The sequence below is a fragment of the Pleurodeles waltl genome, chromosome 3_1 (assembly GCF_031143425.1).
Source record: "Pleurodeles waltl isolate 20211129_DDA chromosome 3_1, aPleWal1.hap1.20221129, whole genome shotgun sequence".
Taxonomy (NCBI): domain Eukaryota; kingdom Metazoa; phylum Chordata; class Amphibia; order Caudata; family Salamandridae; genus Pleurodeles; species Pleurodeles waltl.
This window is the reverse complement of record NC_090440.1, coordinates 423,520,927-423,593,015: the sequence shown is the minus strand read 5'-3', so window position 1 is coordinate 423,593,015 and position 72,089 is coordinate 423,520,927.

Below are 72,089 nucleotides of genomic sequence, written 5' to 3'. Positions count from 1 at the left end.
CTCCTGGTTCAGTGGCCATGGGGTACTTAATATTCCACTCTCGCTGTGCTATGTTTACAGGCTTTGCACTTCTTACGGGGAAAAACACTTCAGGCCTCCCAAGATACACTCAGTTCTTAGCATGATGCCACTGCAGACCAAAATATCTCTCAAAGATCTGCTCTTACGGCATGTAATACTGAGGATGTGGTCAAGGCTGGGACCTATGATTTGTTTGTGAATAGGAGTCTGACAGTTTCTCCTTAGAATGCTGTCAACTTCCCTACACTGTCTTATATAGTTAATTATGAATTTAGTAGTTCCTCCTTCTGTGTCATATTTGCTTATCTGTTACAATGGTATATTCCCTCTGTCTTTGCTTTTAACCCTTTCCCCCCCTCTCTTGAGTACTCATGAAGAATACAATCTAGCCCTAAATCTAGTGAGCATAGTTTCTCGTTTTTTCAAAAAAGCAGAGTTGGAGCTATAGTTTCTCTTGGCTCTTGGCCCATTTCAGAATTTTGGGTGACAACTGAGGATGGGCAATAAGCTATTCTCAGCTGTAGGTTTAAGGTAAAGCTTAGTGGTAAACCTGCTATTTGTACTTGCAGGATAAAATTAGGAAATTCATTTCTATTGATGCTAATATTGCAAGTGAAATTTAAGTTGATACAATTGTTTCCCAATTTGGCAACAAATCGTGAGATACGACCATTAAAATGCAGGCACATCACTACTGTGACATATTTTTTGGCACCTCCGTACAAGCAAGAGTAAAACGTAGAAACGGTCAATCCTTTGTTGCGGTATTCAAAACATGAGCCCACATACTTCACATACAATAAACACCATTTACATCATGTTTTACAGAGGGAGTTTGCTGTTCACACAAACCATCTGCCACAAAGCTTCAGGACAAATTCCAGAGCAGCAGTTACCTAACACTTCATCTGTGCCCTACCCCTGCTGGACAATAACAGGATGACAACATTTTAGTGATACATCAGTATTTACAGCACCATCAGCTAATAAATACCTGGAATGTTAACTGCACCTTGTGCAATCAGTTGCTTCAAAGAGAGCAATTTACACAGTATTTACTGAGTACTAGTGGCAAGTCTAAAGTACTCTCTGCAATTCACTCTCACCATGTTGCACAGACAAAGACGAGACAAAATAAGGGAGAAGATGAACAATAAGAATCTGCACCAGAACAAGTACTCCAACAACAACAGCTGAGAGAATTTCCCCAAACGGAGTAATCTAGAGAAACAAAGAAGAGAGTTTTTGCAACAGCGATGAAACCTCATCTGAAATAAAGGCACACAAATGTGTACAAAACAATCAAAAGAATAAACAAATTTTAATATATTTAAAAAGGATATGTTGAAAAATAAATAATACAAAATAAAAACATACTCAAATGAATGTTTATAAATCAATATAAAAAGTACAAAACATAAAAAAGGTTCAAGAAAAAAGAAAGTTTGTAAAAACAAAAACAAAATAAAATATATATTTGATTGCAGTGTGGCCTGTGACAAGGCACTGAAGGCAACATGTATTTGTGTAATTAAAGAATAAGTTCAAGTCATATACATCAGTGATGTCATTTAACATATCATGAATGATAGAATATGTAACATGAAGGTGGGGCTCCAGTATATATTACCATCTATAGCTAGGACAACGTTTCAATAAGAAATAGATTTTTCAGTTCACTAATAACTTTGCCATCGTTTGACAAATCTTCACAAAACTTTCCAAAAAAACAGGTCATACCCACCTCATCTTTTTCCTGGAACGTGTCGGAGTGATTTGTCAAGCAAGGGGACAATACAAATGGGGAGCCTCAAAATGTGTTTTACAGTGCTGCCTCAAAAATGGTTGAACAAAATTACACCAAATTTGGCAGAAATCTAGACCTTGAGTCATAAAATGTATTGTTTGAGATTTGGTGTTAATATAAAATGTCAACATGCTAAGAATATCAGAATGAAAGAGGAGACAGGGTGAAAGAGAGACAGAAAAAACTGAGCGAGAGGAAGATTCAAAGACTGTGCACAACAGGTATGGTGCAAAAAGGTTTTTGAATCATCTGCAGGTTGGGGGCAGTGCCTGGCTGCAGACCAGAAACTGTGGACAGCCTACTCAGTGCACAGCCAAAGGCTGCACACAGTAGGTGTGGGTGACCCACCATGGGTTGCCCGCAATCCCTGATACTCATGGTGAAAGTTTGTATGAAGCAGCATATGGGAAAAGGTGTATTATATAAAAACATAGAAAATCCACTAAAAATTCTAAGATTAAAAACTGAGCTATGGTTCTGGCTGAAACATGCAGAACCACGGAAATTCAACAGTTGTGGTATTCAAAGGCCATGCATAGCAAGTGCGGGTTGCAATCAATCCCCGTTTTGCACTGCCAAAGACTGTGCTCCATGGGGCTTGTCAATAAAGGTTATTATGAAAGAGTAATATTCAATAAAAAATAACTTAAAATTCCTGTCCCGGGTAATGCAGGCATGGAAGCTAAAATTTCCCTCAACCTTGGTAAAGACACAGTGCAAACAAACACCTGTGAACCTAAAACAATGTTGAGGGAAACAGAAATATAGCACATCTTGGATACTCTTTTTGTAGCTGGATCTGCACAATGCGCTTCAACATCCAGCTTTAATATTATCTGTGCATAGAGTCATTAAAAATCATATAAATAAACACATGTAGGCACTGTAAAGCAAAACTAATAAAACATTTTTAAAGAATTCCTTCTATAGCCTCCTTGATTTAAATTCATAGTTAGAGGAATTCGCAAACAGTTCACATCAAAAATTCACCTGACGATCATGATGCAGTTAATCAACTCTATTTAACAGCAGCTGCTTGAAATTATTATCTGTGCTTTCAAAATAAAACTATAACTATGATTATGTTGACTGTAAGAAGTTGGGTTCTTAGCTGAGAGAGCTGGAAGTCCCACTCAAATAATAAACACAATCCTTGACAGTGCGAATTACATAAGTCACTAAGTAATGTTGTGCTTAACCCTCTTGTATTTTGGCACAACAGCAGTCGCCAGCGCTCAAACAAACATAAAGTGACAATACAACACAAGGCAAACCCCAAACTTACTTAGAGAAATAGAGTACATTTCAAGAAATAAAACAACACCAACATGCCAAGAATCCAACCAGAAGAAGCAGAAATATGAATGTTTAAAGTGTTCGGTGATGACACCTGTGGCTGCCTGGGCACAATGGACAGAGGAAAGTCACAAGTTCAGACTGATCTCAATGGAGTGTGGGTGGGATACAGGGTCCAAGTTAGTCCCACTGAAGAGTTACCTTCACAAGTCCGTGAGAAGAGTGCCATTTGTAGAGGCTACAAGGAGGTCATTGTCGGTGCAAGGAGAATGTCATGCATCATGGATAGTCGCTGCTGTAGCACCAAGAGCTAATCAATGCTGGGGATTCATGTTGGCAGTCTATGCGGGCTGTTGCTGTTTCAGTGCAAAGACCAGGTCTCACTAGAGCTTCATGTTCGCTGCTGTACCGGGCAGTCAATTCTTGTAGGGACGAGGTCACTGCGCAGACTCGGGGAGCCCCAAACTTCTGTATCTTTACCTGCCCTACAGGAGAAGTACAACCTGATGCCAGCCAATGGGCCTCTGGAAGATTGTTGTGCCCCTGTAGCTGAAACAGGAGGTCAGTCAACTGTCCCTTCAAGTCACTTCTGGAGATCCTGGTTTTAAGGCTAGCAGCCCCATATTACTCCATCAGACGGCAGGGCAGTCCTTCTTCTAAACCTTCCCCAAGTCCAGGAGAGTGCTGATGAGATTTTTTAAGGATGCCAATTTTATCCGTATCTGGTGCCACTTTTTGTGTGAGGTGATTCCCTTAACTACCCCTAAAACTGGTCATTTCTTCCCCTTCCCCTGGCCCTGGATCCAAACTGTCTAGGGTGACAAAGGAAATGGCAGGACTAGTGTCAGATTCCTTTTTGTGTGCTGCAGGCAGCATCTTTTGAAGTGTAATCAGGGTAAGGTACAGGTCCTCCCCAGCCATCCTGTCAGGAAGACCCACTCATTTCACATCTAGGCCTCTTTGTTTCTATGTCTGTAACAATACAAAAAAAACACAAGGGAGCCTTTCACAGGACACAGGCAGAAAGGCACATTTGGTTTATGGCAGAAAGAATGCCAACTTCCTAAAAGTAGTATTCTCAGAAGAGTAACTTAAAATCTGACTTTACCAATACAGACAATTTTAAATTACAATTCAGAAAGAAAGAAAGAAAGAAAGAAAGAAAGAAAGAAAGAAAGAAAGAAAGAAAGAAAGAAAGAAAGAAAGAAAGAAAAGACAGAGACACAAAAGAAAGAAGGCACAAACAAAATAAAAGAGACATAAGGCACAAAGGAAAGAAGGCTTGAAAAAAGATAGAAGGCAAGAAAGACAGAAAAGAAGGCAGGAAGAAAGGAAGAAAGAAAGACACGCATAAAGTAGACAGAAAGAAAATAGAAGGAAAAAGATAGGAAGAATAAAAGAAACAAATAAACAAACAAACAAAATACGACTGACGTGAAAGAAAGACAAAAGGCTCAAAAGGCTCAAAAGAAAGAAGGCACAAAAGAAAGAAAGCACAAAAGAAAGAAGGAAAGATAAAAGACGAGGAAGAAAGAAAAAAAGAAAGAAAGAAAGCTAGAAAGAAAAGAGAAAGAAAGCAAGAAAGAAACTGAGGCACAAAAGAAAGAAGGGACAAACAAATGAAAGAAGAGACAGAAGGCACAAAAGAAAGAAGGCACAAAAGGGAGTGAGGAGGAAAACCATAAGGAAGATGGAAAGAAAATAGAAGGAAAGAAGAAAGGAAGAATGAAAGAAACAAATAAACAAACAAAAGACTGAAGTCATGAAAGAAAGAAAGAGGGCAAGAAAGAAAGATACAAACAAAGTAAGAAAGAAAGCACAAAAGAAAGAAGAAATAGTAGAAGGCGCAAAAGAAAGTAGGGAAGAAAGAAAAAGTAACAAGGCAGAAGAGAAAGGAAGCAATAAAGAAGCAAAGAAAGAGAACAAACAAACAAAGTAGCAAGTAGAAAGGAAAGAAGGAAATAGATTTTAAAATAGTGTTTCAAGTGGTGCAAGCTAAGCACAATAAAGGTTGGTTTTCTTCCTGGGCAAAGTTTATTAAAGTGCCATTCGTGATGTTGAGTCCAGAATAATTGTGTTCTGAATTATTGTCTGCTTATGACTTCACATGTATTACAGTGAAGCTACAGAACAGTTTCAAATGTATGCAGTCTGTTATGCTGTGAAGTCAGGTAAACAAAGAATGCTCCAAAAGAATTTACAACAGCGTTGGCAGAAGACAGGAACTGCTACACTGTGGAATATCTCCTGCGTTCACATCTGGTATGAAGCATCCTGTTTTCAGCTTAGGATAGAAACAGGAAGACAATTCTAGAGTAATTAAAATCTAAATACAAAAACACTGGCAATAAACTGAACTACTGTGTATGAGGATGTGCTCATTGTGAAAGAGCACTCAATGTTCACTTAAAGTGAAATTAACCAGCTGCTGATGTAGGCTGACCCACTGCCTCATGCTGTATGCTGTAGTGGGCAGAAGCTAAATGTGAATGACATACCAACAGACCAATGGAGAAGAGATGAGACTGAAAGTTCATTTAAGTAAGTATATTATACAAAGAATTTTAGTAATAGCAAAAGACCTTGAATAAGGCCAGACCCAAAAAGGGTACTTCAGTGGGTGGCACAGCGTGTGCTGCAGTCTACTAGCAGCATTTAATTTACGGGCCCTCTGTAGATGTAGTACCATATATATAAGGACTGATGAGTAAATTAATTGTACCAATCAGGTGAAGGCTAAGTTTACTATGTTTTAGGGACAGAGCACACACACTTTACTACTGGCTAGCAGGGGTAAAGTGCACAGGGGCTTAATGCCTACAAAAATGAGTTCAGCAAAGCAGGGGAATGAACGGAAAAAGTGTTGGGTGACCTGGCAGAGAGGACCAGGTTTAACACTGTCAGAATATCCCTTTTTCACGGCTAACAGAATTAGTGGATGCACTCTGTGATAGATTTTATTTTCTCTCATGACAAATTCAGTTTGTAACTGGCCAATCTATCATTCTCATTAGAGTCTTGTGTACCTTCCCGTATGCATACAGTATCTCACACTCTCACTCCCACCAACAGATCTATCACCAACAGAACAAACTTCTCCACATGCATGATCAGCATAGCAGAGTGGATGAAAGCTAACTGCCTGAAACTCAGTTCCCACGAGATAGAAGTACTGATTTTCATGAAAAACACTCTCTTTGGGACTCCACCTTGTGCCCATCAGAGCTCAGACCCACACCCACACTTTTCAACCTCATCAAGAACTTGGGAATCATTCTGGACTACACGCTAAACATGACAGCACTGGTCAGTGTTGAAAACTCCTCCTGTTTCCATATCCTCCACATATCCCACAAGATCTTCAAATGCCGATCCTCGACACAAACAGATTAGTCTACGGCAATGCACTCTCAGCTTGGATATCCAACAATCTCCTCCAATGACTCTAGATCATCCAAAATGCTAGAGCAAGACTCATCTTGGCCTCCCATGACACACAAACACCACACCACACCCCAGAGTGCTGCACCTGCACACCATACTCAAACACAGACAATTCAAACTCCTCAAGCACACATACACAGCACTGCACAACACCGGACCAACATGACTGAACAACTGCCTTCACTTCCAACAACCCACCAAACAACTGTGCTCAACCTCACTCTCACTTGCACATACTCCAACACAGCAAATGCAGAATTAGAGGCCTAGCATTCTTCTACATTGCACCCAAGTACTGGAAAAACCTATCTCAACATATCAGAAGCTGAAGACCTGGCTCTTTGACTAAGTTGCCGAGGCAGGCTCCCAACACCTTCAGCCTCACTCCTAAAAATCAGCTTTAGTACCTGGATACGTCCACAAGTGATTAGCTGAGCTAGAGAAATCCAAACACTATCAAACTCATGCGCTTCCTCACAGTACCAAACATGTGCCCCACTCCTGCTCTCTTAACCTATTAAAGACAACAATAATCTGGGCAGAGGGTACATCACATCAATGGGTCTCAGTGCCACTGCACTTGCTGCATCAAATATAGCTCACCTGTATTTCCAACAAGATCCAGCCATCCTTTTCAAATCCTTTCTGATCACTGACTACCCAACATTCTACAATGAAGTACATGAATAGTTGACCCACTGACCCACATGCTACCATTTAAGGTCATACTGGACAAAAGAAGGCAAATAGTCATCTATGGACACATTTGCAATGCTGTTTGTACACACACAAACTGCAGAAAAGTTTAAAAGCGTTGTTTCTGACAAAAGGTGTACAAAGACAGTTTCCGCCCTTTACCCCAGTATGGGGCAGTTTTAAGAAAAGTGGTGCTGCACTTAGTGCAGCACCATTTTCCTTGCACCCCTTAGCTCCCCCATACTGCCACTATGTGTGCACCGTATTTAAAATACGAGCACCATGGCACTGGGTAGGGGGCAATAGCGTCATTATTTTTATGCTATTCATGTACTGTGCAGGAGTAGCGCCAACATTTTGGCACTACTCCTGCAGAGTACATAGGGGCCCATTATAAATAATGGAAGCCCCGTTTTAATGGCTGCTTTGAGCAGGCGTTAAAAAGGCAGAAAGAAAAGGCGCAATTAAATCTCTTAGATTTCCTTGTGCCATTTTTTAGGTCCCCCTAATGAGGGAACACCCCCCTCGCAAATATTATGCCTGGTGCAGGCATAATGTGGCACAAGTGTTTACAAAGTGGCGCAATGCATGCATTGCACCACATTTGTAAAGATGGCGCAGGGAACATGTCACTTTAGTGACGCCTTAGCTTAAAGAAAATGACGCTATGGCGGTGCTATGGTGGCGCTAGGGGCTCTTAAACAGCCCCTTTGATTCTTAACCATAGCATTGTGAAAAGTTCGACCTGTGTAAAAAATTAAAATACAGGATTTCCCTGTGTCCAGTCTTTGATGCAATGTTTTGCCTAGCACTCGGGGGTCATAAAGGCAATATTGAGCCACAACAATGTTTATCCACTGTATCAATTACCAAAATATCAGCAAGGTACATTGCTGTGTAGTTATGAATACAATATTTACCCATATATGCTTAACTTGGTAATCAATGTAATACTTTTATAGGTTGTGATACAACCGATGTTGACAATTCCTGCTTTACACAGTTGTGTTTTTTTCATCGTGATATATCTTCCCATACTTTTGGGACAGAGGGCCTCATTACCCGGTGTCGGTGTATTCCCGAGTGATACCCTGTTTAGCAGGAGTAGGAATTACGTGTTGGAAGATATTTAATTCATTCGATCATTATCGAATGCGTTAAATATCTTAACAGTAGGTAGACTTTAGCAGGGAAAAACATACGGTATTTATTGCACCATGTAAATTTTAGTGCGTTAAACACCAAAATCGTTATATTATTCCCCTCCAACTCTTAATGGGTGTTATTTATTGCACCCATAACAAATGTACCTCCTGGTATCTGTATTTACTAGGTGTGATAAATAACACCTAAACTCCTAATCATGGCTAGGCCTAGTTTGTCAGACAAGATTAAGACGACTTTTGTCCATTTCCTGAGTGCGCAATCGGTTGATTCCAATATAATGCAAGGCTTTTTGGCGAGTACACTTACATAAAACCTCCTGATTTCATAAATTGAAGCCTTTGCTCTCTTAACTTAGAATTACACATGTATTGGAATTACAGAAGATAGCGAGTGCTTGAAGTAACCAAGCAGATCCTACCTAAAGATAGAGTAGCTTAAAAAAAATGATGAATAAATATGCAATCAGCAGCCATTTCCAGAGCCTCTTAACGCGTTTGGTATGATGGATTATCAAGTAAAGTCCTACTCTTTAAAAACATCTGCTTCATGAATATTTCGTATGTTTGCTTCCTCGCTTAATTCCTTTCACTCATTTTATGTACATTAACACAGATGTTCCTATGGTATTTTTCGGTACAGAAAGTGCACATGGAACCGGCACCATGAAATCAGCAGTGAAGTAAGTGAAAGGAGAGGTGTAGCGCTTCACATAACTGGTGAATAAATAAATAGGGGCCATATGTACAAACACATTTTCCCATAAGGACAGAAGGGGTAAAACCCTTTGCTACATCTGGCCCTAAGTAACTAAATTATTGCGTAAAACGTGCTGGCAAAAGCTGAATTGTTTTAAACTCTGCTGATCATTTACAATATTGTGTTTTTAGTTTTCTCTCTTGCATGCCTGAAGGTAGCAGGAAGAGCATGGGACACGAGGCTAAGGGCCAGATGTAGTAAACTAACATATTGCGACTTGCAAATTGCGAGTCTGACCGACTCGCAATTTGCAACTCGCAAAATGGGATGTAGAAAGGTGTCTCTATTTTTTTCGACATTCACAAAAGGGAAGGGGTCCCGTGGGGACCCCTTTCCTTTTGCGAATGAGTTACCACCAGTGTGACACTGGTGGTAACTGCGAATTGGTTTGCGACCACATTCGCGGTCACAAAGCAACTCAGCATGTCGATGCAGTCGCAAATAGGAAGGGAACATCCCTTCCTATTTGCGAGTCGCGTTCCCAAATTGCGAGTCGGTACCGACTCCCAATTTGAGGTTGAGCTTCGCGTTCGGCCTTTTGCATGCCGCAAACTGCGTTTTTCGCAGTTTGCAACATGCAAAAGGCTTCGTACATCTGGCCCTAAGTGACTTGGAATCACTCAGTAAAGTCTAGAAGACGGAAAAGCTGAACTGACACACTTGGTGATGTTACTAGAGAGGCCCTACCAAGTCCCTTTTCTAGATATCAGGAATTGAGCAGACGTCAAAGAATACCCAAACTCATTCTGGACATGAAATGCTATACAAAAGTATTAGAGCTTTACAGCCTTAGACTGGTCTTCCCCCTGCTTTTTGTTTGCCTCTCTCACTTTTTCCTGTTTTTACTGGTTTTAGGACTCTGGGCACTTTACCACTGCTGACCAGTGCTAAAGTGCTTGTGCTCTCTCCTCAAAACACAGGAACATTGACTCCCACCAAATTGGCATATTTAATTTACCAGTAAGCCCCTAGTAAAGTGCACTATAAATGCCCCGGGCCTGTAAATTAAATGCTACTAGTGGGCCGGCAGCACTGATTGGGCCACCCACATACTTAGCCCCTTAACCATGTCTGAGGCCTTCCATTGCAAACCCTGTGTGTGCAGTTTCACTGCCACTTCGACTTGGCATTTAAAACTACTTACCAAGCCTTAAACTCCCCTTTTATTACAAATTTCACACCTAAGGAAGGTCCTGGGTTGCCCATATGGCAGGGCGCTCTGTAAGTAAAAGGCAGGGCTTGCACTTGTAAGTTCTACCTGTCCTGGGTTGTTTTTCACTATTGTGAAGCCTGCTCCTCTCATAGGCCAGCATTGGAAATTCACTTATATACTTTGAAGTGGCAATTTCTGATCCTAAAGGAGTAGCATGTTCATGTTTGGTGTGATTAGAATGGTAGTGAGAAATCCTGCTCGCTGGTGAAGCTGGATTTAACATTACTATTTCAGAAATGTCACTTTTAAAAAGTATACGTTTCTCTGCACTTACTGCTCTCTGTGCCTTACAGCCTGTCTCCAATGCACGTCTGGTCTGTGCTGGTTGACAGCTTCCCTTGTGCATTCCACCCAGACAGTCTAAACACAGGACACCCAGCTGGGCCTGCATTCATCTGCGTACTAATGCATACTGATGGGTATTTTTAGGCAAGAAGGGTAGAGGGGCTCTCAACCACACTTCAAAGGGTAGTGGCTTGATCGCACACAAAGGACTGATAACCTCCCACAGATCTCCTGGCAGACAGGACTAGATTTAAAGGGGAACTAGTGCACTTCAAAACCACTCTTTGAAGTCTCCTTCACTTCAAAGGCCCATTTGGGAGTATATACTGGGTCTGTGGCCCCCTAAAATCAGACACTTCTGGGCCTACACCTGGACTCTCTCAGAAGGAGTACAGTGCTGACCAGGGGACTCAGCTAGACTGCTTTACTGGAAGGACTGCTGCTCCTGCTTGTTGCCCTGCTGCCCACTGCTCCTTGACTCTTCTGGAAGGACTTTGCCTTCCTTCCACAAGTGATCACCAAGGGCTTGTCAGCTTGCCTTATATTAAGAGGTCTCAGGACCATCAAAGACTTCACTAAAAGGGGGAAAATCCGCGCTTCAACACACTGCGCCAGAAAAACCAATGCAGGGCCTGTCTCGTGGCTGAAGAATCAATGCAGCACCTGCAGAATCGACATAGCGTCTGCTTCACTACAGTTCCATCATCACAACATGTTGGGATTTTCCACACTTTCATCTTCATTGTCTCCACACTGCAGTGCTGACACATTGCCTTCTAAGTTAATCCTCCCTACTCTGTGTCAAGCTACCAGAGGGTGAACACAGGATAATGTAGGTTGTGTTGTGACTTACCCTGACTAGTATTGTTGTCCCTACATGGACAGGGTACATACCTCTGCGAACTAGAGACCCAATTTCTAACAAAAGGTAGTGCAGGTGATGCTCTCTCTTTTCCTCACTCACTGATTCACTCACAAAATCACTCACTCAACTGATACTGTAGCAGAATTTCGAGCCTCTAATATCATGGTACCATACTTTATTAGCAAAAATATTGACAACCAAAATTTTATGAAGGTGAATATGAATAGGGAAGAAAAGGTTTTCTACTTCCTGCAATGTAGTTAAGCTTCCTTTCTGTGACCTCCTGTGTGGATGCAACAGGACTGTTTGAGAAACTGGGTTGTTGCTTGACTGGGATGGGATTCCTGGTCAAGCAGCAACCACAATTCCTGTCAGGGTAAGGCACAAGCAAACCCCAAATTAACCTGTGCTCACCCTCTTGTAGCTTAGCACAGAGCAGTCATGCTTAACATGAAGGCAATGTGTAAAGTATTTGTACAACACTCCAAACAGTAAAACAGTGAAAACATCACACACAAAGACTATCACAGCAGGTTAGAAAAATAGAACTTCATTTAATAAATAAAACAAGACCAAAACAACAAAAATCCAATCAGTAGAACTTGAGCTATTGACATCTTCCTGAAGCCCATCATGAACATTTCCTTTATTATATGCATCCTTCCCGGTCTTTCACGCTTTAGTTACTGTTACAGTCTTCATTTTCTCACACAACTCCCTGATAATGTGTCATACACTTAAATGATAAATCTCACAAAATTGCAGAATACATTCATAGTCAATACCAGGTCATTAAACATGGCCTCTCATTGATCTAAATTAATATTCTTCTTCATTCTGACTCATTGTCCACAGTTTAGCTCTCTTTTGCATGAACTCCTCAGGTGAAATACCACATTTTGAGCCAGATGTAGCAAAAAAGCAAATTGCGACTTGCAATTTGCGAGTCCGTGCGACTCGCAAATTGCAAGTCGCAATTTGCTACGCAGAAAGGTGTCTCAGACACCTTCTGCAACTCGCAATGTGGTCGCAAAGACCCACCTCATTAATATTAAAGAGGTGGGTCGCAGTTTGCGACCCCATTGCGAGTATGGGCACTCACGGGGAAGGTGGCCTGCTGTAGTCAGCAGACCACTATGTCCATGACTGCTTTTTAATAAAGCAGTTTTTTTTTTCCATCTGCAGCCCGTTTTCCTTAAAGGAAAACGAGCTGCACTTGGAAAAAAAAAAAAAAAACCTTTAGTTTCGTTTTTTTTCAGGGCAGGCAGTGGTCCATTGGACCACTGCCTGCTCTGAAAAAATATTTTTTTTCCATTCACAAAGGGGAAGGGGTCCCATGGGGACCCCTTCCCTGTTTGCGACTGGGTTACCATCCACTTCAAGTGGATGGTAACTGCGATTTCATTTGCGACCGCTATTGCGGTCGCAAATGAAATTGAATAGCAATGCGAGTCGCAAATAGGAAGGGAACACCCCTTCCTATTCGCGAGTCGGAAATGCATTTTGCGAGTCGGATCCGACTTGCAAAATGCATTTCTGCATAGCAGAGAGGCTTTTGAGCCTCGCAAACGGTGTTTTTCGCCGTTTGCGAGGCACAAACCCTTTGCTACATCTGGCCCTTAATCTTACACTCCACCCCTCTTGCTTTTATTCCCTTCATTGACAACTTTACTTTCTGCTAAAGCTCACTCAGGCAGGTAACAGTATTGAATTGGCTGGGCACTCTTTAGAAGGCTCAGATGGAGAAAATGCAGCCATTGGTAGATGGTTTTGGGAGACCCTCACTGTCTTCCCATTATTTGTTTCTTGAATCTCACTAGATTAGCGTGCATTCATTGAATCGTAGCCCTCATCATTTTAATAAATATCGTATCCACAACACTCCATCCTGGATGATATAAAACATGAATCTATGTTCTTCTATATTTTCCAGGTACTCAGCCATGCTTTCAAGTATAGGCTGGCATACATCATTGCTTACAAAATGTTTGGGAACTCTCCCCTTCTCAGAACGTCTCAGACTTTCTAATGCATGCACTTCTGGCCAACTTGCTGAAACAATCCATCAATATATTCACACAGTTTATCTTGTTCATTCTGAACTAGATAGAGCCCTTCACCTTAGAGTTCCTCAATGCATGCATGAACACCTCATGGTAACTAGAGGATGCCTCAATCTATCTGGGACTTAGCCAACAGCTCAGCCATCTTACAGTGCATTTTCAGCATTTGTTTAATTAAAACCTATTCCAGTCAACCGCAATGCATTTCTTACCCTCCTTTTAGTTTTGACTATTTCAAGTTGACTTTCATAAGCCAAATCTGCAATTCTTAATCCTAGTAGTAATGCTATTTTTCATTCTCTGCACAGGAAATCTCTTGCTTAATATTATTGGTAAGAATAGATTTAATTGGCCAGCCTCTCAACATGACCGCTACAATCTCTTCAACACAAAATCATCTATGTACTTTTACTCCTGTGCCTCGTTATTTAACACCCCGCCACACCTTGGCCATTATGCACAATACTCCCAATCATTCTCTTCATCCGAGCTATGTTTTTTCTGCATACTTGTTAAGAGATGTCTGGTTACATTTAATTTCTGACCTAAATATACTCCTGTGTCCACACAGAACCAAATAGAATGTGAATGTTGTGAGAGTACTGTACTCACAGAGTGCTGGTATTTGGTGCTGTGCAACACTTAGCTCAATGATACAAAAATGTTGTTCCTCACACAGTTGTCAGCTACTATATATATATATATCAAATGACCATGGACACCTATCATGCTTGAATCGTGCATGCATATTAATGTTGATTGTTAGCTTCTGTGTTTTCAGTACCATGTTCCTTTTTGTCCATACCAGACACCTCTGACACTGTTCTTCAAATCTGAGCTTCATCTACCATCCCCCAGTTGTAGTTACGGCTTTTTCCTAAGAATTGGAAGTAGCATCACTTTATTGAAAAAACAGCATTGACTATAAGTATCTGCTAGGCTACAGAGATCTTGGAATCACTGTGAAAGGAGAGATGGAGGCCGAGTTTGTGAGATACCTTTTCTATTTATTGAATATGCATAAACAAGCAAGGTATGTTCAAAATAATGCCTTGCTAATAGCTTGCTCTTAAACCTTAGTTAACACTCAGAGCTCTTTAAAGTGTGTTCACACAAGAAAAGTGCCAATGCCACCCGTTGATGTCTTTAACTAGACCTCATCACGACACTGCAGCCATCAAATCTTTATGTAAAGTGTCAATGTGAGTGACCAGCATTTGGAGACTGGGAGTTTTAATATTATGGGCAAAGATTTAGGTTTGATAAAATAAGGACATGAACACTGTTTACTGGACAACATAATTTATACACATGTTTGAGAAGATTTTACTACAATAAAGCTCTCAAGCACTTCCATATACAATGACTCAAACGGAATTGTCTCGTGGAGCCTCATGAATGAATAATATGTTCAAAATAATGCCTTGCTAATACCTTGCTCGTAAATTCTTAAAACAGGCAGTGAGCACATCGACATTTTCTAATTTATCCAGCTTGTTTGACATCCTTTTCCCATGTCAAAAAACAGGTTTGAAATCAGTACATGATAACTCTTCGGTTGTGTTTGGAGAATGCTTTTCGGGATCCCAGAGTGCCACAACACAGATCAATCATCCTTGCCTTATGACTTAAAACAGACTTCTAGAGCTATGGAGTCTATAGTCCTTTCTCCGTTGAAATATGATAGATACCTGCTTGTTTAACAGTACATTTCTGATGTGCTTATGTTAAATATCTCCTACCTTTAAGTTTCTATAACTGATTTTTTGTAGGGCATGTAGCTTTAGGAACCACCTTAGATTAACAACCCAAAGCAGTAAGGAATCAAGCCATATCTTTCGTTTAGAGGTTAGTTGTGATCAAAAAAAAGTGTAAAAAGGGGGTTTATGAATATATGGTATCCTTTTCGTTCGTAACCTATGGGTCGACATGTACTTTATATATAGTTCAACGTTCTGGCGAAGAAAAATAGACCCACATGGCAACATGGAATTTTAGTAGCCATAGGAGCTATGGAATGAAAAGATGTATTTTTCAATTCGTCTTGCAGAAATAAATTATTAAGCCTCTTCCTTGAAATGCAGCTCTTTTCACACAGATATAAAAAAATGAATAAACATTGTATCATTGAGACTACTGATTGAGCAAGAAGCACAGCGTATTGCGCTCAAGGCCATCGGAATGAGCAGAACACAATGTACTCTAAGGCGTGCAAGAAATGTGTGGCACAAGTGAACGCATAAGAATAAATTTAGTGTCTTTTCACACCTCCCTCAGCACACGGGCTTTCAGCAATATATAGGCTTAGCTTATTTCTTTGGATGAAAGAAGTTGGATGTTACACACAATATCCTCCTGTTAAAAAAGGGTCTGGCCTTCACTGCCAGCTCCAGAACAGTACGTTGCTGCAGTATAAGATACCGGCAGTGGATCATTGTGTTGTCCTAAAGCCGGAAAAGTACATGACAGCTTTTCGCTTAATATTTGTCAGCAGTTGCTTACTTTTTGAGGAGCTGAATGTTTTTGACTTTTTGTCAAAGTATTCAAAGCGTAGATATTTGATTTGAGTACGGTTCCAGCAAAAGTGCAGTGGGAGCAGCCAGAAAAATAAAATAATCCCCACTTTGACCCAGATATATCAATAAATGTTCAAGTAAAAAAAGTGATTCAAATTTTTCCTATGAAGTGCCATGGGAATTGTACCTCTGGGAAACTTTGCAGAAACTGGTGCAAAATTAGGAACATTACAAAAGGATTTCAAAGGAATTTGGCCAAATGTTACGCATTAACCAGTAATGGCGTTTGCCTTGTACTAATCCTTTCCACCTTCTTTCTTTCCTTTTCTGCTTCTTTCCTTCTATCATTTTTTCTTTGTTTTTATGCCTTTTTCATTATTTATTTCCCGTTCTTTCCTTCTATTCATTTCTCCTTCAACTGACCCTTTTCTAGCTTTCCATCCTTCTTCATAGCCCTTTATTCTAATCATGCACATGTCCTTTATTTACATCTTCTTTGCATCTTTTCTTTTTGTGTTTGTTCCATTAATAATTTTTCTCTTCTTTCCTTCAGTTCCCCACCCTTTTGTCTCACATATCAAATTTATTCCAATGCATTTTTCTGTTTTATTCATTCTCTCCTTTCACTTCTCTTATTTATTTTGTTGTTCCTTCCATTTCTTTCTTTTCTACCCTTCATTCTGTTCTTTTTCCTTCCTTTTGCTACATCTTTTCCTTATTTCCCCTGTCCTTTTGTACCCTCTTTCCTTCATGCTTCTTTTTCCTTCCGGTTTTCATTATTTGCATTTTAATTTCTATACCTTATGCTGTCCCACTTCATTTGCCTCTATCTGATTTTTTACCATTTAATATTTTTGCTTTTTCTCTGTCACCATTTCTCCTGGCATGCTTTGAACTGGGACACCGAGATAAAAGACAAGAAGTGTCATAAAACAATAGAATCTGCGCCACGCTTAAGGTTGTATAGTGGGTGGTTAACTACGTTCTTGCTATAAATCACCCTTAAATTTCAGAACGACGTCACATTTTGCTAGAAATAGTGTTGAGTTTATTATATACATACTGCCACTCTGTTGAAGAAGGTGGGATTGTTAAGAGTTGTTCGGCTCTTAACTGCAGTAAAAAAATATCGTTTTAGAGCACTCATTTATTTTCATTTAAGCATGTATATGACTCAACTTTGTCGTGTGCGAGATACAGGAACATATTTGAATTGCAGAACATACCATACATTTGCAGATAATCACTCCCTCACTCCCACGTCCCATTTTAGAGAGAATATATACCGTCACAAGCTGTCAATTCAAGCTGTCAATTAACCTTGATAGGACACGTGGAAAAATAATTCAAGACATTGACAGAGATGGATAGTGACACTTTATGTTGCTATAATATGCAGTTGAAGATATATTCAAACTGTTTCAGAACCTTCCGAATACCGGAGAGGAGTACAGCACTGATTGAGTAGTATCAGTGTCAAGGCCCACTTCAACTGCCTGCTAAATGCAGACTATAAATGTTAAATGTTTTGTTACCAGGCAAGCATAGAAAAGGGAAAGTTAATTCATTTGCAACTTCTATGCTAAATACCATTGTTTTCTATGAGTGTTTAGATTTTGGTGAATATGATATCTGTCACAGGTGCAACAGAGTAACTCCTTCCCTGAGAATTAAATCAGGCCCTTAGTCTCTTTTTTGGAAGTGGAAGATCTCCCATGGAACAAAGCTGTAGACATTTGGCCAAGGAGGGCTCCACAAGGTTAGATACCCCTTCTGCAAGGAGGTGCTCAACGGGATTTGCAGCTGCTGACTAGATCATAGTGGGAGCTGCTGCGAAGACAGCTCAACTGGTTATGTGCTTTGAACGGATTGACAGGTTAGTCCTGGTCCCCTCTCGGTTCTCAGAGCACTGACTGGTCAAAAATGTTCTAAGTCCCAAGTTTTTGATCTAGCCTTCTTTAGCACCACTTCCAAAGGTCCAGGACTGTAGAGGCACCAATTGGAGGGCCATGACTTACTCAGGCAGGGTCCAGGTATGAGTCCAAGATGGTTGTAGCCTTTTCTATCCTTGATGCTTTGATCAGGGCCTTGGAGTCACTTATGGAAGTCCTAGATTTAGGTAGAATAGCAGACCTCAAAGCAAGAGGGCAAACCTCTGGGGGCACAGATCGGGTTTCAGAAGTCCTTCTTGGTGTAGCACAACAATTCATCTTAGGAACACAGAGAACCACAGAAGAACGCACTCCATTGAGATACTTTCGTAGGTCTAGGAGTGAACTGAGGAGTGGGTCTCAGAGTCCCCTGTTTATCTCTGGTACCTTCTTTGAAGAGGGAGATGCTATTGGAGATGTCCCCTCTCGGAAGTGTCTTGAATTTCTTGCCTCCCCGTCCTGGCTCCAGCCTGGCTACAGGAACAATGGGTGTTAGAAATGGGGTTTCTGGTTGGCAAGGGTATGTACCTAAGCAAGGTGGAACCCACCACTCCAGTCAGGGCAAATAAGTTACACACAAAAGATAACCTGTGTCACCCTCTTGTTGCTTGGCACAGAGCAGTCAGGCTTATCCCTAGGCACAATGTGTAAAGTGTTTGTGCAACACACTCACACCAGTGACACAATAAGTGCACCACAAAAGAGACTCCACCCAGGAGTATATAAAAATATGTCTTTTATAAATATATAATTACACTAACAACATCATAGGTCCTAATTACTGTGCATACTATACAATTGCTGTAGTAAGGCTCAGTATTCTGATAATGCAAGGCATCATCATGATGTGCATCCTAAGTTCTGTAAATACTTTGGCCATCGAAGGCGTCAGACTATGAGAAAGAAAGGAAGGTACATACATCATCACATTAGTGTACACAGTATCTCCTGGTTGCCAAAACACACATGATCAAATACAATAATAGGGCAAGCACACCTGTGGTCTTAGTAACTTTATATTGCAATTTCCCCATGAGGTCTTTCTGTCCACAAAGCAGGTGTCTTCATTGAGGTTTTGCCTTGCAATACTCACAAGGGATCCAGTGCTCTGTAGAACAAGTATCCACAAATATGATCAATGGGAGGACACTCACTGTAGGACTTGGCGGGAAGGCCTTGCTGGGTCTCCTTCCGTGCAGGATGGTCAAAAGGCAACTGCCTGCAAGTACGCGGCACAGCTGCTGAAGGCACAGACCAGCTCCCCTGCTAATCACCAAGCTGCGTCCCTCCAGGTTCATAAGAAAGAAAAAGGCCACACGCTAAGCTGGAGTGGGGCGGCTGTGCAACTCCCCTGGGGGCCCCACTCACCACAGAACTCCATGTGGTAACAAACCCGGCAATGAGGGAGTCTCAGGTCATAAGGAGCGCACAGAGCCAGGCACAGAGTCACACTCGGCCTCTCTGAGCTGGTGGTGACAGATGGGCGTTGGTCTCCTCCATCGGGAAGTTTGGTGGCACAAGAGGAACACGCACCGCTCTCCTCCTTGGCGCGGTGGCCCAGAGGCCAAAAAGGGCCTCTCAGAGGGGTTCCCTCGAGGCAATACACCAAACAAACACACACCACTCTACTCATCAGCGGCTCAGTGCCCTGAGGACCAATGAAGAGCTAACCATGAGGAGGCGAGAAAGGAAGCACTCTTCATACACTTGTCATAAGACGAATGGAGAGGAAAATAAAGCTCTCACCATGCTCTGGTGATGCTCATGAAGTGACCTGTAAAGCACTCACCACGCGCCCATTGTGTGGACTGTGGGAGCCGGACTGAGGAGCTCATAGCCAATTATGTGGCACCATAGCCCCAGGAGAACACTTGAGGGTACAAAGGGGGGCTGCAGGCCAACTCATACAGTTACTGTTGTAGCAAGGTGGCAGACTTTCTGGGGATCCAGCAAGTCATAGATCAGCACAACAATGCCAGTAACTCCAGTGGCAGTTCCTCCTACCAGAACGACAGGGCCTTGGCAGAACAGAGTCAGGGAGCAGCTGGCAGAAAGGCAGCAATCCAGTGTGTCCTTTAGACCACCCAGCAAATAGCATGCACCAGGGCAACAGCAGAAGAGCAGTCCAGGTGAGTCCTTTGCGCAGCACAGCAGTCCTCCTGACAGTGATGAAGTCCCAGATCCAAAAGTGCTCTGAAAACATGCGGCCAGAGCCCCAGTACTTATACTCAAAAATGTCTTTGATGTAAGAAATGACTTCGAAGGAAGTGTAAGTGCAAGTGTAACACAACGCCTTTCAACCCAGCCATGGCTCCAGACACCAGAAGGGTGTAAATCAACCCTTTGAGTGAGGGCAGGATACAACCTTTTGACATATAAGGTGTGAATGACCTCTCCCTCTCCCATGAAGACTGTCAGTATGCAGATGAATGCAGATGCCTCTCCTGTCAAACCCAGCCCTTCTTGTGTTGTGGCTGTCTGAAAAGTATTTACAAAGTGTAACTGTCACTCAGCCCTAGATGTGGATTGGATTCAGGCTGCAAAGCACTAGCGTTATAAGCACAGAGAAATGTTCACTTTCTAAAGTGGCATTTCTAAAATACGAATGTAAAACCCAATGTAAAGAAATGGCTCCCTGTTGCAGTTACCCCCCACTTTTTGCCTGATACTGATGCTGACTTGACTGAGAAGTGTGCTGGGACCCTGCTAACCAGGCCCCAGCACCAGTGTTCCTTCACCTAAAATGTACCATTGTATCCACAATTGGCACACCCTGGCCTTCAGATAAGTCCCTTGTAACTGGTACTACTAGTACCAAGGGCCCTGATGCCAAGGAAGGTCTCTAAGGGCTGCAGCATGTCTTATGCCACCCTAGAGACCCCTCACTCAGCACAGACACACTGCTTACCAGCTTGTGTGTGCTAGTGAGAACAAAATGAGTAAGTCGACATGGCACTCCCCTCAGGGTGCCATGCCAGCCTCTCACTGCCTATGCAGTATAGGTAAGACACCCCTCTAGCAGGCCTTACAGCCCTAAGGCAGGGTGCACTATACCATAGGTGAGGGTACCAGTGCATGAGCACTGTGCCCCTACAGTGTCTAAGCAAAACCTTAGACATTGTAAGTGCAGGGTAGCCATAAGAGTATATGGTCTGGGAGTCTGTTTTACACGAACTCCACAGCACCATAATGGCTACACTGAAAACTGAGAAGTTTGGTATCAAACTTCTCAGCACAATAAATGCACACTGATGCCAGTGTACATTTTATTGTAAAATACACCACAGAGGGCACCTTAGAGGTGCCCGCTGAAACTTAACCGACTGTCTGTGTAGGCTGACTAGTTCCAGCAGCCTGCCACACCAGAGACATGTTGCTGGCCCCATGGGGAGAGTGCCTTTGTCACTCTGAGGCCAGTAACAAAGCCTGCACTGGGTGGAGATGCTAACACCTCCCCCAGGCAGGAGCTGTGACACCTGGCGGTGAGCCTCAAAGGCTCACCCCTTTGTCCCAGCCCAGCAGGGCACTCCAGCTTAGTGGAGTTGCCCGCCCCCTCCGGCCACGGCCCCCACTTTTGGCGGCAAGGCTGGAGGGAACAAAGAAAGCAACAAGGAGGAGTCACTGGCCAGTCAGGACAGCCCCTAAGGTGTCCTGAGCTGAAGTGACTCTAACTTTTAGAAATCCTCCATCTTGCAGATGGAGGATTCCCCCAATAGGGTTAGGATTGTGACCCCCTCCCCTTGGGAGGAGGCACAAAGAGGGTGTACCCACCCTCAGGGCTAGTAGCCATTGGCTACTAACCCCCCAGACCTAAACACGCCCTTAAATTTAGTATTTAAGGGCTACCCTGAACCCTAGAAAATTAGATTCCTGCAACTACAAGAAGAAGGACTGCCTAGCTGAAAAACCCCTGCAGAGGAAGACCAGAAGACGACAACTGCCTTGGCTCCAGAAACTCACCGGCCTGTCTCCTGCCTTCCAAAGATCCTGCTCCAGCGACGCCTTCCAAAGGGACCAGCGACCTCGACATCCTCTGAGGACTGCCCCTGCTTCGAAAAGACAAGAAACTCCCGAGGACAGCGGACCTGCTCCAAGAAAGGCTGCAACTTTGTTTCCAGCAGCTTTAAAGAACCCTGCAAGCTCCCCGCAAGAAGCGTGAGACTTGCAACACTGCACCCGGCGACCCCGACTCGGCTGGTGGCGATCCAACACCTCAGGAGGGACCCCAGGACTACTCTAAGACTGTGAGTACAAAAACCTGTCCCCCCTGAGCCCCCACAGCGCCGCCTGCAGAGGGAATCCCGAGGCTTCCCCTGACCGCGACTCTTTGAATCCTAAGTCCCGACACCTGGGAGAGACCCTGCACCCGCAGCCCCCAGGACCTGAAGGACCGGACTTTCACTGGAGGAGTGACCCCCAGGAGTCCCTCTCCCTTGACCAAGTGGAGGTTTCCCCGAGGAACCCCCCCCTTGCCTGCCTGCAGCGCTGAAGAGATCCCTAGATCTCCCATTGACTTCCATTACAAACCCGACGCTTGTTTCTACACTGCACCCGGCCGCCCCCGCGCTGCTGAGGGTGAAATTTCTGTGTGGGCTTGTGTCCCCCCCGGTGCCCTACAAAACCCCCCTGGTCTGCCCTCCGAAGACACGGGTACTTACCTGCAAGCAGACCGGAACCGGGGCACCCCCTTCTCTCCATTCTAGCCTATGCGTTTTGGGCACCACTTTGAACTCTGCACCTGACCGGCCCTGAGCTGCTGGTGTGGTGACTTTGGGGTTGCTCTGAACCCCCAACGGTGGGCTACCTTGGACCAAGAACTAAGCCCTGTAAGTGTCTTACTTACCTGGTTAACCTAACAAATACTTACCTCCCCTAGGAACTGTGAAAATTGCACTGTGTCCACTTTTAAAACAGCTATTTGTCAATAACTTGTAAAGTATACATGCAATTTTTATGATTTAAAGTTCCTAAAGTACTTACCTGCAATACCTTCCGAATGAGATATTACATGTAGAATTTGAACCTGTGGTTCTTAAAATAAACTAAGAAAAGATATTTTTCTATATAAAAACCTATTGGCTGGATTTGTCTCTGAGTGTGTGTACCTCATTTATTGTCTATGTGTATGTACAACAAATGCTTAACACTACTCCTTGGATAAGCCTATTGCTCGACCACACTACCACAAAATAGAGCATTAGTATTATCTCTTTTTACCACTATTTTACCTCTAAGGGGAACCCTTGGACTCTGTGCATGCTATTCCTTACTTTGAAATAGCACATACAGGGCCAACTTCCTACACCCAACTACACCAGTAAGCAGGAATTCTCACTGATGAGGGGGTGATACCCCAAAACCGATCCCAGGATGCTTGTTTCCGGTCCAGGGAGGACCTGGCCTGGCAGTTTGGGCTGGACTGGTCCCATGGGGAACAGGGTGAAGACTGATTTGCATATGGCTGGATCCTAACTGGGGTGGTGTAGTGAGCAAAATAATTGATGTATTAAACCCAGATCTGTGACAGGGGGGTGAATGTTTGATTTGTTCTGCATTCCGTTTATCATTTGTGTTTGTTTGCATAAATACTTTACTCCCAGCATCTAAATTAAGCCTGACCTGACTGCTTTTGTGCCAAGCTAACAGGAGGTTAAGCATAAGTTAATTCACTGACGTCTTGTGGTTCACCCTGATGTGGATTGTGGCTGTTGCCTGAGTAAGGTTTCACCTCACTCCACCAACAGCCCAATGTCTCACATTGGCATTCAGTGGTGGGATACAGTTCTTGTGTTTGTGCAGTGCCATACAATGATCAACATAACACTAAACTAATTTGGCACTAGCGTTGACCTCTTTGACCTCTTTTTATATTTTTCTTAGTTTTTGTTTGACTATTTTCCTCCCTTTTTTAAATTTAAATTTCCTTACATCCTTTTTTCTGCAATGGAGATGGGCTGCTCAGCATTGATAACCTCAGCAGGACTGAGCTAAATAAGCTTTGCCAGGGGAGAAGGCTGAATGTGAGGAGGAAGCTACAAAAATGGATTTCCTCAAAGCCTTTTGGACCTATGAGGAGGTTCAAAGAATGCAGTTCACCTCATAGAAGGAGGAGGAATTGGACTTAGATAAGGAGGACAGAGGTCTGGCCTCAGACTCTGAGCAGCAGTACCACGAGGATGAGGAGAATAACTTGTGGGCAGAAATGGACCAGTGTATCTTCCTAAGGCCTGTCCGCTGAGGAGTTGGTGAACAGAAGGGATGAAAGAAAATTCAGGTTGCAGATGGCCAGACTACAAATGGATGAGAGAAAGGCAGCAGCCAGAAGGGTTCCAGAAGAAAAGAAAATAGTCCAATAAATAAATTCAAGGAGCTGGGCATCAGACCCAAACAAGCAGTGTCCAGCAATAATGGTGAGAGCATTCCCCTAATGTCCCTTTGAGAGGCGAGAGTCTTAATCACACAAGATCTGGTGCCCAGTTATATGGTGGGAGATGATATAGACTAATGGGTTTCTGCCTATGAGGTAGTCTTGAGGATGCACAGGTTCCCAGAGGGGTATTGGAGTGTCAGCCTATGAAAACACATGCCTATTGTGGGGGGGCACCCTTCTTACACTGGAGGCAGGGGACCAGATGCAGTACACCCCTATGAAGGCCATTCTTGTCTCCAAGTTTGGACTGACCCCTGAAAGGTACCTCTTTAGATTCAGGGACAGCCATTAACACCTAAACCACTTTTGAATGGACTATCTTGACTATTCCAGTTAGGCACTGAGTGGATAGGTGAGGAACAGCAAGGTCAATGACTATGTTGGGCTGTGCTATCTTATTTTGAGAGAGCACATGCTCAATACCTGTTTTACAGAGCTGCACCAGCACGTAGAGGATAGTAAGCTCACTGCTCCAGACAGCTTCCTATGGAGCCGAACCTCTGGATCAGTACCAGAATGTCCAAGAAGGCATCAGGGGGAATCCCAACAGGGTGATCAAGGTTCCCACCAGATGAAAGGGGGGGATTAAAATAAGAAAGAGTTCTCTCAAGGTCTAAACAATAGTTCATCCGGACAGGGGACCCAGCCCCGATCTGGCCACAAGGGCGATTCTAAATTGCCCCAAGCGGGCACAGCCCCCACTGGCAGGCATACCCCCATTCTGGTATAGGTTCCGTTTTGGAACCACTTTCCATTTTTTGTGACAAATTTTTACAACCCATTGTCCAGACATCTACTCCGTATCTTAAGGATACTAAAGACGTCCTTAATCTGATTGAAACTATCAATTCCACTACTCATGTCCACGCACTTATTACCCTGGATGTCGAAGCCCTATATACCAACATCCCCCAGGAGGCTACTCTAGAGGTTGTAGAGACAGCTCTCTTATCTACTAGTCAAATTCTTACTTCCCCTGCACATTTTATTATGCATTGTGCATCCCTTGCCTTGAAAGAAAATTTCTTCCAGTTTGAGGATCTCCTGTTTCATCAGATCCGCGGTACATCAATGGGTAGTACCTTTGCCCCCAGCCTCGCTTGCCTGTATATGTTCGACTTTGAATCACGGTTCATACTCCCTGACACGAACCCTTTTCAGGCCAACATTAAACTTTGGCGGAGGTACATTGATGACATCTTGATCGTGTGGCAGGGCTCCCTCATAGAGGTACAATCATTTACGACTTGGATCAATACACTGAATCCCTTTTTGAAATTTACATCCTCAGTCTCTGTCACTCAGATACCTTTTCTGGACCTCATGATTCGCATTGCGGGTGGGAAACTACTTACTCATACCTATCAAAAAACTACAGAACGTAACAGTCTCCTCTTATATGAGAGTCATCACCCTAAGGCACTGAGAGACAACTTACCCTTCGGCCAGTTCCTCCGAATTCGACGTAACTGTAGTACCGTGCACATGTTCATCTCTCAAGCCAATGACCTGTCCAATAAACTTGGCAACCGACACTATCCAGACACGGTGGTGAGGGCAGCCTACAAACTGGCAAAATCTCACAATAGAGACATTTTACTATCTAACACTCCCCGTAACACAGACTTCAAACTTACCTGTGTGTCGACGTTTACTCCTCTCTCCAACTCCATTAAAAAGATTGTGAACAAGAGATGGTCGATTTTGTGTAGCGGTGGCGAGCAGATTCCTAAACCTCTGTTCGCTTTCAAACGCACCACTAATTTTAAGGAATTATTAGTCCATACCAGACCTCGCTCTGCCCTTCCAACCCCTCGACTACAATCACTATGGGGCATTCCACCTGTGACCGGTCACTTTCCCTGTGGTACCTGCAATGTGTGTGCCCTCACCAAACGGTTAAAATCCATTGAATTTGACTCCATAGGTACATGGCATTTAGTCAGACACACTAACTGCAACACAAAGAATTATGTTTATATGATCACCTGCCCTTGTAATCTACAATATATAGGGATGACCACAAGAGCAGTGAAACTGAGAATCAATGAACACCGCAGCAACATTAGATGTGGTCGCACCACAACTAAACTGGCTCTACACTGCCTTGAGAGGAGACATAACCCAGACGACCTGTGGTGGGTCGTACTTCAAATTGACTCACGCAATACACCCAACTCCCTTTTTGAGTTAGAACAACGATGGGTGTTTACATTACGCACTTATGTGACTGGATTGAACGATGACATTCCATGGATGAGTCTAATGAAGAAATTCCACCCCCAATTTTTTTTTTTTGATCTACAGACTTCTTTTGATCTACAGACTTATCTGTGGTTCATGACTATGCCATATATACATTTTCTCTGTATGTCATTATTATTTTTCTTCCATGGGCTGGCCACCTTCCCTTGGGTCTTCTGACTGATTTAGTTGGATTGTGACCCTCTTCACGTATTTCTCCCGGTTTCTCCTTACTATGGGACATTCCTAGACCAGTGTCCTTTAGACAATCTCACTATATTAATACTCTTTATTCTCCCGTCTCCTCTAGTCAGACTCATTTCAATGTATCGGTCTGTTCCAAGTGTTTTAGGCTTCTACGGACTCGAATTAGAGTCCTTCCTCTCTTTTCATTACCTTGAGCCCAGTACACGGGCGCTGCCTGGCTGCCTGACTTTTACGTCACCGGAAACACGCACGTGGTGTTTCCGGGACGCTTAGTTCTTTACCGACCCGGCCGGCGATCCTCGCATTGTTCAGGAACCACTGACCTGGGTAGGTTTCCCGCCCGGCTACAGCGGAATTGCCAAGTAAGTGCTTCATCTTGAGTACACTAGACGGTCCGCGTCCCCCCACGTCAGGACCCTCCTTGGAACGAAGGACCGATTTCACTTTCATCCCATACAGCCACTAACATTTTTCAGTTATTTCCTTAACCATTTACGTACTAAGTAGTTAGTGTGATGGATAGTTGGGCACCATTTGGTTTTCAAAGATTGCTATGGGACCTCCTACATACCCTTTAGGGGCCCGACGCTCATGCCTTCACTCAGTACCCCTGTTTCTCTTTGATTCTGTTGACTCCTCCATCTTTTTTGTCCTACTGTTTGCATTCTACTCCCGCTATTTACTTTGGTCTGGAGTTACCTATGGATACGTGTAGGTTCATATACCTGTGTCTACTTTTTCTATTGATTGATTGCCAGCCTAATATGGACAGTTTATAGTGTTAATACCCCCACACCGGACTGGTACCTTCATTTAATTTGTTGATATTTACCACGTTGCCTCCCTACCTTTGACCATTAGAATAGGGATTTCCTATGTATACCTACATCTCCATGCTACTATACTCTTTACTTATTTGGATACCGACGTGGTACTCCATCTTTTTTGTTTAATCTCTCTCACGTTTCTTCCATAGACTATAATTACGCTGGATCATAGGTCTATGTGTTCCTAGGAAGCTCGTTCTCTAATTTAGGACGGTAAGCCTGTATTCTGTGCATATGCATGCGTGTGTTTTCTTCACGGTTTGACACTCTCACTGCATAGCACGGTTGTCTCCATTTCCCACGAGATGTATGTATGGTTTATTGACCTCTAGTAAGTGGGTCATGACTCGCCTTTAGTCCTGATTAAGCCGTGCATTTTTCTTTTACAGGGCGACAATTAGGAACTACTGGTTCCATATTTATGTAAGTGACGGTTATTTCTCCCAGATACTCTATGGCCTCTGGTAATCTGTACACTTGATTTAGGAAACATATGTGGCCCATATAAATTGGAGATACACGTAGTCATCTAGGTCCTGATGAAGCATCACTGGATCCGTATGGACCACCAGGATGCGAAACATGTTGACCCATGATAGGGTTGGCTTTGGAAAATTCCCAATTCCACCCTTTACTATTTTTATTATAGAGTGATTGAGCATTACCTCTGGTTTACTCTTATGACTATTTTCATTTTTTAACCTTGGTCCTGACCGTCCATCTGGTCTAATAAAACTATTGACCCAGTGGCGGTGCTGTGAGCCAATTTTAACCACAATTTTTTTCAATCTCCTTTGTCACTCATTCACCCTCGGTATTGAAAAAGATCTCCGGCAAAGAGCCCCCCCACCAGGGGTGGTGCCCGTCAGACATTGCAGTGCCGGTCTGACGAGGAGCAGTTCCGATGATGAAGCATGACATCCTATGGATGTGTGAGGTTTCTTGCTCCTAAAATTTAGGACCCCCGCCATTAGTTTTCGTTCATTTTTGGTTGAAACAGTGTATTTCATATTTCTTGATATTTCCACTGGGAGGATATACACTGGACCATAATCCCTCCCATTTCCCTCCATTTTTTGAACATACCCCCAGGTTGGCCAGTGTAGCACTTGGGTAGGAGATGGCACCAGTTAGTATGGGGGGATCAGCTGAGGTTTCCCTAGTGTCCCTGGGTGACAGAGAGGTGGTGCCCAAAACCCATATGCCATCCAATACTTCAAAGTACAGGCAGTGTGTCACCATCAATGAGCAGAGTGTGAAAGTTCTTAGAGACAAAGGAGCCAGCGTGACTACAGTAAGGTGTCATATGGATACTCAGAGCAGGTGAAAAACAAAAATGTTTCACAAGGTTGTAGTAGAAGACAATCATGGGACATACATGCTGTCTGATAAAGTGAGGGCCAGCATCAAGGAGGAAGTATCTAAACTACTGGAGTTGGGAGTGATTGAACACTCCAGCAGTCCCTGGTCCAGCCCAGTGATGCTGGTTCCAAAAGCCACCCCACTGGGTGTCACCCAGAACTCAGGTTCTATGTGGACTACGTAGGAGCTAAACTCAGTCACTAAGACTGATGCACACCCCATCCCCAAGCTGATGAGCTCAGACAGATTGGGAGCTGCCACGTTCCTGAGCACTTTTGACCTCACTCCAAGATACTGGCAGATTTCCCTGACAGAGGGGGCAAAAGAAAGATCAGCATTCTCCACATCAGATGGCTACTTCCAGTTTATGATGATGCCCTTTGGATACATGAATGCCCCTGTCACCTTACAGAGGTTGGTAAGCCAATACCTAGCTGTGATTAGGCCTTTAGTGCTGCTTGCTCAGATGCCATAGCTGTCTAAAATAGCAGCTGGCAGGACCACCTGTTTCACCACCATGAAGCACTTGAGGCTCTGCAACAGGCAGGCCTGACTATCAAGGTTGGCAAGTGCCAGATAGTGCAGGGTTCCGTGGTGTACTTGGGACACCTCGTAAACAGGATAAGGTGCAGTCCCTCTTGGCCAAAATAGAGAGTATTCTGGCCTGGGAGTCCACCAAAATTGAAACAGAAGTGAGGGTCTTCCTGGGCCTCACTGGCTATTACAGGAGGCTTTTTAAGGGATATGACACTATTGTTGCTCTTAAGTGAGCTGACCTCCAAGAATGCTGCTAGTGGACCAGCTGCATTAATTGTGTCACCCACATAATTAGCCCTGTAAAACATGTCTAAGGCCTGCCATTGCAGCCTGCCAGCAGTTTAAAACAGAAATTTTGACCTGGTAATATAACACCACTTGCCAAGTCTAAACCCCTTTTTGATTACATATGGTTCCCCTAAGGTAGGCACTAAATAGACAATAGGGCAGAGTGTGTTGCAATTTAAAGGTTGGACATGCACCTTTACATTTTACATATACTGGTGGTTAAAAATTCTTAAATTCACTTTCAACTACTGCAAGGCTTAAGTCTCACATAGGATAACATTGGATTAACTTATTACATTTAATAAGTGATAACGTTCAATTGGGAGCAGGTTGGAATTTCGAGTTTGGTGCCTAAAGAATTGTTATTTTAAACCGTCTTTAATGGTAATGTCAGATTCTAAGTCACAAGTCTGAAAATTCCACTTTTAGAAAGTTGTCAGTTTCTGGTCCCACTCATTTGATAACAGCAGCCTGTTCCTGGGTCACATGACTAGGGTGAGTGGCAGTTGGCCTTTGTATATTCCTCCCCGACAGTCACACAATAAGGGGATGGGCCATCTCATGTAGGATGTGGGAGGAGAAGTGGGCACAGCCCCACTTTCTCATCAATAGACTGAGCCCTGCTCTCACACAAAGAACTTCACTCTAGCCCTTTGCGCCTCTAGCCAGGCTGCAGACAGGAAATTCCAGACACTTCGATGAGCTGAAGCCTCCAGACATTTCTCCCACTTAAAAAAAGGCACTAGGGATACATTTCGGACTCTCAGACCCACTCTTCACTTCATTCTTCGACCTCCAGATGAACTCTCAGAGGACTCTCATTAGCACCTGGACACCTAGCCTGCCAGTTGTCTGTGGCTTCCAGTTCCTGCTTGTTCCAGACTGATCAAGTGACACTGCAGCTTCCTCGGTTTTCCCACTGGGGTTTTTCTAACTGGGTTTTCCCACTCACCGTTCTTCCCGCCAGCAGAAGCTCTGCCCACCCCAGGACCTAATTAATGCAGGGTGCAGCATGACCACATCAGTAGGCAGTTGGACACCGAGCCTGCGTCATGCCTGTGGCTTCCTGTTCCTACTTGTTCCAGAAGAATCCAGTGATGCTGCAGCTGCCTGGGTTTTCCTACTCGGTTTTCCTGACTGGTTTTTCCCACTCACCATTCTCTCTACTAACAGAAGTCCTGTCCTACCCAGGACCTACTTAATGCAGGCCGCAGCACGACCGTGCAGCAGACACGTGCAGCATGTGTACTGCTGGCAAGTCAAAGGCAAGCCTGTCTGTACCCATCCGTGCCTGGACCACGCCCAGTGTCACAACCCCTGGCCCTACTTCCCTCTGAGCTCTACACCCTCCACTCCGGATGCCGCAACAAATACTGTCACTCGCTGACCCACATTCCACGTTAAAACCTTTTACCTGCACCCACTAGCACTTCACCTGTCACAGCACACACGTCAGCTCGCCAACCAGCCCCACCTCGAACACACCACAGACTCCACCTGAAGAAAACACTAACTTCTATGCACCCTTCTCAACACACACTCAATATGTAAGCATTCCACAACACACACTCAATATGTAAGCATTCCACTGAATTATGGAACCTCATCGCCACCCTCGCATCCAACCTAGCCTTCCTCACCGGGACCTGGCTCAACCCCACATCGGCCTCAGACATTGCTACAGCGATCCCTGACGGGTATAAAATCCCTCACCAGGACTGCACCAACAAGTCAGGAGGATGAACAATCATCATCCTCAAAGATACCACACAGTACACCACCACCACTGCTCACAACACCACCACCCCCATGGAACAGTTCAACTTCAAACTCCACATGGACAACAAAACAACCATCAGAGGCATCCTCGCATATCAACCCCCAGGTCCACGCTCCAGCTTCTGCAATACCATTGCAGACTTCATTGCATTCCTAACCCTATTCTCCAAGGACTATGGCCCTCATTACAACATTGGCAGTAAAATCCGCTTACCACCGTGCAGAAGACCGCCAACACACCACCGCGGCAGCGGAATTCCGCCACAGTCATTATGACCCACAGCTCGGAATCCGCCAAAATTGAGACACCAACACAAGTCCGCCACACCAAAGGTCAGTGATAAACTGGCGAAAACAAAACCTCCACCGTCACGCCAACAGAAATACGCTCACACTATCACGACCCACGAATTCACGTGGCGGTCTTTCAACTGCGGTATTCCATTGCCGGTACACACCGCCGCGCTCAAAATACACACACCTTTAGAAAACACTACCACATTGGACAATTCCAAATACATACACCTGACACACATACACACACCACTCCCACACACCTAATACAATATAAAACACACACCCACATCACCCACAAACCCCTATGACCACAATTGCGACAGAAGGCCAGAGAGAGACACTACAATCTACAACCAAGAATCCACAGGCACACAATACCATGCCCCACATAACATCCATGCACCTCACACAACACACCACTGAATATCACCCCACATATCACAACACATACCACCCCAAACATCACCCACACGACCCCATGGCACGGCAAAGACACCCCAGGTTCTCTGAGGGGGAGCTCCGGGTCATGGTGGAGGAAATCATCCAGGTAGAGCCACAGCTATTCGGATCACAGGTGCAGCACACCTCCATAGCTAGGAAGATGGAGCTATGGCGAAGAATAGTGGACAGGGTCAATGCAGTGGGACAGCACCCAAGAAATAGGGATGACATCAGGAAGAGGTGGAACGACCTACGGGGGAAGGTACATTCCGTGGTCTCAAGACACCACCTTGCGGTTCAGAGGACTGGCGGCGGACCACCACCTCCTCCCCCACAACTAACAACATGGGAGGAGCAAGTCTTGGCTATTCTGCATCCTGAGGGCCTCGAAGGAGTAGCTGGAGGAATGGACTCTGGTAAGTCAAACCTTAACTACTATATCCCCCACCCTACCTGCATGCCATCACATACCCCCACCCTCGCCCTCACCCCATCACTCCTACTCCTCACAAATGTCCCAATATCACAAACCACATATCCCAACACCAAGCCCTGAATGCAACAACAAAGCATGGACACCCATCACCAATGCATGGCCACTGCACATACCCATACACCCCCCTAAACCATCATCACACAAGGTCCCACACAGGAATGCAAGCACTGGGGTACACGGTCACCCACCCATTGTACACCATGGTACACTCATATGTAATGATCATTCTTTTACACCCCTGCACGACCCCTACCCAACGTCACCGCACATGTCCACACCACCAACAGAAGAGGCCCACAGTGATGACAGCAGCTCTGTCCAACTGGATCTAGACGACCAGCCCGGCCCATCTGGGACCTCGGGACAGTCGGTTCCCCTCACACTGGCACAGGCCACTACAGAGCTTGCCCCCTCTGGAAACACCAGCACAGCACCCACCCAGCGGGCCCATACCTCTGTCCCCAGGACACGTCAATCAGCAGTGTGTCCACCACTACAGGGAACCAAGGATAACCCACCACCCCAACAACAACAGGGACCTGGGGGCAGTGGCAGTGGGCACACCGTTCAGGGGACAGAGGCCCAGGGAAACAGGGGAACTGGGAGGGCTGCTGTGCAACAGGGGGGAGGACAGGCCCAGGTAACCCACTCTCCACGAGGCCCTCTCCAACATCATGGGAGCCTACCATCATTCCCAGGAGACGATGGCAACGGTACTGGCCATTTCAGGAGACCCAGCGGCTACAGGAGGAACAGTATTTGGGCTTCAGGGAGGAACTCAGATCCATCAATTCCACCCTGCGCACCATCGTAGGGGTGGTGAAGGATGTCCTCAGCATCAGGAGGGACACTGTGGCACAACAAGGGGCCCCTAACACTAGCCTGGACGATGAACTGCCCACCACCTCCACCGGCGCTAGTGAACAGGAGGCACCACAACAGGACCACCACACCAGCACCCCACCACCTGCAGAGGGAGAACCAACCTGCAAACGGTCCCTGAGATCCAGGACAAAGACAGAGAACGATGCGAAGACTCCCGCCAAGAAATGAGACCACCCTGAATGTCATCCTTTTGTTCCACCTTGTCACCCTGTCCATCCTCAAACTGCCCCAGCTCCACTTCCTATGCCCCTTTGGACAATGCACCTGTGAGACTAATAGACTGGACTCTGCCATGGACATTCCTCCACCATCACCCCTCACCATTTTACAACCCCCTCCAATATTGAGCACTTAAATAAACACCCTTAGAGCACAAAACAATCTGGAGTCTGTCTGTGATTTCGAAATAGTGTATTAGCAATTACAGTGACAAAATGCTCCTTCAATTGTAATGTCAACATACCTGTGTCACACAGCTCTAGTCCATGAGGAAACAAAGCAGATGTCACACAGTGGGACCCACATCTCGGAAATCGTAAGGGAAAGTGACAACTCAGTGACCATACACTGGGTGAAAAGGACAGACAGTAGACCGGTAGTAGGTTTGTCTTCTTACCTGTGTCTTACTGGAAGTATTGCAGGATCACAGAGTTCCTGTTGTCGATGTTCTCTTCTTCTGCTTGCTCGTCTTCGCTCGGCTCCACAGCTGCCACAACACCTCCATCTGGACCATCCTCCTGCAGAAAAGGCACCTGTCGTCGCAAAGCTAAGTTGTGAAGCATACAGCAGGCCACGATGATCTGGCACACCTTTTTGGTGAGTAGAATATGGAACCATCTGTCATATGGAGGCACCGGAACCTGGCCTTCAGGAGGCCGAAGGTCCGCTCTATAATCCTCCAAGTTCGCCCATGTGCCTCATTGTAGCGTTCCTCTGCCCTTGTCCTGGGATTCCTCACTGGGGTCAGTAGCCATGACAGGTTGGGGTAACCAGAGTCACCTGCAAATGGCAAGGGACAACTGTTAGACACACACTAACCTGTAGGGATATCCCCAGACCCAGACAACTATTCCCACTGATTTGGTTCCAAGTGCTCACCTAATAGCCACACACGGTGCCTCTGGAGTTGCCCCATCACATAAGGGATGCTGCTATTCCGCAGGATGTAAGCGTCATGCACTGAGCCAGGGAATTTGGCATTAACTTGGGAGATGTACTGGTCTGCCAAACACACCATCTGCACATTCAAGGAATGGTAACTCTTCCGGTTTCTGTACACCTGTTCACTCCTGCGGGGGGGACCAAGGCCACATGTGTCCCATCAATGGCCCCTATGATGTTGGGGATATGTCCCAGGGCATAGAAGTCACCTTTTACAGCAGGCAAATCCTCCACCTGAGGGAAAACGATGTAGCTCCGCATGTGTTTCAGCAGGGCAGACAACACTCTGGACAACACGTTGGAAAACATAGGCTGGGACATCCCTGATGCTATGGCCACTGTAGTTTGGGAAGACCCACTTGCAAGGTAATGGAGTACTGACAGCACCTGCACTTGAGGGGGGATTGCTGTGGGATGGCGGATAGCTGACATCAGGTCTGGCTCCAACTGGGCACACAGTTCCAGGATTGTGGCATGATCAAGCCTGTAGGCGATGATTACATGTCTTTCCTCCATTGTCGACAGGTCCACCAGCGGTCTGTACACCGGAGGATGCCGCCATCTCCTCACATGTCCCAGCAGACAGTGCCTATGAAGGACAACAGCGAACACAGAGTCAACCAACTCAGAGGTACGTAAACACAGCTTACTCAGAAAACCATTCATTACCCACATTTTGCCTGTATGAGTGTTGAGGCAAGGTCTAGGTATGTGTGACGCAGTTAAAAATAAAGCCATGTGGGCCCCTGAAATGGCGGCTGCCTGACCTGTAAAGTGGGACAATGGGATGTGAGGTAACTGCGCTGGCATTGTACACCGTCGTGGTAGGCGGTTGAAGACCGCGTCGCAATCTGCATTGGTTAACATTGGACCCTATGGGTCCCAGGAGCCAATGACGATGTACGCCAGCAGTGACGGTACGCACCCCGCGGACATGACCGCCATTTGCTATCTGTTCAATCACTCGATACCTGATCTTCGACAGGAGAGGACCTACGCTGCAAGTGCTGCTGTGACCTCAGTCTGGAAGAGACAATGGCTCATGCGTCTGGGGAAAGGGCCCCTGTCTTCAGCACGGAGGAGTAAGAGAAACTTGTGGATTGGGTCCTCCCCCAGTACACGCTACTCTACGGTCCTCCAGACAAACAGGTAAGTACACTGTGAGCATGCTGTATGGGCAATGCCTGTGTGGAGTGGTGTGGATGAAAGATGGGGGGGGGAGAATGATGCATGCATGAAACAACGGTGAGTGCATGTGCCACATGGCAAGGATAGGGATGCGGGCCAATGACTGTGACAGTGCAGTTGGTAATAACTTCTCTTTTCCCCTGTACAATTCATGTAGGTCAGCGCCCACCAGAAGAAGGATATTTGGCGTGCCATCGCCAAGGACATCCAGACCCTGGGGGTCTATCACAGACGGAGCACCCACTGCCGGAAAAGATGGGAGGACATTCGCCGCTGGAGCAAGAAGACAGCGGAGGCCCACCTGGGGATTGCCTTCCAATGTGGGAGGGGTGCCCGTCGCACCATGACCCCCCTCATGTTCAGGATCCTGGCGGTGGCGTACCCAGAGTTGGATGGGCGCTTGAGGGCATCACAGCAGCAACAAAGGGGTGAGTACACTCTCATTCTGCTGATTCAGCGCGCAGTGGAGGTGTCTGGGTGGGGGAGGTGGGCTGTGGGTTTCCCTAGGCCAGGGAAGTGCTAGTTAAGTACCCTTTTTCAGGCAGACCCTGTAGCACCCCACCCCACCTGGGTACAGTGCCAACCACACCTAGTCAGGCTCTTGTGACATCCATGAGTGCAGATATCGGCCATAGCCTTGTAGGCCATGTCCCAGGGATTGAATAGTGGACCCCAAGTGCGCGGCGTAGTGCAGGGGGCTTCTGTATCTGTTGTGTCCGCCAACAGTAGCGGTAATGCATGCACTCAACATGTCTTTCTTCTGTCTCCCCCCCCTTTTTGTGGTCTCCCTGTACATGTGTGCATTAGCATCATCAGGCGGAGGAGCAGTGGCACCGGAGCTGCATCCCACATGGCCCTGGAGGGCGACACTACGGAGTCTGATTCCACCAGTGGGATGGAGGGCGAGGGGAGCTCCACGGCAGGGACCGGAGCTGACACCAGTGATACGGACTTGTCCTCTGATGGGAGCTCCCTTGTGGTGGCGGGCCCATCTGTGTCCCCCACATCTACAGGTACAGCCGCCACCCCCCCTCCAGCATGCCCTCCCAGCAGCCCCTCAGCCTTTGCCCCATGCCCGCTCACCCAGGAGGGTGGGCATCTCCTTCGCCCAAGGCACCTTGGCCCCTGCCCCTGTCACCCCTGCTGCCCTCAGTGAGGAGGCCATTGACCTCCTCAGGTCCCTCACTGTTGGGCAGTCTACCATTTTGAAAGCCATCCAGGGTGTAGAGAGGCAGTTGCAACAAAACAATACATTCCTGGAGAGCATTCATTCTGGTCAGGCAGCCCTTCAGCGAGCTTTTCAGACTCTGGCCTCAGCACTGATGGCAGCCATTGTCCCTGTCTCTAGCCTCCCCCCTCCAACTTCCTCCACCCAGACCCAATCCCCTGACCTCAGCCTACCCCAAGCACACCATCAGACCAGCATGCACACACCTCAACACACAAAGGAAGCTCAGGCAAACATAAGCATCACACATCCCACAGGCCCTCACGCAAGCATCACACACATGCAGACATAGCAACATCTACTGCCTCCACTGTCCCCCCTCCTTCTCGTCTCCCTCCTCCCTCCCTGTCTCGTCTCCACTCACACCTGCATGCACTAAATCTACAGCCACTACTTCCATTACCAGCACACCCACCACCACACCCCGCTCACGTGCACTCACCACCCCACTACCATTCACACATCCCCTGTGTCCTCTCCCAATGTGTCTGTGACGCCACCTCCCAAGGTACACAAACGCAGATACACACCCACCCAACAGCCATCCACCTCACAACAGCCTCCAGCGCATGCACCTTCATCCAAAGTCACCAAACGTACACCTCCTACAACCACAACCTCTTCCTCCACCCCCAAACCCCCTCCCAGTGTTCCTAAGAAACTTTTCCTGTACACCCTTGACCTCTTTCCCTCACCTCCCCCACCCCGTCAGTCTCCTAGGGCCCGACTCTCCAGGTCCCAACTTAGCAACTCAGCCACAACATCGGCGGGACCAGTGGTGCCAGTAGTCACCGGATTCTGGAGTGCACCAGGCAGCAGGGCAGCCAGTGTGGCAAGGAGCCACAGCACGGACAGTCCCCCACCTGTCAAGCATCAAAAGTTGGCCAGTGCCCGGCAGGAGAGGGGGAAGACAACAGCCACCAAAGCCGCTCCCAGGGGTACAGGTGGGAGTGTGGAGTCAGCTGCGACACCTTCCAAGGTGGGGAAGGGGCACAAGAAACCCGGCAAGTCTGGTAAGATCAGCACGACAGAGAAGACCGCCATTGGCCCCACTGTCCAGGAGCCGTCCAGCAGCAGCCCTGCTGCCCCAGACAGAACCGCCAGCATCAGCCTCGCTGCCCAGGAGGTGACCGCCAGCAGCCCCTCTGGCCCAGACAGGACCACCAGCAGCAGCCCTGCTGCCAGACAGGACCGCCAGCAGCAGCCCCTCTGCCCAGGAGGCGACTGCCGGCAGCCCCGCTGGCCCAGAAAGGACCACCAGCACCAGCCCCGCTGCCCCGGAGGTGACCGCCAGCAGCCCCGCTGGCCCAGACAGGACCGCCAGGCCCAGCCCCGCCAGAAGCACCGCTGGCCCAGACAGGACCGCCAGGACCAGCCCCGCTGCCCAGGAGACCACCACCAGCAGCCCCGCTGGCCCAGACAGGACCGCCAGCAGCAGCCCCGCTGCCCCAGATAGGGCCGCCAGCAGCAGCCCCGCTGGCCCAGACATGACCACCAGTAGCAGCCTCGCTGCCCCAGAGAGGACCGCCAGCAGCAGCCCCGCTGCCCAGGAGGTGACTGCCAGCAGCCCCGCTGGCCCAGACAGGACCGCCAGCACCAGCCCCGCTGCCCAGGAGGCGCCCGCCAGCAGCCCCGCTGGCCCAGACAGGACCATCAGCACCAGCCTCGCTGCCCAAGAGGCAACCGCCAGCAGCCCCACTGGCCCAGACAGGACCACCAACACCAGCCCCGCTGCCCAGGAGGCGACCGCCAGCAGCCCCGCTGGCCCAGACAGGACCACCAGCATCAGCCCCGCTGCCCAGGAGGCGACCGCCAGCAGCCCCGCTGCCCAAGACAGGACCGCCAGCAGCTGAGACGCTGCCAAGGACACCGCACCGTCGCCACAAGCACCGCTGCCAAGGACACCGCCGCCACAAGCACCGCAGGCCCATGAGCGCCAAAAGCACTGACGCTACTGAGGCCGCCACAAGCAAGATGAAGCACTCTGGGCACAAAGCCCCCTCAAGAACCAGTGGAGATTTACATCCACTACCTCTGTCCTTGGCAGGATGAAGCACTCTGGGCACAAAGCCCCCTCCAGAACCAGTGGAGATTTACATCCACTTCCTCTGTCCTTGGCAGGATGAAGCACTCTGGGCACCAAGCCCCCTCCAGAACCAGTGGAGACTGTTATCCACTTGAGAGACTGTGGCTTTGCACTCCCCAGGATTGAACAGTGGGCAACCCACCCACTGTAGAGACTTGTGAGACTATGGCTTTGCACTCCCCAGGATATAGCAGTGGGCAACCCACCCACTGTAGAGACTTGTGAGACTATGGCTTTGCACTCCCCGGGATTGAGCAGTGGGCACACTACCCACTGTAGAGACTTGTGAGACTGTGGCCTTGCACTCCCCAGGATTGAACAGTGGGCAAACCACCCACTGTAGAGACTTGTGAGACTGTGGCTTTGCACTCCCCAGGATTGAACAGTGGGCATGGGGCCCCCTCGTGGATTTGGCGCTGTGCACTCAACCGGCTGAGGTGTCCACCCTTTCCCTTCCCCCTGAGGTGCCTGTTTTATTTCTATCTGATGCCCCTGCAGTGTTCTCTCCGTCATGTTCGGGTATCTTGTGTGGGCCTCGCCCATGCAGTGTGGGCCCAGTGGTCAACGGACTTTAAGGGTGGAATACCTTGGACTAATATTCTTGGTGTATATATTTGTTAATAGTGTATGTATATTATCTGACTACTGAATTTTAATATTTTACAATTGTTCACCTCATTTCCTTTTGTCTTTGCATTCTTCCGGGGGGGCTGGGCGGGGTAACTGTAATGTATCATGCTGTATTAGTGTGTGTGTTGTTGTGGGTGAGGGTGGGGGTGGGGGTGTTGCGTGTTGCGTGTGTGTGTCACTGTTTTTTCCCTCCCCTGTGTCGTAGGTGCAGTACTCACTGTGGTCTTCACCGCCGCCGTTCGTGCTCGTGGTAGAGGAGCAAGAAGATGAAGGCTGGAAAAATGTGGAGCTCTGTTTCCATGGCGTCCTGGTTCCTCGTGGGGTGTGCAGAGGTGAGCGTTTTCCCTTCGAAGTCCTGTTTCCACTGAGTTTTTGTTTGCGGTGAATCCGCCCCGGAAAAGGTGGCGGATTGGTAGGTTGTGATACTGTGGGCGGTACATTGTCTCCTGCCTCTCTGTTGGCGGTGACCGCCGCTCTGTTTGTTTGTACCGCCGTGGCAGTCGGAGTGTTAAAGTGGCTGTCTTTGTTGGTGGTTTCCGCCTCGGTCATAATTCCATTTTTTTTTTCCGCCGGCCTGTTGGCGGTCTTACCTCCGCTTTAACACCGACCGCCAGGGTTGTTATGACCACCTACATCTTCCTCAGTGATCTAAATTTCCACATTGACAACCCCAATGACAACAGCTCTGCACACCTCCTTGACGGTATTAGCAGCCTCAGATTGGCCCAGATCCTCCATGACCCTACACATACTGCCGGGCACACACTGGACTCCATTTTCACCAGCAGCAACTGTGTTGAATACAGCCATGTCACAGAACTCACATGGAACGATCACTCCATCGTCCACTTCAGCATCTCCAGTCCCCGCACCACCAACCCCGCCCCCTACCGGAGGTGGAACAAAATCTCAGAGACCAGCTGGGCCTCAACACCACCAACCTCGACCAGGAAGTGAAATACTTCAATGCCTGGATCACCAATTGTGCAACAGCATTTTCCTCACCACGACCAACATCCATCAAGAGAAAATCATCCAAAAGCCCAGATGGTACACTCAAGAACTCAGAACAGCGAAACAAGACAGCAAACAGCTGGAGAGGAGATGGCGCGCCAGCAGAGACACCTTCAACAGAGCAGCCTTCAAGACCTCCCTCGACCTCTACCACCACCTGCTCAGGGCAACATAGAAGACAACCGCTGCCGCACACATCACAACCAGCACCAACAACACTAAGGAGCTTTTCAACATTGTTAAGGATTTCTCTGATCTGGCTGCCAGTCAAAGCAACATCACACACTTACAGGAGCTGTGAGACAAACTTGCCCACTTCTTCCACGACAAGATCACAACTATATACAGGATGCTATACCTACGGACTTCCTTGACAGATACGCTACCATAGTAACTGATAAGAGCCACAGACTGACTACCTGGAACATCCTCTCCAACCAGGCCATCACCTCCATCAAGAAATCCATCCACTCAGGAGTTCCTACAGACCCTTGCCTGCACCACATCTTCAACTTTGGAAACCAAAGGATCACCCAGGAAGTCACCATCCTGCTCAATACCTCTATCACAACCGCAACATTTCCTGATGCCTGGAAACACGCCGAAGTTAGATCACAACTCAAAAAAACCTCCATCAACCCCAGGGAACCTAAAAGCTACTGGCCAATCTCTAAGCTCCCATTCCCAGGAAAAGGTACTAGAAAAGATCCTCAACAAGCAATGCATGGCATACCTGAAGCAGAACCCACTACAAAGCACCTCCCAATCCAGCTTCTGCACCAATCATAGCACCAAAACAGCCCTGATCGCAGCCACTGACGACATCCAAACCCTCCTCGACTGAGGAGAAACAGCAGCTTTGATCCCCCTCGACCTCTCATCAACCTTCGACATCCCACAACATGCTGATTGAAAGACTCTACCCCATCGGCATCCAAGGGGATGTGCTCAGGTGGATCACCTCCTTCCCCACTGGAAGAACCCAGAGGATCCACCGCCTACCTTTCACCTCAGAACCCAAGGAGATCACCTGCTGTGTCCCCCAGGGCTCATCCCTCAGCCCTAGGCTCTTCATCGCATGTGTGACCTCAGTGGTCAACATAGTCAGATCCCACGGTCTCAACATAATTTTCTATGCAGACAACACCCAACTCACCCTCTCACTAACTGACTACCCCTCCACCACCAGAACCAACTTCTACAGATGCATGACAAGCATTGCTAACTGGATGAAGAACAACTGCCTGCAGCTGAACACAGACAAGAGAGAAGTACTGATCTTTGATAAGAGCAGCAGCACATGGAATGACTCCTGGTGGCCATCAGACCTAGGACACACACCCACTCATTCCAACTACGCAAAAAACCTCGGACTCATCATTGAGAACAAGCTCATCATGAAATCACAGATCAACGCTGTCTCCTCTACCTGCTCCCTTACATTGTGCATACTATATAAGATCTTCAAGCGGCTACCCTACTCATGAGACACATAGTGACTCAGGTCCACATCACAAGCTGGCTAGACCATGGCAATGCACTCTACGCACACCTCCTTCAGACACTTCAGGCCATACAGAGTGCCACAGCCAGACCCGTCCTTGACCTTCCTCGACAAACCCACATCACGCCCCACCTCAGGTAACTCCACTGGCTCCCGGTACAGAACAAATGCCAATTCAAGCTGCTATGCCTAGAAATGTCCATAGAGTTCCAATTGGCCAGGCACGTGAACCCATCTTGCACATATAGACCAATGCCCAATACAAATTATAGACACCCATCAGGTTTGCAGCTATTCTGGATTTTCTCAGAGAAGGTGCGAAGTCACCTCAATGATTTCATACAGTTCCATTGAATAAAGACAATTTTTTTAACAATTGAAACATTGCTAAATTTTCCCAGGGTACACAGGATGATTCCAACACTTTTCATGTGAATTTAACAATGCTTGCCATCCATCCGTTAGCTAGAACAGATATTTCTACATTTTAAGGTTGACAGAACCACAGTTGCTACCTCTACAACAATAAGACATTCTCTAATACATGAGTAGCCTAAGAAATAATTCAGGTCAAAGGAAACATGGTGAGTTAGCACCTCTCACTATTGCAACAAAAATGAATCTTGAGGCCTAGTCTGACTAAGAAAACCTAAATACATAATTCTAACTGCTAAACACTTATGCTAATGCATACCATGTAATGAACATATTACAAAACAAATTCAATTATTTGTGATCGTTATTAATGCATATCTTTGGAAAATTAATACACATTTTTATTTCTGTGCATACACATAACTCTACATTAATAAATTCATATACATCAATATATGTACTGTTTAATAATATTCATTTTTTATTGATAACTTTCTTTTCACATCTATATTATCTCTAAAAATAATATTTTTAACATGAATTTACATCAATAGTTCACTAAAATACAAATGCACATCGTCTGCCATAGCAAAACATGATGCCTAAATAAGTGGAGGGTACAATGTTCGCCATACTTCAAACGTCCAGATTTTTACATTTCACATTAATGTTCCCTGTTTTAAATGAAGATTTATAGGTCACCATTTGCTGACTTCTATGCCACCAATGTATTAGCAAAAGTTGATCTCTAGCAGTTGAAAATATTAACATAAAAGGCAACTAGACAAACTCCCCTCTGGAAGAGATTGCAGTATATGTTTCCATTTTGTAAACATAGAATTATTATTTTAACGGATATCATTTATTTTCATAAACAATCATTGCAATTTTTGTCTCTGTGTCTCACTGCATGATCACATGGACACCTGTCATATTATTTGTTGTTCTTTTTCAAATATGATTGTTTGTTAAGAAATGCTTTGGCTTTGGCTATCTGTGACTTTTGTAACCGCATTGTCAATTGAGATACCCCTATTTGCCAATACATTCTTAAGTGACTCATAGGAACTTAATTTACCAGCAGCCCTGTCTGAGAGAGAAAGTGGATGATTCCTATGTAACACTCTGCTCATGACCATAGGGGGCGAAGGGCTGAAATGGACCACACCTCCCAGGCACACCAGTGGGAGGAGGCCGCCTATGATGCTCTGCAGTGCCCGGAGGCGCATAAACTTGACACACGCTTTCTGCTGCATGCAACACTCTGCTTTTGGCCACAGGGGGCGAAGGGCTGAAACAGACCACACCTCCCACGCACACCGGTGGGAGGAGGCCATCTACAACACTCTGCGGCGCCCAAAGGCACATAAACTAGACACGCGCTTTCTGCTCTGCGCAACACTCTGCTCTTGGCCACATGGGGCAAAGGGCTGAAATGCACTGCACGTGCCCGGGCGAAGAGTGGGCCTGTCTGAGCCCATCCGCGGCTGAACAAGGCTGGGCTGGCCCTACTTTCTTGGCCTTAGGATCGATTAATGTTTGATTAGGCTGTTTATAAAATGGTGTATGATCATAGGTTTGCCAGGCAAGTATGGGAGACATTTAAGTGTGCCATTATTGTTTCCCTATTGGATGCCCGCCTCTTTGCAGCTGCAAACTGATTTATTGAAGTGGCCGTTAATATATATTTCAAAACTATTGGCACATGGAAAACTATAGCTCAGAAGGCAGATACTGAACCATGCTGTTCAACAATCAATGCCTTTTTGGTATGGGCGGTGGGAATTATTTCCAAGGAAATTGATCTTGTCGAAAGGGGTCTATCCCTGGGGGTAGCTGGACCAAGTGAAGGTACAGAGGGACCACCCCAGACCAATAGACCTAGTAACTGATACTAATCACGCTGTAAAATTAGAGGACATAAAGAATGGTGTTGAACACACAGGGTGTATGGACACAGTTACTGTTACCCCTATGTCACTTAATCACTCACCTGGCATTAAAAGGAGGAAACGATGCACAAAGGGTGCTGATAGCGAACTAGGCCCTATAATGGCAGCTAATTCTGAACCCTTATATTGGAATAACCTGATATCTGCCTTTAATGATCTTATTAAACCACTTGAAGACAAATTGGATAAAATCGAACAGGAGGTGGGGAAAATAATGGCTATGTGTCAGAAACTTTCCATGCTCTTGGTGGCTCCTATTCTCCAATCAACTGTTGGACAGAATGTTGAACAAAATGAACCAGGTCCCATATATATATCGTAGGGCATAAAGCCTATAGATGAAGTTGATTTACCCCCAAGCACTAGGTGGAGGCATAATACCATAGATGAGTGAAGGGTGGCCTATGGCGAAGGCCAACCTAGTGGACAGTGTACAATTATTAGTAAGAAGCCGCATGGCTTGCCACCAGACATTTCAAGACCCATTACAAGTTCTATGCACCTAGTATGCCACAGCCAGGCAACATTTTGAACCTAATGCGCACTGCATCAGCCTGTTGCAAGTGAGGGAGGACCCTCCAACTATTAATCTACCACCAGAGTGCTGCCCCTATGTAATTATCATGGCCAATGTTCGCCCTTTATGGCTAGGTCAGAGTGAATCCCAAGGGACTCTGAAGAACAAAGTATTGCATTGGCTGGTCCAAAACTATTTATTTACAGCAGATAATGCCTACCATATCATCCTAGCTCGAAGATTAAACTGGGTGGGTCCTTTAGAGAAAGAATGTGGGGGAGATTGTATAATTATTAACTTTAGGAGTCCTAGACTTGTGAGGGACATTTTATTTAGGGCTACCTCCCACCCACACCATGCTAATACTCTATCATTGATCCCTATGGGTGCATTCTAACGACATTTGCAACTTGCACAATCAGGGCACCTCCCGGTATATCACTATCCTGAGCCAACTAAACATTTTACCACAGCCACCCAGTCCCATTAAGCAATAGAAAGTGGCCTTGAGTACACTTTCAGACAACAATTGACAAACGCATAGGGGACACGTGGATAGTTTAAAGATGGGGCCCAATATGGTAGGGTTCACTAGTAAGATAAAGTTTACAGGCCATAGTAATGTCCCCACAGAGACCCAGGAGACAGAAGGGTCAGACTTCGAGGCCTGTAATATTAACCGCCATAGGGAATTAATCAGGAATTTTTTAAGTACCAATAGTCAAACAGAAGCAAGGAATGGGCAAAATTAGTTTATTAGAAATAATAAAGAGCACCATAACTTTGCTACATGGACTGTCAAAGGTCTATGTAGTGAGATTGAGATAGAGGAGTGGGGTAATATCATCAAAAAACTTGACCTGGTATGTATTTAAGAAACATGGTGTGTTTCCCCGGTCCATATGCAACAATTTACCTCACACTTCCTGCCAGCTATCCGTTCCCAATCTGGGAGGGCCAACGGGTGGGCTTCAAGTGCTTATTTCAAATAAACTCCTATAGTGGTTAAAAGACCTCCTGGGAGACCCCACATTTTCAACTGTTGTGGGTGAAGTATACAAGTATGATTGATGTGGTATTAATGAACTATTAAAATAATGTTTTCTATTCTACCCGCTGCAGAGTACCTAATGTACTAGATCAGAACATACACACATTTCTATGCTCTATTCAGTCTAATTTTTTTATTTTGTGGGGTGGTGACTTTAAATCCAATCATGTCCCCTACCAAAATCCCGAACATGTGGGCTAACCAGTCATGAGGGGGTAGAGTATGACCATTGTTATCATAATTATTATGGCGAAGTGCTCAATATGATTTTGTCAAAATATGATTTGATGTTAATGGAATGTAAACGAGGTGTTAATGGTGCGGTAATACCATCATTTAGAGGCACTAACTCCTCATCTGTAATTGATCATATTGCAATGTCATCATTGGCCAATAACATATGCGAAACCCTCTACATTGCCCAGTCATTACTGAGCGATCATGATCCGATTATTCTCCCAACAGTATTTTGGGGCCCCAAGGAAGACTTCCATATTACTGCAAACCAGGTAGAGGTACATAGAACAAATGGGGTGAGATATTTGTCTGAAATTAATTACTGCTTACAAGAGGAAATAGAACACTCACAGTTGCTCAGTAGTTTTAGCAAAGTCATATCACATACTAAGGGCCTTCTGACATATTACCCCCAATTTAGGCAGACTAAGAAGTATAAAGGGTGGTTTGCCCATGCATGCACCAAAGCCAGGGAAGATCTTAAACTAGCCCATAATATATCTCCCAGAGACCCAGTAGCAATCAGATCACTACGGGTAAAATACAGGGAAACCCTGGAGCGAAGAAAGAAAGAGTTGAGGGAGGAGGCACGGTCAAATCTGGCTTTTGCGACGGCTACAAATAATACCAAATTGTTCTGGGAAATAGTAAATGCCCCTTTTTTGACCAAATGGGTGCCTCCTGAACTGGGTTCTAGCGTATCCTGTGCAGTATGGGCGGACCACTTATCAGAGGTCTTCAAGAAAAGGAGTGGGACAGTAGACATACCTAGGCAATTGGAGTTGGGAAATCCCAAACATTTACATATCACCATAGATGAGGTTTTATCAGGTATCTCAGTTAGTGCTGGGGATAAGGCCCCAGGCCCAGATGGGGTACCGGTTGATGTTTTTAAATATCAAAGTGAGTTTTGGGTACCTATTCTGACAAGTCTGTTTAATATAGCCATGACCGGGGAAATCACAATGTCTTGTACCACGTCCATTATTATACCTATATACAAGAAAGGTGACATTGCTGGATTCATCCATGAATATTTTTAGCAGAGTAATCCTGGCTGGGCATTGGATAATAATATTCTTTCACCTGCCCAGTTTGGATTTAGGACAGGACTGGGCACTATAGAGCAATATCTTAACTTAGATCTGATCACAGGGAAGAAATCAGAGGCCAAAAAAGGGGCTCTCCACCTTTGCTTTGCAGATCTCAGTAGTGCCTTCGATTTAGTTGAGCATACCCTTCTTTGGAACTTCAACTAATCAACGCCCTAGCCCATAAACCGACCCTGACATCGCGGCACACAACCTCAAGCTATGGATCACCGACTGCGCCGACTGCCTTGCTCCACTCAGAAAACCCTCCAACAACCACATCAATAAAAAAGCCACCTGGTTCACCGATGACCTCCAAGCCTCCAAACGCCACTGCTGAAAACTCAAGCAAATATGGCTACTCGAACTCACTCCAGACAACCACACGGCCCTCAAGGATGCCACACGGAAACACCACCAACTCATCAGGATAGCAAAAAGATCCTCCTTCAAAACTCCGCCTAGAAAACAACAGCCACGACTGCAAAGAACTTTTCAGCATCGTAAAAGAACTCTCCAACCCAAACGCCACCGTCAACTACATCACCCCCTCCCAAGAACTTTGCGACGCCCTAGCAACTGCCTTCCACTGAAAAATCACGAACATCCACGACAGCTTCAACTCCCCTCACAGTCCAGACGCTCCTACCCCACCCACCACGAACTCCACCCGCTCCAACCAACTGACCTCCTGGACCAACATCAGCAACGACAAAACCCGCAAGACCATGAACTCCATCCACTCCGGATCACCATCAGACCCCTGCCCACACCACATCTTCAACAAAGCAGACACAGCCATCACACCACACCTACGGAAGCCATCAACATCTCCTTCGAAACTGCAAGGTTCCCGGACAGCTGGAAACACGCCGAAATCAACACCCTTCTCAAGAAACCAAAGGCGGTCCCCAAGGACCTGAAAAACTTCCGGCCCATCTCTCTGCTCCCGTTCTCGGTGAAGGTCATCGAGAAAATCGTTAACACTCAGCTCACTTGGTACCTCGAAGACAATAACATCCTCGACCCCTCCCAGTCCGGCTTCAGACGCAACCACAGCACCAAAACTGCCCTCCTTGCCGCCACAGACGACATCAGAAGCCACCTCGACAATGGAGAAACATCAGCCCTCATCCTCCTAGACCTATCAGCCACCTTTGACACCATATGTCACCACACCCTAAAATCCCGCCTCCACGCAGCAGGAATCCAGGACCAGGCCCTCGAATGGATCGCATCCTTCCTCACCGGCAGAACCCAAAGAGTCCACCTCCCCCGTACCAATCTAAAGCCTTCGACATCATCTGCGGCGTACCCCAGGGCTCATCCCTCAGCCCGACGCTGTTCAACAACTACATGGCCCCCCTCGCACAAGTGGCCCGTCAGCACAACCTCAACATCATCTCCTACGCCGATGACACCCAACTCATCCTCTCCCTCACCAAGGACCCGCACACCACCAAAACTAACCTCCACGAGGGACTAAAAGCCATCGCCGACTGGATGAGAGACAGCTGGCTAAAACTGAACTCGGACAAAACAGAGGTCCTCATCCTTGGACGCACCCCTTCCACCTGGGACAACTCATGGTGGCCGTCCACGCGGGGGCCCCCACCGACGCCCACCGACAGCGCACGAAACCTCGGCTTCACCCTCGACTCCTCACTCTCCATGTCAAAGCAGGTCAGCGCCATCTCCTCCTCCTGCTACAACACCCTCAGCATGCTTCGCAGAATTTACAAATGGATCCCAACAGAAACAAGAAAAACAGTAACCCAGGCCCTCGTCAGCAACAGACTCGACTACGGCAACGCCCTCTACACCGGTATCTCATCCAAACTCCTCCAATGCCTCCAACGCATCCAAAACGCCTCTGCCCGACTCATCCTCAACATCCCTCGCCAATGCCACATCACCCCCCACCTAAGAGACCTTCACTGGCTCCCCTTCAACAAGAGGTTCACCTTCAAGCTCCTCACCCACGGACACAAGGTACTCCACAACACCGGACCATCATACCTGAACAACAGACTCAGCTTCTACACCCCCACCCGGCATCTCCGCTAACCTCGCCCTCGCCTCCATCCCCCGCATCCGACAAAAATCTTCCGGCGGCAGATCTTTCTCGTACCTCGCTGCCAAGACCTGGAACATCCTCCCGCCAGATCTACGACAGACCCAGGACCTTCTTTATTTCAGAAAACTACTCAAGACTTGGCTCTTCGAGCAGTAGCAGCACCCCCGTGCCTTGAAACCCTCACGTGTATGTAGCGCGCTTTACAAATTAACTGATTGATTGATTGATTGATTGGACCACACTAGTGGATATGGGCGCCCCAAGATACATCATTGATTTCATTGCCCACCTTTATGCAGATTTAACATGTAAAGTCAGCTTTGGCCAATTAAGAGAGTGCACTCCCCTTTTTAATATTAGTAGAGGTATTTGCCAAGGCTGCGTACTGGCCCGTTATTCTTTTCTTTATATATTGATGGGATGGACAAGTTCATTTAGGAAATCCAGGCGGATCCCCCATATACGGCAGGTTGTCCAGTACCCGCATTGCTCTATGCTGATGATGTTGTCCTGATTTCTAGGACCCCAATGGGGTTTCAAAAACTAATGGACGGTATAGAACAGTTCATGACCTCAAAGGGTATGGTGATTAACAAATCTAAAACTTTTACTATGGCCTGTGGCCAAAGGATAAAGAAATGCAGGATTTTTTACATCTATAACACAAAGATTACTACTGTAAAGTTGTTTAGTTACCTGGGTGTACTGTTTTTTGGGCAGTGGGAACGACATATTAATTCGGGAAAGGATAAGTTAAGAAGGAACTCCAGTGCCATTTTTAGATTTGCCAGCAAATTAGGGAGTCGCCCCATTCCTACTATGATAAACATTTATAGGGCTAGAGCATTATCTACAGTAGTCGATGGATCTGGCGTATGAGGGAACACAAACAGCACCCCTTTACAATTAGAGGAAAATCATTTTCTAAAACCTTTGTTATGTTTACCTGCTTCAACATCTAATTAGATTGTACATCAAGAGATGGGTCTCTAATTCTTGGAGGACGCGCTGTGGGTGGGGCCTTTGCTCCTATAGCGTAGTATTTGGTCCAAGGAGGAAACAGTTTTCACAAAGAAAGTTATTCTAGATTGTTTAAAATTGGATAATGCTATGCGTATTCCATGGCTCGCCTTTATTGATTTTTCTTTCAAATCTGAATTCAATTTAAATATAAAACCAGATCCAAAGAAAGTGTTGGCATTATCAAAGAAATGTATAAAGGACACTTTTTTGCGACACAGGGCTGACGGTAGGAAAACAAACGAATCCATGAAATCCACTGCTGGCATATTTATGTCCATTTCACTGGAGGCAAGTAAAGAAGGATACCATCCTGGTGTTACTAATATGCAGCACCGGTTCTTTCTGAAAAGACTAAGGCCCATATTTACACTTTTCTAGCACCGCATTTGTGTCATTTTTTTACGCAAAAGCGGCACAAACTTACAAAATATAACTGTATTTTGTAAGTTTGCACCAATTTTGCGTCAAAAAATGACGCAAATGCGGCGCTAAAAAAGTATAAATATTGGCGTAAGACTAGGTATAGTGCATCATTTAGTAGCATTTCCTAGTATGAGGTCTTGTCCTCTTGAGACATTCAGTTGCCCCTGTGATGGGATATGTAAACAAAGCACTCTGTACTTTATGTTATTTTGTAAGTTTTATGAAAATCCTAGAATTTTTTATCTTAAACCTCTTAAAAGAATAGCATAAGGACCTATTTGGTAGCACTGGAATTTTTGTTAACACTTAACAATACACATGTAGGTTATAGGGTGGCATTATATATCTTAAACGTCATACAAGTCAGGAAAAGTCTTGTTTTTATTTCCGGTGAAACTGGATAAGTGCAATAAATTAGCTTTTTGTTATTCTTTTTATGATAATTGTTATTGTGAAATTGGTGGGGGGTCAGTATTCATGTTATTATATATTATATGTTGATGTTTTATTTATGATGGTTATTTAGTACCTGTATTATGAATTAGGATATGAGTATGTTGATCATGTATTTATACCTAGGTGCTTTTATGGTTATTTTGTATTGGCCGAATAAAGTTGATGAAAATGAAATGAAATGAAATTAAATGATTTCTATGTATAGATTTACTAATTTTTCAAGCAATGCAGTGCAGTTATTACAGTTTGGAAGCTATTTTGTGTGAAACAGAAATAACATATCAGAATTATTTACTAAAATATGGATCTGTCTCTTTCTGTGCTGGTGTACTTTAAACTGCCCTGCAGCAATGCAAACACTCTTGCACCATACTGCAAGTGTGTGTGATGTCAAGTGTGGTAATCTGTGCATTCCCATTACTTGTATGCCTATGCTCCTGCCTGGAATTCTGAGAGTTAAATGCCAAGAGTGAACTATGTAATAGAATGTTGATCTGCAGTGTGGTCTGCAGTGGAATCTAAGAGATAGGGACAGGTGGTCAGAAGCATGGAGCTCTGACAGGACTTAGAAGGCTGTTGTTGTAACCCAGGAGCCTAGCATGAATTAACAAACTTAACTCCTATGTAAATGGCTCCAGACTCTTTTATGAAGGCCTTGCCTTCTAAGTTCAATATTTTGCCAATGAGTTCCTAATGCCCTGTGAGAAAATGCAGCAAGCCTCTGGTGGCAGTTCAAAACCATTTCTAGCCTGGGAGGAGGCCTGTTATGAGAAGGAAGATAGGCCTGTATCCATGGAGGAGTAGTTTGGGACCACCCATCCTCCAATTCACTGTGCAGTGGTGTCAGCACTTGCTCCTGAGCAGGAGCAGCCCAGTGAAGAAGGTGGGAAAAGTCTGGCAAGGGTATGAAGTTTACAGAACCTTGTGATGCAACCAAACCATATGTCTTTGAAATTTGCTTTGTAAAGTTTTCCTGCTGAATTGGATTGAACCTTACTCTGGACTGTAGACTAAAGAAAAAGACAATGAGCAAAGTGAAGTGCTGTATTACTGAGCTGAGAGTGAAACGGGTGTGGTAGGAATTCAGTGTACTTGTTTTTTGTGTCAGTTGACATGTGGCAGTGCTGGAGTTGAGGTACTTAGTACTTGATGTGTTATCCTGCACACTCCTAGTGCTTCCATTCATGGCAGTCTATTTTTAAAAGAAAATTGCCAGTGCTGGACAAGGCATTTGAAGAGAAGTGCATGTTACCTTAGTGCATGGCGTCACACTGTTCTCTGGCCCGAGACAGCACAGAGACCTTGAGAGTATTGAAGAAAGGCAACCAGGACTCAGGCCCTTTGAATGATGCATCAGAGAAACCAGAGCACTACGTCCTAAGCATTAGAGTGAAACTGCTCTGTGCTTGTTGTCTGGCACCCCCCACAAGTAAACAGAATGTATAGTGAATGATTACTGTTTTTGCATCAGGACAAGGAGTGTAGAAAGATTTTACCAGAGGGTGATACTGCATCTTTAAGTTTTAAGCAGCTTTCTGAAGAATAGAGACGAGCTGGCTTTGCTGCTGGTGGAGCCTGTGTGACAATCTATTTTTTGGTGTCTCCCCTCCCCCCATTGACCTCCTCCTCGGATTTCCTCACTACCACCTGGCAAAAGTGCCCCTCATCTCTCCATAGCCCCTGCCTCACATACATTTAATTTGTTTTAAAGCATTGGTTAAGGCGGACTTAAACTAATCCACTCAGCTAATCACATAAAATACAGATCTGTTCTTTGCAACAGGCATACTAACTCTCTGTGCTTCTTTATGGCGAGTCACAACTGCAATAGACAAAACTCCAATCTCTAGCAGGAACATTCATCACAAGAGTTATCTTTACATTTTTATTGCTGCCTGAAAGCTGGATGCACAAGACTCTGCAACAGGTGCTTTTAAACCCTATGTTATTGCTCAACACAGCATCCCCCCTTGAGGTCAGTTCTCTTCCTCCAGGTCAGGGTCTAGTGCAGCCACACCTGTTGCAACGCCCTAAAGCAACACCTGTATAGAGACATCACCCTGAACTTTGGAATGTAGTGGGGTCTCAAACCTGTGCAACTTATTTTCTATAGATGAGCACTGCATACTTAGACCAGTGGTTCTTAACCTGTGGTCCAAGGACCCCTGGGGGTCCGTGACTGTTTTACAAGCTAAATAGCAGGAAAATAATGCATTAAAATTAATATAGTATACACAAATAAAGAAACAAAGTAGAAAAAGTTAATGTTTATATTTGATGGTGAATCAAACAAAATATACATTAGTGTTTGTTTGTTATATACTTGTTTCTATATTTTCTTAATGTTTTTAAGGTCGAGACAAAATATGTGACATGAAAATGACAAATAAAATAAACTCAACATCCTTCATAGAGCAACCAGAACCCGGTCTCCTCCCTCCACCTTTTCACACTTGGATGATTGACATGACCATACAACCCTACCCCCACACATTCCCAGACTTTCCTGCTTCCCAGTCTTCCCCAACCTATACTTCCTCTGGACCTCTCCGTCAAGGAACCCCATATTTTCTCACGTTTGAGCATTCATCCCTAACTCTCATATACCATTCTTTCCTTGACCCTGCACAGTTCCATTGTTCCAATTTTTTGCGTATTGTTTTGAGGTTCAAGTCATAGAAATTGCTTAAGTGGAGGTGGGGAGGTCTACAGCTTCCAATAATGACTCAGTGGGGGTCTCCAGATTCCTGTAGTGATTCAGTGGGGGGCCACAGAAGCCAAAGGGTTAAGAACCAATGCCTTAGAGTGCTGACAGGTGAGGCATGGCTGTTGGGTGCACAATGGATAGTGCTGAAGTAGTGGGTCCTTGACTTACCAATTGCTTTTGGTTTAAGGAAAAGAGAAGTTAGGCTTGACCAGGGAGAATGAAATTTAACAGTAAGTGTAGAGTATGAAGAAAACTGTGCCCTAAGTCCTGAGGAGACTGAAACAGTGCTTGGCTAAGATTTGTTTGTCAAACAATGAAAAATGTCATTCAGTTAATTAACCTCAGGGGAAATTTGACAGTCTATGCTGCTCATGTTGTTCAATGTGTAAGTGTTTAGACGTGTTTTGTTCCCCCTTACAAATGGGGGTTTCATATTGTTAGCAGATATTCTGGCTTCCGATTTTTATGTATTGACATTTTTCATATGTATCCTATTAGTAATGAAAGTGTCTAGCTGGCAAATGTTCATGTAAAGTAATTCTTTGTTTTGAAAATTGCAGTTTATTTTAATGGCTATGGTGTGCGGAATGCTTAGTGCTACAAGATAGCCTGGGAAGTTACAATTAGCAACCTCTTGGTTATTTTGGGAGCACACAGTGCGCAGGTACCTTCAAGTTCCGATGCAGCCAGTTAGGGTAAGAGGGTGCAGTATCTTTTTGCTAGGGGTTCCATAGGAGAATACCCATGAAGTGCAACGTTGTGGAAGAGTAGTACCCTGCTGTGACTAGTTGCAGAGGGTAGTACCCCATGGTGTACTAAGTTGGGAAAGTGTAGAACCGTGTCAATAGAAGTTGCATGGGGATACCCAAGGGGAACAATATGGGAGAAGAGAAGTACCAGGTTGTGGGTGATTAAAAGGTAATGTACCCCACGAAGTGATAATATGGATGAGTGTAGTGTCCTGTGGTGTTGTGGTTGACAGCCTTAAGTTTTGCCTGAGTGTGCTTTGGTACTAGATGTCTTTATGTACAAATGAGAAGACTTGTTAGAAGTGTGGTACAAGAATATGAGTTTGTGATTTGTGTTAATGGAATCGGATAGAGTTGGGTTTGAATAGTAGTGATTGTTACAGCTCTAATGTTTTGTAAGTAAGTACTCTGTTGTCTGTTGATGTGGTCTGATATCAATGGTTGTATTGCTGGACTTCTGTAGTGTTTCATTGTCATGCTCTGTCAATAATGTTTCAGTATGTATCTGTTGGAGGCTTTCATCATTGTTTTCAGGTGATGCCCTCAGTTTTTTGATGCTATATCCAGTGGATGTGCTACATGCTACTCAGTGAACATTAGATGCTTTCTTCAGTCAGTCACATGGTCATTTTGGTTTGGCCAGCTACTGTGACTAACTGTGGAGTGCTGGGCTGTGTATAAGTAAGGAGTGGTGTGTTGTTCTTGTGGTGATGTGTGTAATACTTGCATCATTATTCTATTTGAAATATTTTATAATTAGCTTATTTGGCAGTCGTCTGAAAATCCAGTTTTGAATTTTGTTTATCAAGGAGTGTATAAAATGTCAAGTTCTTCATGCACACTGCTCCTACTGCTGCTCATGTTGTGCTTTAGCTTTCTAGCAAAGCTTTTGTCACTAACGTTCTAGAAGGGGGTTGCATGGACGTTTATCTGTCTCACCATCTACTAATGAATGTTAGGTGTGTCATTCAGTTTAGATCGCACCAATGGCAGTGACAGAGGGATTCAAAGATCAGAACTACAATAAATCATCACACTTTTTGTCACATTCAATCCACCATAATTTCTCTGTTCACCACAGGATTACTACTTCACCATGCTCTTACCAGCCTAGTCCTGTATTACTAACCAATGCCACCACATTGCCACACTACCACACCACCAGCCTAAAAACACCTCACATTATCACCTTAACACTACTGCACTACTACTTCTTGCACATCACTTTCCCCACAGCAACACTCCACTACTGCATTACCATCTCCCATTACTACAAAACTACATTAAAAGAGCATGGCAGCACCAGGCACCCTGACAATGCATTACTCCCCTACTATAATACCCTCCCTATGCCTATCACAACCAGCTACCACCATCACATTACCACACCCCAGTAAATATATATTCTATCTTACAATAGCATACATCCACCCTGTGCCAATTTACCTCCACAGCACTCCACCATCCCTTCACACCTCTAAACGATCACTGCACACAATGCACACAACCACAATACCAAGATGTAATTCTAATATCATTAATATAAAATGTCCCAGCAAAACCACACTCCTACACACTACTGTCATACTTTGGCGAAGGTGTAAACACAGTCGGCAGTGAGTTCTAATCGTCCCTGACCTGCTTCAAAAATATCACTTCGTATAGAGGGTTCCACAAAACACCAAGGGGAAGATGGAGTAAAGGGAAACCACAGGCGTTTTGTCAGGGTGTTAGCACTGCTCGTCACAATTATGTCTCACTGAAGAGTGTGGAGGTAAACCTTCAGGATATTTATTAAAGACCGCAAACAATTATTTAATTTGCTGAGAGTTCTATTACGAAAAATGGGTATCTCAGAAAGATTAAACATGGTGACAGGCTTTCTGTTAACCAAGACGTTTGTAGTGGTGACAAGACCATTTAACAAACTGAATATTGACAATGGACCCAAGGATGCCAAGGAGAAGAAAAAGCTTGGTAGTTGTCTGGTAGAACAAATACAACAACTTTGGGATCAGGTACATTTCTAACAAAAAGAGAAAAGATGCAGAGCCAGGTGATGAACTAGAGTAAGTGGAACTCGTTACAACTGTGAAGCATTGCCAGGCATTGATGAAGTGGTAAGAGGATGCTTTGTACCTTGTACCTTTACTGCCTCTCATGGCCTCTCATGAACTTTAGTTGACCATTGCTACCCTAGAAGTGCTCAAACTCTGATGCTGTTCTGCAGCCTACACTGCCCTTACTGCCACTACCCAGTTTGCAATGGTCTTAATTATCTTCCCAGTGTAAACTAAAATGTTGAATGTTGGATGTTACATGTGAGTTAGTGCCCCTTTGTGAATGCAAGTAAGCATACATGGTTTCTTGTAAGGTATATTTTGCCTGAACCATGACAACTTCTGCCCAACAAAGCACCACACACCAAACCCATAGCAGCACACTACCCACCAACCCATAACATTTTCATCCTTCCACCACAAAACAAACTCACAGCACCTTGAGTTCATCTATCACAACTTCATCACTACAATGTGAATAAAAGAAACACAGCAAAACCTACCTCGCCAGAGTGCCAAACACTGACACTATGCTAACACATCCCACCAATACACAAACACCCCAACTATCACACAAACTATTCCATATTATCATCTCCCATCAGCAAAATGTACTCACCCAGATTTCACTATAAACTTTACCACTGCAATACCAAGTCATAGTATCAAAATATTCCTACCACTACACCAAAACAGCACTCACAACAAAACAATCACAAAAAGTACAATACAACAACACTGCCCGTATAGCAACAAACACAACACAAAATATCTGAGCATAACATAACAGAGATATAGAATAACACAATAATAGACGAACAACACAGCTCACAGACATAACAACAATTAAAAACAAAAGACAGACAACATAAACTACACTACATAAAACAACACAATTTCTAGAGAGCACAGCAAGAAACAACAATTCAACCCCACAATACACAACAAGCACAAAAATCAGAAAACAATACAAGAATAAAACAGATTTGTTTAATGACCAGCGAAATAACACTGTACAACACACCAGTACAATACAACACAGTATAATAACACAACACAACATCACTCAAGAGAAGGCAACAACAACCCAACACAACAAAAAATAACAGCATAGCACAATAACACATCAACATGCCAACAAATAACAACACACGACAAAGTTGCAACCAATTAATATTAACAACAAAAAACACAGAACAGTTTGAACAAAAACAATGATAATAACACAGCAACACAAAAATAAAATACAACACTTAATACGCTATATCAACACACTTTACAACAGAAACACATTATAGCAACACAACACCTTGACGCAACAAAACAATACACTACTACAAAAACAGCAGAAAAGAAAATCCATAGCACAACACAAATGCTATGTAACAACACAACACAACACAACACAAACACCTATAGAGCACTAGACAAAAAAAACACAACAATGCTGGTGTGATTTTTGTGGGTGTTGTTTTAAGGTATGCTGTGTTGTTGTATTGTGTCGTTTTATTATTGTGTTGCAGTTTGAGTTGTTTCGGTGTGTTGGAATTGTCAAATGCTTTTGCGTGTTGTTCTATTGTGTTGGTTTATGGGCTGGGATTTCTTAGGCTTTTTTAAATTTGAATAAATCAGAGCTTCTGTGTTACAATGATGTTTCATGGTTTTAACAATGTTTGCGCAAGTTTAAGAAAGAAAAGCATTGGCGTTATCTATGAGTGTCTTTGCTACAGAAGTTAATGCAGTAGTATTTTGTGCTAGGTGTGTCTTTTTGATAAGCCAACCATCATTCTTTGCATACATGTATAGTGAATGTTGCAGGTAAAAGGGTGTGGGCCACGATAATAGGTTTTTTCCAGGCATTCGTGGCATGGTGGTGGACATCACCAGTACAATGTTGGCAGTGGATGTCAGGGACACTAGCTGAGTTTGAGTCAAGGCTGGATAACAGGGAGCATGTCAGTAATCATGCTGAGCTCAAGACAGGGTGAGGTAAAAGGGCTGTGTTTGCTCTCTGCAGGGACAAGAGGTTTGCAGAGAAAGGGTTTAATATAAACAAGTGAGTACCTGTAGGCTATGAAGGAAGCAGGACAGAAGCTGAAGACAGAAGCAGGTTGGAACAGGCAGTGATTAAGGAACTGGTAAATCTGCAAGGGAACGTATGAAGTATGAAGATGACAGTAGAACAAACAACCGGAAGGTAAACATAGGGAAATGTTAAATGATAGTTTGTCTGCTTGTGATGTGAAAAAGATCTTCCAAGAAGGCAAGGAGCAGATTAATTTCAGTGAGGTGGAGGAGACACCCAGCAGCTCTTATAGAAAAAGGGCACTGGATGGATCTGTGTGCCTGAAACACTGACGCCATTATTAACAAAGATAATCAAGATTGTAATACAAACACAGGGAAGGATAACATGGGACAGAATAAGGAAGACATAAACAGAAACTCGCTCAGGGAAAAGCAAGACCGAAACTCAAGGCCAGGAATAGAAAAGAAATACACAGAACTATCAACACTGAAAACAAGACTAAGAAACATCTGCACCCTACCAAGGCAGGATGGAGATATGCTGACAAACAGGGCCACAGAACATAAAGCAGGTAGTCTGTATGTAACACGACAGATCAGAAAGATTGCAGGCAAAACTAGAAACAATGACTATCACAAAAAAAGAGAGGCAGGATAACAACATGCAAAACCAAATACTTCTAAGCAGCCAAAAACAGAAAAATGGGTTCAGGAAAATAAGGGAATCATGCAACAGCAAGCATGGAGATGCAACAACAAGAAGGAGTCAAAGCACAAGAAGGTTCAGCAGACAAGTCAATTGTGAGCCACTGCCCTCTGGGTGCACCAGACTAATAGCAGTAGACTTGCAAATAATTAACCAGGTGCAAAGAATCAGGGAACCACAAATGAAGGGAAGGCTGAATTGGGCATTGTTAAAGGAGAAACCATGAAAAACAGGAGGCACAAGACACGACACAGGAAAGCCTGAATAGAGTACATATCAGAGACAAGAGAGACAAAATTAGAGAATAAGGGTTAAAAGGGTCCAAAAAGCTTTAGGATCTAGGAGTCAAAACATAAAACAAAGACCCACATCCAAGACGTGACCAGGGGAAAGGTTTGAAGACAGTAAGGACTACTAAGATGATGACGTATCAGGACAGTGAGAAAAGAAGTGAACATGAAGTGTATCTAAGAATGCAAGGAGTAGGAGCGAGTTCTGTTATATATTGGTGTAGAAGTTGGACCCACATGACCCCCGTTAGCACCATCAAGTGCTTGGATGGTAGAATCCTAATAATGGAATAATGTTTGCAGTTCTCTGTACACAGCTTATATCCTCGTCATGATGGTATTACATTGGACCATGCATTATGGTGTCATTTCTTTGCATAAAGACAGCTGCATCATTTGAGTACCATGGTCCTTGCTGCAAGCAGGGAAAATGGGTACGCTGTCTGCTGACTATTAAAATCCAGACATAACTTGAGTTCAGAGTGCCCTTAAGACTCCTGGGCCCTGTACTAATGCACCTACAGCACTATTTATAGCTATTCCCTTGCATAATGGTGGTCATTCTTGACATAATGTTTAAGCCCTATAGGAGCACAATACCTTCTAGGGCATAAGCACCATAAATCATGACTTGAGGCCCAATTTATATCTCGCTCATCAGGGCATCCACCCCCCACACCGAAGGTTTCAATTAGTCCATCAACCAAGCGGAGTATCTCCTGTCTGATTTATATGTATAGGACAGGAAAACTGCTGTCAGCCTTGATTGAGGTATGACAGTACCTTCGTTGACGGCTTATCATCCCCTGTCATTGGACACTACTTTATTGCCGTTTAGGTGGCAGCATGCCACCTACAAATGTATATATTTCTGTTGGGGAGAAATATGTTATTGATATGTTTTTCCATGCTGTATACATTCATGGTGAGAAGAGACGCATAGCTCAAGTTTTTCCATGCTGTATACATTCATGGTGAAGAGAGATGAATAGCTCACATAGCTGCCCGAATTCACCACACCTGCACAGTACACAATAAAACACACATCATGCAATACCATGATCCTTTCCCTTTCCTGTTGTGAAGCTGCAAGGCATAGCGGTTTGTTTAGGATCTGAGTATTGTTATCTTTTTTTTACAAGTGTAAAAGAAAGTTTGTCAGGAGTGGTGTACTCAAATCTTTAAGTTTTCTGCACCATGACTGCAAGAAGGAACCCCAGAACTTTACACACAAAATTAACAATCGTTGTGGATGAGATAATTAGGTTAAAGACACGCTTGTTTGGAGCCCATCGTTACCCAGAAAAGGCAAGCATAAGAGAGACTTGTCACAAATGTGAATGCTGTCTCTAACAGGCACTCAGAGGAAGAAATTAGGAAGTGCTGGAATGATTTGCAGGGGATAGTGCATTCTTTTGCACCCAAAGCACACCTAGTGGCCCAGGAGACTGGTGATAGTTCTCCCAGGCTCATGAACCTCTTGCCTTGGGAGGAGAGGGTCTATGGAATCTTGCACACTGAAGGCGCCTTTGCAGGAAATCCTGGTGGTTTGGAGAGTGGTAAATGCAAACTATGTATGTAAATTAACAACTTTGTCTGCAGTGTTACTATCACACTTGTTGTCTAGGGTGTCTATTTTGACATACTGCTGTGTTGCTTTTGTTTAAACTAAGAGGAAATGATGCCAAGGAATGCAGCACGCTTAGTCTGAGTAATGAATGTATTAAGACACTTCCTAGATATCACATAAAAGCACACAAATACATGAAAATAAGCATTTAACTCAAATGAAGTAAAACGTGCATATGCAAAAATAATCATAGACAAAACTGTGCAATACATCAGCAGTGAATATGCACATAAGCTAGATAATTAAGAATTAAAATGCATCACCATGTGGGTCAAATCCATCATCCTTGCCAGCACCAACCTGGGGAACGGTCAGATAGTCAATGCAGGAGACCCCCCCACACCAAGGGATCAAATTCTCCCTGGCAGCATTAACTCTCCACAGGTGTCTTCCTGTCTTGGCACTACGTTTCATCATCTTTTATACCTAAAACTAACTCAGGAGGAAGATTCTAATAACCCCACTCCCTTCTGTTATGGAATTCACACGCTGGCTGTACTTTGTCTGTTTCGAAAACACGTAAAAGAACTGGACAGGCCCCAATACGCATAACTGAGACAGAGCTCCATCTTTCTCTGATGAAAACATTTTCAGCCTTGTACTCTCCTATCACAGCCGCATCCCCCATAATGTTTTCTAGCACAGTATGACCCTGCTCTGGTAAGAAGAGAGAAAACACGTTTAGTGTCGAAAACAAGCTTTGTGTGGAAATACATCTGCACGGCAGCAGGGCACAAGGCACAGGACACAAAATGGAATCACTCGCACAAAATGGAGGCGATGGTCAAATGATGGCTAATTTTAAATAGCATCACAACTGCTCTTTAAAAAGTTGATGCATAAAATGTAGATATATGTATGTTTCAAGTGATAACATTTGCCTTGAAATTATACACACAGTATGTATGTGTGTGTTCATTAATTTCTATTTCAGTGCTCAGAATGTCCTCTTGACATCCATCTATATGTAAAATGATCTGTCCAATACTCTGCAAATGAGTACGCATGATGTTTATTTGTTTAGTGTTTAATCCAAGTGACAAATTAAGTCAAAAAACAAATTTGTCAGGCACAATGTAAGGCTCAGAACAAACATAAAAACAGTTGTTTGACCTAATCTGATAAAATGTATGAGCTAATATGTAACACAGGTGATATGTTGCTGTGACAGCATTCTGAACTGTAGTCCCCAGCTACTTCAATAGAGGTCGGAAACAATGACTACATCTCCAATAATGCATCTGTATGGTTAAGGTACATGTACATAATGAAATACTTACATCACAACATATATAGTAGTAAGAGCACAGCTAGACAACGATGATACTGTATGAAAAAATATCTAACTGCTCGAACTTCTCAAACAAAAAACATTTCCCTGCTATTCCACATTTTGCACCTTTTATATGTGTACTCTGTTCACCATACCCATTCTATACTTCCTCATTTATTGCTGTATTGGCGTGTAGTTTATTTTAACCAAAAGTTATGTTTTATGTAATGAAGTGAATGAATGTAAATGATATCACTGCATATGGTAAAACGTCAGTGCCAAAGGAGTATGTTTAAGAAATGTGACTATGATTTAGAATTTTGTGAATGGGATACTCCTTCTCAAAAGTGAGGGATATAATGTCCACTGTATTACAAGTACCTTATATCCTATGTCACTTGTTATTCAGTGGGTGGGAATATCCCTCCCTTTTTTGGTGGATCATCCCATCTGCCACAGTCTAAATCCAGCCCCATGTCAAAGCACAGCACTGCCAGGCTAATGTAAGTGTGAGTACATTCCAGTAATTAGCTTCAAACATTATTCACTGTACACGGTCTGTGGGCTGAGCAACCTCATTTCAATCACCCAGCATTTGACCTAATGTAATGACTACAATAATTTTGCATTAACTTTACCCTAGAATCACACTAAGTTGTTCTTTGTAAGTTCAAGAATAAGAGCTACACCTTTTGTCTTTTAAAATCCATGTTCTTCATGTACATATAAACAGGTTTTACAATATATTCATTTACACGTCACTAAACATTTTGATTATTTAACATTGTACGACCATCAGCCAGAGCTGAACTCCAGGATTTAGCAACAAATGCTGCTGGCACAATGCCAACACCTGAGGAGTCTGTCAGTGGAGAACCGACTCCTGCTGCTCTACATCTGGATGAGGAGCAGCCTGGTCCCTCAGGTATGTTTAGGCAGGTTTTTAGGGTGACCCTCATGCAGGCAACTCTTTCAACAACTACTCATGTAATCTCTGCCTAACCTCAAAAGTTAGTTGGTGTTGACAGCTCCCTGTGGCCTAACATGCACCACTAGCACTGTAGTGTGTACCCCAGTCCTGGCTCCTGTGTTGCCAACAACCACTTCTGCAAGTGATCCAGTACCCACTGTTATGGCTCACATAGTTCAAAGACCAAACAGTAGTTGGAGTACAGCACCATTGGGAGACATGAGTGAGGCCACTGATGCCCATTGTTTCTCTCAAACTATAGACCACCATATCATCCAGGCAGCCTCCAGATAAAAAGACCTGGTGGGCCAGGTCATAGGCCTCCTGAAAGAAAATAATGACCTCCTAGGGGAGCAAAGCAAGTTGCTGAGGGATCACAATGACCCCATTGAAAGACACATTTCCATGATGTGTTCCATTCCTGGGGTGGTGCAGGATGAGTTTAAGGACATCTCTACAGCTACAAGGGAGTTATCTATTAATTTCATAAGCCATCAGTCCTCAAACCTCTTCCACAGAAAGAGAGATCCAGAAACCCCATGAGTCACCCTCAGGAGGGGTTGATCAGCTGAACCTGTGGAAAAGGATTCCAAAATTACCAACACCAAGAGGCACAAGAGCTAATCTCCTGCTGTGAGGCACAATCATTCAGTCTTGGTACAGTTCTTCATACTCACATTTGCCTTAATAGCTAAAATATTTCCGGACTTTAAACAACAGTGACTCTACCCTACATATCAAGTTCACCTGACATGTAAAATTCTGTGTATATAAATATGTTTGATCTTTCATGTCTTACATGTTTTTATTTTTTAAAAGAATGAACAGGTGCAGCTTTTCAAATGTATGAATAATACATATTTTATATATGTCATCCACTCTTGGTTTGTGCCTCATTTTTATGAGTGTTAAAACGCAATAACCCATTTTGTGATGAAATTTGTAGTCTTAAGAGCTACAGTATAATGTACATATGTTGAAAAATATTAGCCATGGCAATTGGTTCATCATATAATCCTATATGGCAGATTTCACAATTTTATTTTTATCCCAAATAATATAAATATTGTAAAACTCAGATCATGATGTTTTACATTGCGAAAAACACAAGAGCAAAAACAACCATGGAGCTGAGGTGAAATTGTTTTATTCCTTATAGAAACAAAAAATATTTTTATTTCACAATTACTGTACTGTATGATTCTTGTATGAACAAACAATATTTATACACAAAATACATTTCATTTACTCTGTATGTAGACATATACCCTTACAAGCTATTAAAGAGACCGCACATTGCAACAGTTTTACCACGGATGAGAAGTGTTAGACAACCAGAATACAAAGTATCACAACAAGACACAAGTTGTGTACATTCTGTGCATCCCAAATCACATAGCTTACCCTATTTAGTTTCACCCATGATTTCTTTGTCCTACAGCTGATGACAATGTGACCTGTAAAATATAATATTATTCAAAGACGTTAATACACAATTATACACAATCATTATTACACAGTTAGACACACATAGCATCTGTTTCTATATTTACAAAGGTACACTTAACACATAATAATTACAGAGAATACATCTGAGATATACATGGTATGGTTCACAGGTAAATAAACAACACATACACAAACAGGAAAACAACCCCACGTATAACCAACTTCGGTGTACAGACAATTCATCATGTAAACTCCTTTTAATCCTGAAATATGTCTTCCACCTGTTAGGAAATACTGTCAATGAAGGAGTTAATGTTACATCATATCACTTTCCATTAGGAGAAGACTTAGGGGGTCATTCTGACCCTGGCGGTCATGGACCGCCAGGGCCAACGACCGCGGGAGCACCGCCAACAGGCTGGCGGTGCTCCCATGGGCATTCTGTACCGCCGCGGTCAGAAACGGGAAACCGGCGGTGTCCCGCCGGTTTCCCGCTGCCCAAGGGAATCCTCCATGGCGGCGCTTCCGACCCCCTTACCGCCAGCCTGGTTCTGGCGGTTTTGACCGCCAGAACCTGGGTGGCGGTAACGGGTGTCGTGGGGCCCCTGGGGGCCCCTGCAGTGCCCATGCCAATGGCTTACCCAATGGCATGGGCACTGCAGGGGCCCCCTAACAGGGCCCCACCAAGATTTTCAGTGTCTGCCAAGCAGACACTGAAAATCGCGACGGGTGCAACTGCACCCGTCGCACCCCTTCCACTCCGCCGGCTCCATTCGGAGCCGGCATCCTCATGGAAGGGGGTTTCCCGCTGGGCTGGCGGGCGGCCTTCTGGCGGTCGCCCGCCAGCCCAGCGGGAAACTCAGAATTACCGCGGCGGTCTTCTGACCGCGCAGCGGTATTCTGATGGCGGGACTTTGGCGGGCGGCCTCCGCCGCCCGCCAAAGTCAGAATGACCGCCTTAGTCTATGATATCTTGTATCAGATCTTTCCCTTCTTCATCACCACTGTCATCTTCATTTGGCAAATCTGCAACATCACCCTGGGCCTCCTCGTTATAATTATCATCAGGGTTAAAAGGAGTGTTTTGTCACATGATTATGTTGTGCCGCAAACAACATAGCATTGTAATTTGACACACCTTATCCAATGAGTAGAGGAGGGCTCCACCAGAATTATCAACGCAACAATGTCTTGCTTTCAGGAGCCCAAAAGCTCTCTCCACTTGTCTCCTAGTTATATCATGTTGTTCATTGAAGTGGACATCCCCTGGGATTGTTTAATTCCTCAGAGGTGGCATCAGCCACAAATTACTAATTTGAACTGAGTCACTTAAAATTTTTTGAAGACATACAAAGGTTCAGTCATCATGAAACCAAAAATAAAAGCCATAACCAAAACATATTAATTCCATTTGTAACTTTAGTTACCTTACTTACCAGAAAGTCAGGCCCTGATATCGCCAAGTTGGGCCATTTGCTGTTGTATGCTGCTGTTGCATGGAATAAAAGAATGATCAGTGAAAGCAGGAATCCTAGCACAAACATGTGTGATGTAAAGGGCTAGAAGGCACACCACTTGCACATTAATAGAATGGAAGTACGTCCTGTTGAAGTACACTTGTTCTTGTTGTGTGGTGGAACCAAAGCAATGTGTATTCAATCAATTGAGCCAATCTTATGTGATGTTCCACCAAAACCAGAAAATGTAGCCTTAATGTTGTTGATATATGCACCATTCATAATGAATTGAATAAAGCTGTTTCTTTTTGTCATCATCAATGACAGAAATTACTGCAGTACACCACAGAAAGTTACTTGAGACATACGATTGCTGTCTCCTACTGAAATTAGCTAGTTGCCGCAAAATGGAGTACAGCCATAGTTTTCACAAGTGGTATTACTGCTGCTGGGTTTTGATTCAGAGGTTGTAATTGAGCGTCCAGCTGATTAGTTAAATCCACAATGTTTTGCTGGTTTAACTGTATTGCAAAAAATTTCCCTTACCTGCATCGTAGCCAGGTCAAGAAATGGCAGAGCTCTCTGCTGGGCTGTTGTATTCTTACTCTTGTGGGGGCTACTTGTAGTGGCTAGGGGATGTACCTTTAAGGAAAAATAATTCACCTTTTTGTCAATTTATAAGTACATTCACATAGTGTTAATGTCTCACATATAATAAAACACAATATACACAATAATTATGTCATATGTATTTAAAAAAAATATAAAATCATCACAGTAAGGTTGCTGAACTCCATGTGTGATGCCCTTTGCCATAGCATGTGTCATATGTTACAATCTGTCAGTTGTAGTGAGATTGTATAAATAAACCAGATCACCACAACTCCAGGAATTCAAAGATGCAATGGTTGCATCACAGACAAGGAACCGTCATAACATATATATGTAATTATGTTTTTATTTGCTTTGTTTATTTTTTTAGGTCGAGCGTTAGCGCTCAGCCTGCTGTATACTTTTAAGTATACTATAGAGTGAGTTCCAGCTTTTTGATTTGTTAGTTGCAGTGTCCTTCAAAAAACCTTGCTTGCTAGTAGTCGGTTCTGCCTCTTTGTCCTGCCTTTTTTCATTTTGGGAGCAGCACAAAGTACTGTGTAATTACTCTCTGTCCTGTTTATCTCTTCTGGAAGGGACTTTTTTTTGGCATTTGACTGTTTCACCTCAACAGTGTGGGTGCTTGTTCAGTTACTCCTCCCCACCATCTCTCACTGTAAACATAAACCAACAGCAGAGGGGGGCTTTTCCAGGGCCAGCTCACCCTCGCTCTCTTCCTTTTGTTATTTGCAGTCTGTGTGGCAATAAAAGTCCAGTCAGTAATTTACAACGCTATGAGCTCTAACTCGAGCAAACATGAGACTATTGCATTCCAAATGCTTGTTTCACTTGCTTCAGTGCCTTTGTAAACAGCACATGTGGTGTTTTCATTTCCTCTTGAAGTATTGCAGCTTAGGTGCCACTGTATGTGATTACATCTTCGCTCCTGCCCCCTTGTTCCCCTGTTGTTGCAGCCGGGCTTAGGGTTTCATCATGGCGGCAGCGCCTAACTCTTATGTACACAGGCGCCTTATATTATCCGTGTCAATATGAGGGTCCACGGAGTGCGCCCAGGTCAAATAACTTTAATTAGACAAGATGAGTGCATGACAGCTGCACCCTTACACAGGAGAATGATCCAACTCAACACTGCGCTGCCGGGAGATGAAATCATCAGTTGATTACACTGTTTCAATCAGATCTGACGATCACTTCCTAGTCAGATACCAGCCACATACACTGTTTGTTTTTCTGACCCACCTCAATACGGCACTGCTGGGGGGCGCACTCATCAGGTGATGTTACTTTTTCTATTATGTCCGACAAGCGCAGGACCACCGCATATTTAAATTCCAACAAAATAAGCCATTTGTCTGAGCAGCTGCATCTTACCGATCTCAAGGACGCTGGTCGGCCCTGCCCACGAGGAAAGGATGTTAAGTCATGCGATTTGGGTGTAACCTGAATTCCTATAAAGTGTAGCTTCAGTCAGGGAGGAAGTGTGTGTCTGAAGAAAAGGCAGGGGATACGATGTGTACGTTATGTGAAACACCACCCACTCGCCCTCCAAACTGTATCCTCATTTTTTGACACGTCGCGGATGCTACTCGGGGTGACCAAAGATTCTAATTTACATCTAACCGCATGTTTACAATAATTGGAGAATGTTAAACTTTCACTTAATTAGTCTAGGACTGGAGTTAGAACAGTGATGTACCCCGTTCAGTGTGCAAACTCTCTTTACATCCGCTAAATCAAAGGCTCGACTTGGCCATACTGTGATTGACTGCTGAGTCTACAGTTTGCATATTCGTCTAAGCAGCGTGTGCTTAATCCTCTTTGCGAAGACATATGTGTATTTGTAAAATAAAAACCCACTTCCTGATACATCCCTGGCTTGCAGTGGTTTTTTGCAGCAAAAAATATTTTGCAATGTTTTCAAATCTCTTTGTAGCACATGATTTGTGACGTGGAACCATTTTATTACATAGTTCATAGTTGAACTTGTTACAAAGAGACTGCTTTAAAGAGCCACAGTGGCAATGGACTGTACCGGATGCAGAGTCAAAAGCATGTTTAATTAGCATTTCTGTTTTATAGGGATCACATATTTAACACGCACACATTCAGCCTCCCTTCCTGTCCCCACATGCCTTGGCTGTGACCTGAGGAATCCAGGATGGTAAACCCCGCGCATCGTCTTGACTACCAGGAATACCACTCAGTAGAGGGTACCTGTCAATGTTCTGAGGTTAGGACATTTGTATAGTGCACTGCACAACCTGACAGTGTCTCGAAGCGACCTAATTTACAATCCCAATCACAATGTGATCTTGGGGAGTCCAAGAGGAGTCCACTTAGGTACTACAAGGTGCCAATATCGAGGCAAACCAATATCAATATGTTATTATAGCTCATTTACTTCGACATGGTGAGCAGGGGAGTGCTTAGACACATGGCTGAAGACAGATACACAAACCTTGGTGACCGTACCGTATCCACCGACACCTTGGCTTTTAAAGGCTCTGATTTCGCCACCAACTGCGTGCAGTGCTTAAAAAAAATGCACATTGGCATCTTACACAGACATTATGATCTATGAGCTTTTACGGTCACTCCTCCCTCTCTGCAAAATGTGAAGTGACGAGTGGAAATGAGCGACAAATATATGGGTACGCTTCGCTTTCTATGCAGAAGTGCACGGCAGAGTCACCCATTCACTGTTTACTCTAGAGGTAACTGGCAAAGAAATACACAATATGACATAAAGAGCACAGACCATATTTGTATGAAAGTGAGATAACGAAGGGCAGCCATGTGGGTGACATTACTAGCTCCCATATAGCTGTTTAAATTGAATGCTATGTGCTGGCTGATGAACTGTTTGTGACATAGGTCAGATGCCTAAAGTTAAACTGAGTTTTTTCCAATTGGGAAAGAAATCATAAACTCAACGATATGTATGTCCCTTAGGTGCCCAATAAGGAGCTAGGGGCAAACTGGAGAGATTCAGATCACAGAGTGGAACTATTCATGTTCGTTCACTTAGCCATTTATCTACTCGCCCACCCATGCATTACACACGAAATTACCATCTCATCAACCCATCTGTCCACTTATCAGACTATCCACCCATCAACACATCTACCATCCATCCATCTACACTTCAATCAACCCAACCATTGACACTTCTGCACACTCATCCACCCATTTCTGTAATGCTTCCTGCTTGTCTATACCACTTTGACTCTAAACCGGAAACCTAGCATGTCCTCATTGCCGAATGTTGTGATATAGTTTTCAGGTGGAAATGTTGTAATGGTTGCAGAAATCCCACTCCTCATCCTGCAAACAATGTAGTCTTACGGGAAGAGCTCCTGACTCTGGAACTGGGGTACCAAGTTAGAGTCTAGGCATCGGATTCACATCTTTTGGAAATTCACTTAATCTCTCCTTACCTAAAACAATTAATATGACATTGTTTAATGTAAATGGTGCATATGTTAAGTGCTCCAATACCGACTGGTTTGAGCTATATAAAAATGCAAAGAGGGAAAATCCAAAGGATGGCTGTAATAATGTGATGAAAGCCTCTGTGCAATAACTCCATGTGCGCCACCATCAGATTTTAGAGTGGAGGTGGTCCGTTCACCAAGTTGCCCCCTGTTGTACCAGGAAGTTTGCACTGCAACCTCCAGTCAGGGCTTCCACGATTGTCCAAACATTGCACCTCTGGGCAAAACACGTTGTTCCTTGCTATCTGCCACTGTCCTCTTAACAGTGATCGGTGTCCTAAACAAAATCCGAAGAGGCCAGTATTTAGCGTGACATATCTCTAAAACTCAAAAAAAAAAAAATTATACTCTTCAATATGAAAGAGGTTGGTTAGAATGGAAATCATTTAAGTAAAGGCTATGTTTGAAGGTAGGCAGGGTTGGAGGGGGACGTGAAATGATCTTCAGTAATTAGTGCCTTAAACAGAAAACAGGGCTGATGCTTACGGTATGGCTGGCTATTGAGGAGGGGCCTTCCCACCTCCACCGCCCTCGGCCATCTCATTCTGTAGACCTCCCACTGAACGCTTACCAGCAGCCAAGTAGCAGATTGACAACACCTTAAAACACAGACCAGCCCCTGCTGTTTCTATCTTTAGGTCAAGTGCACAAGCTCTCTGACGTGTTGAAATCTATCTGTGAGCTTTTAACCACGCCTACCGCACACGAATCACTATCACTCGTTCATGGGCATGCCTTTTGAAATACCTTTGTTATCATTAGTAAATGCTTTACGTTTGTCCCTCCTTGGAGCAGTTC